We start from the raw sequence: 54,550 nt of genomic DNA, 5'->3' as shown, positions 1-54,550 counted from the left end.
TAGTAAATCGGAGTTTGGTGAGGGCCAAACTTGGTGGGTGTCAAATTAGCTAGCCGTGATGGCTGGGCTATCTACTCAGAATATTGCAAAATGTGCTTTTGCCGAAAAGCTATTTTAAAATCGGACATAGCGATTGCATAAAGGAGTTCTGTATCTATAATTCTTCAAATAATTGTTATGTTTTTTGTGAACGTTTATCGTGAGTAATTTAGTAAATTCACCGGAAGTTTGTGGTGGGTATGCTAGTTCTGAACGTCACATGCTAATGTAAAAAGCTGGTTTTTGATATAAATATGAACTTGATTGAACAAAACATGCATGTATTGTATAACATAATGTCCTAGGAGTGTCATCTGATGAAGATCATCAAAGGTTAGTGCTGCATTTAGCTGTGGTTTGGGTTTATGTGACATTATATGCTAGCTTGAAAAATGGGTGTGTGATTATTTCTGGCTGGGTACTCTGCTGACATAATCTAATGTTTTGCTTTCGTTGTAAAGCCTTTTTGAAATCGGACAGTGTGGTTAGATTAACGAGAGTCTTGTCTTTAAAATGGTGTAAAATAGTCATATGTTTGAGAAATTGAAGTAATAGCATTTCTAAGGTATTTGAATAACGCGCCACGGGATTCCACTGGCTGTTGAGTAGGTGGGACGATTTCGTCCCACATACCCTAGAGAGGTTAAAGGGTGTGGTCCTAACCGCAGCTTGTTACCTATATAAAAGACACCTGTCCACAGAGGCAATCAATCAATCAGATTCCAAACTCTCCACCATGGCCAAGACCAAAGAGCTCTCCAAGGATATCAGGGACAAGATTGTAGACCTACACAAGGCTGGAATGGGCTACAAGACCATCGCCAAGCAGCTTGGTGAGAAGGTGACAACATTTGGTGCGATTATTCGCAAATGGAAGAAACACAAAAGAACTGTCAATATCCCTCGGCCTGGGGCTCCATGCAAGATCTCACCTCGTGGAGTTGCAATGAGCATGAGAACGGTGAGGAATCAGCCCAGAACTACACGGGAGGATCTTGTCAATGATCTCAAGGCAGCTGGGACCATAGTCACCAAGAAAACAATTGGTAACACACTACGCCGTGAAGGACTGAAATCCTGCAGCGCCCGCAAGGTCCCCCTGCTCAAGAATACATATACATGCCCGTCTGAAGTTTGCCAATGAACATCTGAATGATTCAGAGGACAACTGGTGAAAGTGTTGTGGTCAGATGAGACCAACATGGAGCTCTTTGGCATCAACTCAACTCGCCGTGTTTGGAGGAGGAGGAATGCTGCCTATGACCCCAAGAACACCATCTCCACCGTCAAACATGGAGGTGGAAACATGCTTTGGGGGTGTTTTTCTGCTAAGGGGACAGGACAACTTCACTGCATCATTTGATGGGGCCATGTACTGTCAAATCTTGGGTGAGAACCTCCTTCCCTCAGCCAGGGCATTGAAAATGGGTCGTGGATGGGTATTCCAGCATGACAATGACCCAAAACACACGGCCAAGGCAACAAAGGAGTGACTCAAGAAGATGCACATTAAGGTCCTGGAGTGGCCTAGCCAGTCTCCAGACCTTAATCCCATAGAAAATCTGTGGAGGGAGCTGAAGGTTTGAGTTGCCAAACGTCAGCCTCGAAACCTTAATGACTTGGAGAAGATCTGCAAAGAGGAGTGGGACAAAATCCCTCCTGAGATGTGTGCAAACTTGTTGGCATACTACAAGAAACGTCTGACCTCTGTGATTGCCAACAACGGTTTTGCCACCAAGTACTAAGTTATGTTTTGCAGAGGGGTCAAATACTTATTTCCCTCATTAAAATGCAAATCAATTTATAACATTTTTTACATGCATTTTTCTGGATTTTTTTGTTCTTATTCTGTCTCTCACTGTTTTTATAAACCTACCATTGAAATGATTGACTGATCATTTCTTTGTAAGTGGGCAAACGTACAAAATCAGCAGGGGATCAAATACTTTTCCCCCTCACTGTATACCTGTGTTTTCTGTTTGTCTGTTGCCAGTTCGTCTTCTTTGTCAAGCTTACCAGCATTTGTCCTGTCAGCTCCTGTCTTTTCCCAGCCTCTCTTTTTCTCACCCTCCTGGTTTTTGACCCTTGCCTGTCCTGACCCTGAACCCGCCCGCCTGACCACTCTGCCTGACCCTGTGCCTGCCTGCCGTCCTATAAACTTGCCCCTATCTGGATTTCCGACCTCTGCCTGACCTGACCCTGAGCCTGCCTGCCGTCCTGTACCTTTGCCTCTGTTGCTGTAATAAACTTTGTTACTTCGACACGGTCTGCATCTGGGTTTTACCTTATCCTGCTACAATCTTTGCAAGAGAGAGGAATCTGATTTCACTGGTCCTTAACTCGTGCCTTAGTCATTTAATTCAGGGTAAGTGGAGTTAGCTGTGAGTTAGCCTGCCCCGGAGCAGGTTAGTTCTGAAGGACTCTTTGCCATAGAACCTGCTTCGTAGGATACCCCTCTGATGTCCTGGTCCCACCCTTTATGCTAATTATTTCACTGCTTTTCTTTCCAAATTATATTTATCTATTTTAAGACACATATTGATGGCCTAAGTCAATGTTGCCACCTGTCAATGATTTTAGAGGGTGGTATAATGATTTAAATAATTTCACTGTCCAGATCCTTCTACACTTGTAAGACATCCAGACACAATGCGTGCCTGACTGACTACCTCCGGAGGTGGTCAGGAAGATCTGATCACAATCAGATCACAAGGCTTCTTGTAAGCTGCAGGTATAAACAAGCCTATTGAGTAGGGCCTGAGTCAACATTTTCAGAAATGTCCATTTAAAAATGTGTGAGGTTGGATCACACTCAGGGATCTGTTCTCTTTCTTTTGTACAAAAGACCTGGATGAAAGTGTCCTCTTCAGATTCAGACTAGTCTAAGAACAGGGGTATTAGCTGGATGTTGCCTTCTAACCACATGAGCCCCCCCCCCCCCCCCCCCCCCCCCATCCAGCCAGCAATGCTTCCTAACATTAGCCAGCTAGCTAACGTTAGTCACCTATTCATAACATATCATACGTTTTACAAATTGGTAACATATAATATCAATTGTAATTCGTAACATATCATACGAAATGGGTGATGGACATCTACAAATTAATACATACCTTACGAAGCGTAACATACTGTATCATACTAAATGGAATGTGACGGATTTACGTACAGAATAATACGAAATGCTCTGAGAAAAAGTTGATACCACGTGTATTACACAAATTACTACCATTGCTAATGGCTGTATCCGCGTTACATCGTGCATAAGAACAGCCCTTAGCTGTGGTATATTGGCCATATACCACACATCCTTGGGCCTTATTGCTTAAATATAACCTATCTAGATGTGTACAATGTCATTGAGTCCTTGGCTATTTGGGTCCAGTAGTCTGGCAGAGCATAGAGGAACAGCTGTCCAAAACATGAACTTTTGGTGAAAAAGTTAATTTACAAGTGTCTGGTTACAGGCGTTGCCAGCATGGCATCTGGTTCAGCAGCAATGGGAAGGAAGAGTGGCTGGGCACTCCTGCTGTTTCTGAGCATGAAACAACCAAATTCAGTGGGGTTTCTACCTTGATCATCATATTTCTGCTACATATTATGCATATGTTGTGGTGGAATCCACCTGCCACATTTTTTGTATAAAAATGCCCACTGGTTAACTGTCTCTCACAACTGGCACTCTGAGGGTTATCATACGGAGGCCGAGAGTGATCAACTAGACACCACAACATGGTCCTATTTTCACATTATGTGACCTGTGTCATGTCTCCAGTGATATTTTAACATAGACCAAGGTGTTCTCGTTGCTGGTAGACTTCGCCTTGGCGTGAGAAAGCAGACACTGTTCCAGCAGTGAACAGCACGGGGCTTGCCTGAGCATAATCACCGGTGCAGGATTGACAATTACCTGCCCAACAGTGCTGTAAATCTCAGCCTACTGATTACTGGACAACTGTGGGACTGGAGAATGGAAACTTAACTCATGCTAACGGGGCGGAGAATGGAAACTTAACTCATGCTAACGGGGCAGAAGGCTGCAGAATAACCCTAAGGGGGGGGTAAGGTTCCACTGATTATCATTACATGCAGGCTGTGTGGCAGTGTGTTGAGGATGTAAGTATGCCTCTTATGCAATATTTTTGCCACACATTACATAAAGAATTGATGAAACAATGTTAATGCTGCTGGGTTTGTAGATTCCTGAAAGGTTTTGACAATCACTGGAAAAAATGACTAATTCTATCTTCTTTGTTCTGTTTCTTTCATATTGGTGTAATTGTTTTTCTACTTTTTCATATTTTTCGCTGAGAAGAAAACAGGAATTGCACACCTCTTTTGAGTGGTTATGTATGTTGAGTTAGATCTTTGTGTAAAACTCTCAGGTGCTTTGTTTATTTTTAAGAGGGCAGATAATTTATCCATCACTTGATTTATTTTTCTGAATTTTGTGAAAGCAAAGTCCTGGATGGGAAATTGATGAGCAACAACTTCTGGCCTGGCATGGTTACTATCTTTATCAAATGTCTGTGCTATTCTGCCAGACATGAACTACAATCAGACCCAAAACAGTAGCGGAGCATGGATTAAATGAAATAAAACTGGATAAATATGGTCTAATTCCTTGTGGTATTTTCACCTACTTCTACCATGTATGAACATTTTGGGGATTTGTAGTGAGCCTCTTTTTCCCCAAACTGCAGTCCCTGAGTATAATGTTAGCTAGGCTAGGGGTTAGGTTTAAGATTAGGGTTAAGTTTAGGAGTTAGGTTAAGTTTAGGGTTAAGGGAAATGTTAGCTAAAAGGATTAAGGTTAGGGTTAGCTAAAAGGGTTAAGGTTAGGGGAAGGGTTAGCTAACATGCTAAGTAATTGCAAAGTAGTTAAAAAGTAGTAAGTAGTTAAAATTTTGCTAATTAGCTAAAATTCGAAAGTTGTCCGTGATGAGATTCAAACTCGCAACCTTTGGGTTAGGGTTAGGGTTAGAGGTCTTGACCCTCACATTCATCATAGGGATAATGCAGTGGGTAGCCTGGTGACCTTGAATGACCTACTGCTCACTCCTGACAGCCTAACTGCACCATGTGTAGAGAGTCAACAACAGCAAGCAAGTGTTTTAACACCTACAACGTACACAATCTGTTTCGCTGCTGTTTCACACGTTTTAAATAAGGAAATGGACACTTGACCAGATTTCCCTCGATGCAGATCTCTAGCTTGATTTAAGTGGATACACACATGTAGCTAAAGTTTGTGAAAACCATCTTTGATCAATATCATCATTGAGATTGTAAAAATATAGTATATACTTATTATAGTGGTGTGGTCAGGCTCAATAAAATATACTTGGTCTCAAAATAGAAAGAGTTGGGTTTTATTGCTTAAGTATTGTTTCAATGTAGAATGGCACATAAAAAAGGAATCCAATAAATTGAAGTCTTTACCACAACTAAAAGTAGGCCAATGTCGTATATGTACCAACAACTTAGAGAAAAGTAAGAGCCAGCATAACACAGTAAAGGACTGCTTGTCTTGGCAGAGCAGTCATTCAGTAATAATTAGCAATCCTCTTATTTTCTCCCGTATTTGGCTCCATTTAAGAGATTTGAGACTTTAAGAGTGTCTAGGATGTATGGGATAAGAACTGAGCTTCTTGGAAATGAGAGTGCCGGTGGCTGGGCTCCAGAGGGGCACTAACTCCAGCAACATGACCCCAGGGAGAGGGCTGGTGGTGGGGGCCTGACAACCATCCATCACTGCCAGTGCCCTGGAACAGACTGAGGAGCAAGCCTGGGGTGTGCTCTCACTGGCATGGCCTGCCTGAAACCATTGACCCTTGCAGCCATGGACATTTACAGACTTCAAGGTTCATGCAGCTTGAAATGTAATGCACACTTATATTTACCGTAGCCGCTCCCGTTTTTACTTTTACAACACAAATTGGTCCTGCAAAAACCTCTCCTGACTGTTGCATGAAATACTGCTGTGGATGGTTGTAAAATGTAGCAAACAAACGCTCTGCAACGTCACTGTAGCCATTTTGGACTTACAGCATACTGTAGACAGGCTATAGTCTAACGACAATATGGAATGTATAATACGTTGTTATGACCTGTGGTGGAATACAGTGTTAAATAAAGGTGTTTAGAGAAATTTGATCATATTGCACTGGGATGTTTGCACTGTGCAGTAGTACTCTATCTTGCAGGGTGTGTGGAGCACAGGCATTTTAAGAAGACAGAGCCATAACCATGTATCTAAATATACCAAGGTCAGTCAGATACAGATTCACAAGAATAACTCTTGGGAATGAGAGAGAGGACTTGTGGTGTACATTCTCAATGGATCAAGCCTGATCCTTGAAACCATTCAAGGGATCATTGCAAGGTTGAGTCAAGAATAGACGGATCATTTCACAAACAGCCAGTTGAGCTCTTCAGGGTAAATGTCACTTTGTTGAAACCCTCAATAGTCGGTAATTAGAGCTCCCTCCCCCACAGCAGAGATCAGACAGGTGTTAATCACTTTAAAGGGTCTTGATCTTTTGCTCACTGAGTGGAATGGAATAATTGCAGTTTTGAAAGTCATTGGCTCATAAATCCACAGCAGTCTTGTAAATGAACAATAGATTAACTGTTCACCTGCAATGACTACATCTTGTTAGCATGAAAAGTGGTGTCCTGTCATTGCAGACACGTTCCAATAATATTTACACAAAAGTATTTTAGGACTTTATTCTAGGCAGGAGTTACAAGAACTGCTTGTCACATAAGATGCCAGTCCCAAGAATATTTATATTTCTAAATGTGTGTGGGAGAGTGAGAAGGGGACAAATCCAGTAAAGATAGAGTGAGTAACTTATTGGCTATAGGCAATGTGAAAACCTGTCATGTGTACGCTGGGAGTCGGGAAGCAAGTACAGGGTGTGCAAATGGAATAATAAATAGAACATAGTACAAAACAGGAAACATGAACCGCGTACAGACATGAAACAGATAGAGAGTCAATACTACCTGTGGAATGGAACTAAGGAGGTGACATAAATAGGGGAGGTAATGAGGAAGGTGATGGAGTCCAGGTGAGTGTCATGAGGCACAGGTGCGCGTAACGATGGTGGCAGGTGTGAGTAATGATGAGACAACTGGCGACGTCGAGCGCCGGAGAGGGGGAGCGGGAGTAAACGTGACAAAACCTTTCATTTACCTGACTGTTTCTTTCAAGGTCAGCCTCTACCTCGACAAAGGAAACCATAGTAATATGTTCAAAACTCCAAACAAACAGGTCAAATACTTTTCCCTGACTTTTAACACCACACACAGGAGCATTCCACTGTCATGACCTCATATGAGGCAACAGGACAAGAGGGTAGTAAACGCCACAGTGACTGCCTCCGTGGAGATGGCTTTTCCATCCGTGTTCTCGTCTCCACCCTCAAGGATTGTCTATGAGGGTGTGAGAGAGAGTCTGTGCGATGCAACCGCTGGCGCTTCACCGTCCTTTACTCTGCACTGCAGACTCTGGCTTAAGTGGTTCAAAGTTACAGTACATGTACTGTGAGGACCACTTCCCACTGGGTTCTCTTATAAAACAGTAGCAAAGCCCTGATTGAACATGAATGATTATGTAATAAGTGATTCATAACAGGCACACAAGCAGACATATAAATAAACGATTGATGCCACTGAATGAAAGTGAGAGTACATTCCCAGGGTGTTTCTGTCTGCAGAGTTCTTCCCCTTTGGAGAGAGGGGCTTTAAGGACACTGCCAAGCGAAAGCCAGTGGAAAGAGCTGACACATCCGTGGAAGCTAAACATTGGCTGCCACCGCATGGAAGGTATGAGTAACAAATATTAGGTAACTGTGCTTTTCCTTCTACTTTCAAGTGGTGAAGATAGTAATATGAGACATACAGTGCATTCGGAAAGTATTCAGACCCCTTGACTCTTTCCACATTTTGATTTACGTTACAGCCTTATTCTAAAATGTATTAAATGTTTTTTTTCTTCTTCTCATCAAACTACACACAATATCCCATAATGAAAAAGCAAAAACAGGTCTTTAGAAATTTTGGGAAATGTATTAACAATAAATAACTGATACCACATTTACATAAGTATTCAGACCCATTACTCAGTACTTTGTTGAAGCACCTTTGGCTGTGATTACAGCCTCGAATCTTCTTGGGTATGACGCTACAAGCTTGGAGCACCTGTATTTGGGAAGTGTCTCCCATTCCTCTCTGCAGATCCTCTCAAGCTCTGTCAGGTTGGATGGGGAGCGTTGCTGCACAGCTATTTTCAGGTCTCTCCAGAGATGTTCGATCGAGTTCAAGTCCGGGCTCTGGCTAGGCTACTCAAGGACATTCAGAGACTTGTCCCGAAGCCACTCCTGCGTTGTCTTGTCTGTGTGCTTAGGGTCGTTGTTTTGCTGGAAGGTGAACCTTTGCCCCAGTCTGAGGTCCTGAGCAATCTGGAGCAGGTTTTCATCAAGGATCTCTATGTACTTTGCTTTGTTCATCTTTGCCTTGATCCTGACTAGTCTCCCAGTCCCTGCCTCTGAAAAACATCCACACAGCATGATGCTGCCACCCCCATGCTTCATCGTAGGGATGGTGCCAGGTTTCCTCCAGACGTGACGCTTGGTATTCAGGCCAAAGAGTTCAATCTTATCATCAGACCAGAAAATGTTGTTTCTCATGGTCTGAGAGTGTTTAGGTGCCTTTTGGAAAACTCCAAGTGGGCTGTCATGCGCCTTTTAATGAAGAGTGGCTTCCATTTGGCCACTCTACCATAAAGGCCTGATTGGTGGAGTGCTGCAGAGATGGTTGTCCTTCTGGAAGGTTCTCCCATCTCCACAGAGGAACTCTAGAGCTCTGTCAGAGTGACCATCGGGTTCTTGATCACCTCCCTTACCAAGGCCCTTATCCCCCGATTTCTCAGTTTGGCTGGACGGCCAGCTCTAGGAAGAGTCTTGTTTCTAAACTTCTTCTATTTAAGTATTTTTATTTTATTTATTTATTTCACCTTTATTTAACCAGTATGACGGAGGCCACTGTGTTCTTGGGGACCTTCAATGCTCCAGAATTTTTTTGCTACCCTTCCCCAGCTCTGTACCTCGACACAATCCTGTTTCGGAGCTCTACGGACAATTCATTTGACCTCACGGCTTGGTTTTTGCTCTGACTTGCACTGTCGACTGTGGGACCTTATATAGACAGGTGTGTGCCTTTCCAAATCATTCCCAATCAATTGAATTTACCACAGGTGGACTCGAATCAAGTTGTAGAAACATCTCAAGGATGATCAATGGAGACAGGATGCACCTGAGCTCAATTTCGAGTCTCATAGGGTCTGAATACTTATGTAAATAAAGTATTTCTGTTTTTTATTTTTAATACATTCGCAAAAAAAAAATGTTTTTGCTTTGTCATTATGGGGAATTGTGTGTAGATTGTTGAGAAAATAAAATATATTTAAACCATTTTAGAATAAGGCTGTAACGTAACATAATGTGGAAAAGTCAAAGGGTCTGAATACTTTCCATAGGCACTGTAAGTACAGCACACACTATTCTCATGAAGGAAATATTTTGGGGATGACAAATTCTAGAACAATGATGAGCATGCATTGGCAATCATGAGTTAAGTTACTGTATGGGCACAGAATAATATTCACTAGGACACCAGGACATTAAATACATGTTTACATTCCTTAAGCGCTACTTAAAGTATGGTTGAATTAGAAGCCTACATGTAGCGATTAAATTACATCCCAGTGCTATGTTTTGATTAGGTGTGTGACTAGAGAAGCATTCTGCCCATGTGCAGAACAATAATGCTTTTCAGTAGGAGCTTTGGTAATTACAGCTTTAAACATCTCCAGGGGTTCAGTAACATCCTGCCTGGAAAAGCAGCCACTCTGTTGGTTGGCTTCAGAGTAGCAGCCTATATTATGAAGTCTACCTATTTGTGAATTAAATCAACAGGCCCCCTATTGTTCCAAACGGAATCAAGCTGCCAGGTTGGCTGAGTAAAACCAATGAAATGTTTCATTAGACATTGGTACTGGATGAATGCAACTTTTGAGCTCTCAGCTATATTTTTATGTCTTAATGTCAAGTCTACAGAAATGACATGTGATCTGTCAGAAGAAGTTAGAAAGGTAATAATCATTTCTCATTTTGCCACTAGGAAATTAAACACTTCACTATTAGCCTAGTTACATTTTGCAAATTTGTAACATATCATACGTTTAGCAAATTCGCAACATATAACACATTGTGAAAATTCGTAATGTATTGTACTTTTTACAAATTCATAACATATAATATGAATTATAATTCGTAACATATAATACGAAATGGGTGATGGTCATCCACAAATTAATACATACCGTACGAAACCTATCATATCACACTAAATAGAGTGTCTTGGATTTACGTACAGAATAATACGAAATGCTCTAAGACCAGGTTGCTCTTATTTGTTTTTTACTTTTATCTCCTTTTCTCCACAATTGGTATTTACAGTCTTGTCCCATCGCTGCAACTCCCATACGGACTCGGGGGAGGCGAAGGTCGAGAGACCGCTGCGCCACTCGGGAGGCCCCAGTTTGCTCTTAAAGGTGTACAGTACACATCAACTCCAGGGAGTCAGTTAGAGATTGACAGCATTTCCTGTTGAGCATCTCATTGGCAGTTTCACACAATGTTGTTGTGTTTGATAAGGGTTGAATGATTGGTGTGCTGTCGGTGATATACAGTGCCTTGCGAAAGTATTCGGCCCCCTTGAACTTTTCGACCTTTTGCCACATTTCAGGCTTCAAACATAAAGATATAAAACTGTAATTTTTTGTGAAGAATCAACAACAACTGGGACACAATTATGAAGTGGAACGAAATTTATTGGATATTTCAAACTTTTTTAACAAATAAAAAACTGAAAAATTGGCCGTGCAAAATTATTCAGCCCCTTTACTTTCAGTGCAGCAAACTCTCTCCAGAAGTTCAGTGAGGATCTCTGAATGATCCAATGTTGACCTAAATGACTAATGATGATAAATAGAATCCACCTGTGTGTAATCAAGTCTCCGTATAAATGCACCTGCTCTGTGATAGTCTCAGAGGTCCGTTTAAAGCGCAGAGAGCATCATGAAGAACAAGGAACACACCAGGCAGGTCCGAGATACTGTTGTGGAGAAGTTTAAAGCCGGATTTGGATACAAAAAGATTTACCAAGCTTTAAACATCCCAAGGAGCACTGTGCAAGCGATAATATTGAAATGGAAGGAGTATCAGACCACTGCAAATCTACGAAGACCGGGCCGTCCCTCTAAACTTTCAGCTCATACAAGGAGAAGACTGATCAGAGATGCAGCCGAGAGGCCCATGATCACTCTGGATGAACTGCAGAGATCTACAGCTGAGGTGGGAGACTCTGTCCATAGGACAACAATCAGTCGTATACTGCACAAATCTGGCCTTTATGGAAGAGTGGCAAGAAGAAAGCCATTTCTTAAAGATATCCATAAAAAGTGTCGTTTAAAGTTTGCCACTAGCCACCTGGGAGACACACCAAACATGTGGAAGAAGGTGCTCTGGTCAGATGAAACCAAAATTGAACTTTTTGGCAACAATACAAAACGTTATGTTTGGCGTAAAAGCAACACAGCTCATCACCCTGAACACAACATCCCCACTGTCAAACATTGTGGTGGCAGCATCATGGTTTGGGCCTGCTTTTCTTCAGCAGGGGCGGGGAAGATGGTTAAAATTAATGGGAAGATGGATGGAGCCAAATACAGGACCATTCTGGAAGAAAACCTGATGGAGTTTGCAAAAGACCTGAGACTGGGACGGAGATTTGTCTTCCAACAAGACAATGATCCAAAACATAAAGCAAAATCTACAATGGAATGGTTCACAAATAAACATATCCAGGTGTTAGAATGGCCAAGTCAAAGTCCAGACCTGAATCCAATCGAGAATCTGTGGAAAGAACTGAAAACTGCTGTTCACAACCGCTCTCCATCCAACCTCACTGAGCTCGAGCTGTTTTCCAAGGAGGAATGGGCAAAAATTTCAGTCTCTCGATGTGCAAAACTGATAGAGACATACCCCAAGCGACTTACAGCTGTAATCGCAGCAAAAGGTGGCGCTACAAAGTATTAACTTAAGGGGGCTGAATAATTTTGCACGCCCAATTCTTCCGTTTTTTATTTGTTAAAAAAGTTTGAAATATCCAATAAATTTCGTTCCACTTCATGATTGTGTCCCACTTGTTGTTGATTCTTCTGAAAAAATTACAGTTTTATATCTTTATGTTTGAAGCCTGAAATGTGGCAAAAGGTCGAAAAGTTCAAGGGGGCCGAATACTTTCGCAAGGCACTGTAATCAGTTCATATCCTCACCGGAAGATGACTTGAATCATCATTACCATTTAGTTGCATTTATAACTCTCAATGAAGAACTTTGAATGATTAAAAGAAAGTGCTTCACTTTTCAGTACTGCCAAGCTAAACACAGCAGTCTTTGATCTTAAGAGCAAGAGGAGCTGGAGGAGAAGGAGGAAGGGTGGGCCTGTGTCTTGTAGCTGTGGATGAGAATTAGGAATGGTGGGCCTGTGTCCTGTAGCTGTGGAGGAGAAGGAGGAATGGTGGGCCTGTGTCCTGTAGCTGTGGAGAAGAAGGAGGAATGGTGGGCCTGTGTCCTGTAGCTGTGGAGGAGAAGGAGGAATGGTGGGCCTGTGTCCTGTAGCTGTGGATGAGAATTAGGAATGGTGGGCCTGTGTCCTGTAGCTGTGGAGGAGAATGAGGAATGGTGGGCCTGTGTCCTGTAGCTGTGGAGGAGAAGGAGGAATGGTGGGCCTGTGTCTTGTAGCTGTGGATGAGAATTAGGAATGGTGGGCCTGTGTCCTGTAGCTGTGGAGGAGAAGGAGGAATGGTGGGCCTGTGTCTTGTAGCTGTGGATGAGAATTAGGAATGGTGGGCCTGTGTCCTGTAGCTGTGGAGGAGAATGAGGAATGGTGGGCCTGTGTCCTGTAGCTGTGGATAAGAAGGAGGAATGGTGGGCCTGTGTCCTGTAGCTGTGGAGAAGCTCCTCAATGAGCACAAAGAGCCTGCAGAGATGGGGCCAAACTATGAGCTCAAGCAGAGCCTGTTGGACCAAGGAGCCGAGGGGATAGGGGTGTGTGTGTGTTAGGGCTGTGGGGATATTTTCCATCCTATTCTGTCCCTCTGATGTGGTCCACTGAGCGCCTCTATGCAGTTGAGTGAGTGGTTGGTCAAGTCCAGAACCACAGCCATAACCATTCAGACTCACCGTACTCCTGCTCTTAGGTAACTGTCTCTTCTCTTTACTTGAATTCAAGCCAACTACAGTACTGTGGCCTGAGATAGACTTCTTAAATGGAGCTCTAAATGGTTTTGAATTCTTATTCAAGTATATGATATGGACGATGGATACAATTATTCCGCATTATTCAATGCCCTTTATCCAATACATTTTCCACAAGTATGCTATGATGATACAGTATGTGATATAATCTTAACAATATTTAAATCTAATTACCATCCCTTCAGATTACAGGAAATTCAGCCTGAAGTAGAAATGGCTTTTTCAAATTGCCTTGTGAAACGTGTATGGAAATAATGTTGTAGTCTGTGGTTGTTGAATCCAGGCACACCAATTGTACAGTAGTCCATCATCTCATATGCAGTGGAAAATAGCAAATTCCCACTTTGTGGTTCCTCTGGTTTCACCCTCCAAACTGAGTCTGGTCCCGGAGTCTTTTTCGGGGATAGAAGTCCATATTTTAATCTGGAAAGTATTGCAGGGGTTTGCAGAACATGGGAAACAATAACATCAGGAGAATTCCTCTTCTATCCAGAGTGCTCTGTGAGCAGGAATAGATATGCATTGACCCTTTTTTTCACTAACTCTCTTGCACTGACTCTATGCACATACACTGGACTATACCCACACACTCACACATATTTACACTGACACCCCAACACACACACACATGCATACTGACGCCAAACACCACATACACTGCTGCTACTGTCTATTATCTATCCTGCTGCCTACACACGCACACGCACGCACGCACACACACACACACACACACACACACACACACACACACACACACACACACACACACACACACACACACACACACACACACACACACACACAGGCTGCTACTTTCTATTGTCTACTCCTACCTATATGTACAGTACATAGCTACCTCAACTACCTCGTACCCCTGCACGTACCCCTCGTACCCCTTTCGAACCTCTCCAGGGGGCTACCATCTTTTCCAAGCTGGACCTTCAGAATGCCTACCACCTGGTTCGGATACATGAAAGAGAACAAGAACACATCCTCCATGTTCGACAAGTCCTTCAGCGCCTCCTGGAGAACCAGCTATTTGTGAAATCGGAGAAGTGCGAGTTCCACCATTCTACAATCTCCTTTCTGGGATATGTCATTGCTGAAGGAAATGTCCAGATTGACCTTGAAAAGGTGAAAGCAGTAGTGGATTGGCCCCAACCTACGTCCACGGTGCAGCTACATTGTTTCCTGGGGTTTGCCAATTTCTACCGCCGTTTTATTTATGGCTACAGCACTCTGACATCCCCCCTCTCTGCACTCACCTCTCCCAAGGTACTGTTCACATGGTCCCCAGCTGTTGACAGAGAATGTGTGGACCTGAAGCATTGGTTTACTACAGCCCCCATCCTCGTCCATCCGGACCCGTCCCGTCAGTTTGTGGTTGAGGTCGATACTTCTGACGTTGGAGTGGGGGCTATCCTGTCCCTGCAGTGGACCAAAAGCTCCATCCCTGTGCCTTCCTTTCCCATTGTCTCAATTCTGCAGAAAGAAACTACGACGCAGGTAACTGAGAACTCCTGGCAGTCAAGATAGCACTAGAGGAGTGGAGGCACTGGCTGGAAGGAACAGAACATCCATTTTTGGTTTGGACCGATCATAAGAATTTGGAATATCTCCACTCCGCGCCTTAACTCCAGGCTGGCCCGGTGTTCTCTGTTATTCACCATATTCAACTTCACCATTTCCTACTGCCCAGGATCCAAGAATGTGAAACCTGACACCCTCTCTTGCCTATACAGTTCCGCTGCCACACCCTCTGACCCCGAGACCATCCTCCCTACCTCATGCCTTGCTGGTTCAGTGGGCCGGGGTATTGAGACCCTGGACCGCAGGCATAACGTTCCCAGGCTGCCCCTGGAGGGGGCCCAGCTAACCGGTTGTTTGTCCCTAATTCAGTCCGGTCCCGGGTCCTGAAATGGGCTAATTCCTCCAGGCTTACCTGCCATCCGGGTTCCCGTCGAACACTGGCCTTCCTCCGACAACGTTTCTGGTGGCCCACAATGGTTCCTGATGCCTCTGCCTTCGTAACATCATGCACTGTTTGTGCTCAGAATAAGACTCCATGGCAAACTCCGTCTGGCCTCCTTCAGCCACTACCTGTCCCTCATCGTCCCTGGTCCCATATTTCCCTGGACTTGGACTGTCTCTGGGCTCCCTCCATCTGATGGCAACACCGTCATTCTGAAGGTAGTGGATTGGTTTTCCAAGGCTGCCCATTTCATTCCTCTCCCCAAACTACCTGCCAAAGAGACGGCCAAGCTCATGGTGCAGCACGTCATCCGGATCCATGGACTCCCGGTGGACATGGTCTCCGGGTCCTCAGTTCTCATCACGGTTCTGGAAGGCGTTCTGCACCCTTATAGGGTCGTCGGTTAGGCTGTCCTCCGGATTCCACCGCCAATCCAACGGCCAGTCGGAGCAAGCAAATCAAGACTTGGAAACAACCTTAAGATGCCTCGTCTCGACCAACCCCGCTACCTGGAGCCGACAACTGGTCTGGGTAGAGTATGCCCAGAACACTCTTCCCTGTTCGGCCACGGGACTCTCCCCTTTCGAGTGCTCCATGGGGTATCAGCAAACGCTCTTCCCAGAACGAGCAGGAAGTCAACATACCCTCGACCCAGATGTTCGTACACCCCTGTTGGTGTACCTGGAGAAGAGCTCGGGCAGCTCTTCTCAAGACCAACTCCAGGTATCGTCAACAAGCGGACCGCTGCCGGACTCTGGCTCCTCACTATCGCATTGGGCAGAGGGTATGGCTATCCACATGGGACCTGCCCCTTTGGGTGGAGTCCCGCAAACTTTCCCCCTGTTTCATTGGTCCTTTCACCACCTCTAGAGTCCTTAGTTCCCAAGCTGTCCGTCTTCTGTTACTCCGTGCCCTCCGTATTCATCCTACGTTCCATGTGTCTAGGATTAAGCCCGTGTCTCACAGCCCTTTGTCTTCTGTTTCCAGGCCCACCCCTCCCCCCTAGTCATCGATGGCCATCCAGCGTACACGGTGAGACGCCTCCTGGTTGTACCTGGTTGACTGGGGGGGTTATGGCCCGAAGGAGAGGTTCTGGGTCCCCGCTAGAGACATCCTGGACCCAGCCCTTATCGCCGACTTCCACCGCCGGGACCCTGGTCAACCAAGTATGCACCCAGGTAGGACACCAGGTGGCGTCCCTGGGGGGGGGGGGGGGGGGGGGTACTGTCACACCCTGATCTGTTTCACTTGTCCTTGTGTTTGTCTCCACCCCCCTCCAGGTGTCGCCCATCTTCCCCATTATCCCCTGTGTATTTATACCTGTGTTTTCTGTCTGTGCCAGTTCATCTTGTTTGCCAAGTCAACCAGCGTTTTCTCCTAGTTCCTGGTTTTTCCCAGTCTCTGTTTTTCTCATCCTGGTACTGACCCTTGCCTGTCCTGACTGAGCCCGCCTGCCTGACCATTCTGCCTGTCCCTGACCTCGGGTCTGCCTGGCGCCCTGTGCCGTTTTGGACTCTGACCTGGTTATGAACTCTTGCCTGTCCCCGACATGCCTTTGCCTACCCCTTGGACTATAATAAATATCAGAGCTCAAACCATCTGCCACCCATGTCTGCATTTAGGTCTTGCCTTGTGTCGTGATATCTATAAAATAAACCTACTTTAATTCTCAGCTCTTAACTAGCTCAACCATATGTTTTTTAAATGCAAAATATTTGTCAATCCAAAAGCCCAGTTATTTATAGGCGGTGAAGGGTTGCTGGACAGGTGTGAGTGGGAATCTCTCTGTGGATAACCCACAGACAGTCAGGGACTCCCTCATGTTTAATATGGCATTATAAACTGAGTGGTTCGAGCCCTGAATGCTGATTGGCTGACAGCCGGGGTATATCAGACCGTATACCACGGGTATGACAAAACATTTATTTTTACTGCTCTAATTACATTGGTAACCAGTTTATAATAGCAATAAGGTACATCAGGGTTTGTGGTGTTTGCCAATATACCACGGCTAAGGGCTGTATCCAGGCATTCCTCGTTAAGCCGTGTGTAAGTACAGCCCTTAGCTGTGGTATATAGGCCATATACTACACCCCCTCATGCCTTATTGCTTACATATAATGAGGAAGCTGAGGCTACAGGGTCAAGAATTACTTATTTTTCCAAAGTCTTTCTAAGCAGAGTGATTTCCTTCTGCTTTCCTCATGTAGGCAGCCAAGGCCTTCCAGAAAATGATTAACTATTGTTTTCAGAGAGGAAATCATCACGACTGATTTGTAAGCTCGTGTCAAACACAATCACAGTGGGGACACATAAAGAAAAAACCCCAGCCAACACAGCCTTCTCTTTCTGGTGAATGTCAAGTATGGAGAAATTTCCTATAAAAAGTAAGAATACAGAACAACCAAATGTCTGTCACAGTCAATCAATCCCATTGTACCAGTGCATCTTTACACATCCTACTACCACATGATCCTCTACCGCAGTTTTGTAGGTCTTGGTGATTAAATGCTCTCGACCATCAATATCTCATTAGAAGTTGTCCATGCTGTAACTCTCTCTGGTCTGGGGATGAACCCCATGGAGCAGCTGGGGAGCAAGTTGGCCTGAGTATTTTACCCAACTTCTGGTCTGCTTATTTGAGTTCTAATGATCCAAGACAAACTGGCTGAGCTTTCAAAGAGCTCAGTGTGGTCTACCTGTGTGTGACTGCAGTAGTAGTGCCCCTACTGTAACTCTGCCCACAATGGGCCAGAATGATGCCAGTGAACCACCAGGAGGGGAGGGCTACATAGATTCTACCTAAACATGGTTATATAGAGCAATATAACACTGTCCAGCTGAGAGGATTGGACCTGGTCAGGTCAAAGGTCACCAGTGTTTCCGGTTGTCAAGGTCTCTCAATGGGAGATGTTGAAATCAGTCATCAGCGTCTCTGCTCTTTGATGCATCTCTGCACAAGGCGACTGGGCTTCTGTGACCATAGAAAGGTGTGTGTTCCTTGGCAGGGACACACAAATACAAATGCTATTCTCAAACATTGGGGAGGAAAACACCACACTTTAGTGATTTTGGCCACATAAACTGGACAGAGTGTACTCCCAGGTGTTTAGGGTCACTGTCTGTGGCTTGGAAATATCCTCATTAAGCAGGAATTGATCTGAATAAAATGGTGGATGGCTAGCAGACTAATGTGGAATGGAGGACAGTGAGTGAAGACACATCAGACATACATCATTAAAGAAAGTCTCCTGGCTTCAAGTTCTGTCAGATATTTGCCGGCTAAGCATAACTACAGTCGTTTCAACTTCTTCCACTTTCATTCCAATCAAGAAGAAAAAAGAATCCCTTCACTAAGTGCTGTATGAGTACTGACTTTTAGATTACTGTACATGCATTAACCAATTTTGTATATCATTGATCGTGACAGAAGGTAGAATATAGCTTAAATAGGAGACATTGCTAACAGGACAGTGCATAAATAAAGTAATAGCCCAGCTAGCACAGTGGATCTGGGCTGATTCCCGCTGAGAGTCAGACTTGGTCTACGTCATGTGGCCCGAGTCTGGGCCGCCTTCGGCACTATTACTTATGGCTAGGATGCGGGGATTGAGCTCGGGCCGATTCCGGTGTGAGTTATCTGGCCCAAATATATTACTTGTGGCTCGGGCCGATTTGGGCTACTCTCTGGCAGACGATTGCACAGGCTTTTTTATATAATTAACATTTCATTATTTATTTATCCATATTTTCTCATTGTTTCTGTGATAAAAAAAATACAATTAACATTTAAATTCAATTATTTAAGAGTCCTGTTTAAGTAGTATTTTAGTATTTTGATACTTTGTGCAAGGCAATTGATAAGCATTAAAAACCTTCTGGATAGAGCCTCCCGAGTGGCGCAGCGGTCTAAGACATTGAATCGCAGTGCAAACTGCTTTGTTACAGATGCTGGTTCGAGACCCATGCCGGTTGCGACCGGGAAACCTATGAGGTGACGCACAATTGGCCCAGCGTCATCTGTGTTTGGCCGTCCGGAATGTCCTTGTCCCATCGTGCTGTAGTGACTCCTGTGGCGGGCCAGGCGTGTGCACGCTGACACGGTCACCAGGTGTATGGTGTTTCCTTCAACACAAAATGTTGTTGTTTTGTGGATGGGTATAATTTCTATGTATAAAATGTATAATAGTAATATTTAAAATGACTAAATCGGGTAATTTTGTATTCATTAATTTAAATTTGCATTGGGCTGACTCCTCATTGCTAGCTGGGAGAGCTGCTTAGGTATGTGGTCTCAGTCCTTAGAGTATGGTAGATCCACCAGAATCTCCTAATAATCACCCAGCTTAGTTTGCTCCAGAATCTCTGGGCTCTATCAGGTAACAGAAAATTACCTCAGATTGCTTTCAGATTTAGCGTTGCTGCTGGGGTTTATTAGAACTACATCAACCTTTTTGACCGCAACATGCAAAATAAAACACTTCGGCGACATTGATATTACTGATATTCTGCCTAACACTGCTTCCTGTAACTAACTCTTCAGCTGGATCTCTTTCTCTATTATTAAGCTGTGAAGCCTACTGGAGATTTAAAGTTTTGGCTCAGAATGGTAGCAAACTTCAGTAGGGATTGGAGCTCTGCTCACCAAGGTACATAAACACAGTGGAAATTGGGTATGGATGGGTCAGGACAGGAGTCCCCCCCACATACCGCTGTTCCCACTGTTCACTAGGCTGTCCCCAGGACATCAGTCATTAAAGGCAGCAGACTTGAACCTAAATACACACCAGCAGAGGACATCTTGTTCTCCACAGTCAAGCAGCACGGAAATGGGATTCATGTTAACACCACTACAAGCAACACCTGGCATGAAGACCAGCTTGTTCAAAACTGTTTTCAAAATGATGTTGTTCTCCTCATAAAGGTTGCATAACATTACCGACTACGGGAATTTGAGTTGTAAAACATAATTATTCAAGAGGCTGTAAAACGGAGCTGTCACATAGGCGTGTTGTATTAAGATTTTAGGGATAACTGAGAAGCAGGGTCCTGTTTTGGCTTACTAAGTGTAACTAATAAACTGGAGGTAGTATTATTCTTCACTCCTCTACAAACTAAGACAGAACAGTTCACTGGAATGATCTAAGTAAAGGCATTTACCATTTATCGTGTTTATTAACTGTATATACATGTAATTTTATCATTACAGAAAAGTTAAAATATTCTACATCCACTTAAATCAAGCTGGTATTTCAACAACTAAAGAGAAGTTGTTGTTTTTTTTGTTGGGGGGGGGTCAAATATTGTCAAATATTCTGATACTATTCTATGAAGTAATTGACAGCATCATTTTGTGGTGTGAGATGAAGACCTGACAGCTAAGCTGGAAGCTGTAGTGTTTATCATGACCACTCCTGTTGAAAGAAACTCTCCAGCATTACCAGGCCTTCCTCATGAGGTCACATGCCATCAGGTATGCGATAGGGAAATCCCTTCACTATAATATTTATTTGGTCCAGCTGCCATTGCCTTTTCATCTCCTCGTTTAGTTTATCCATCATTATCGGTTTAGGTGAGGCAGTCAAGAGATATGGCACGTCCTTCTATTTGTTGTTATTATGTTCTGAAACATGGAGCACCTGCTAACATCTTTACCTAACTCTGTTTTCTTGGATTCCTTCCCAGTAATGTACAGAAGTCAGTCATAAAATACATGTCTCGAAACCATAAGGTATGGCTTTAGAAGCCTTTGAGGCCTACAGATGTAGGATCTTAATTTGAGACAGTTTGCTACAGCAGGCAAATAATCCTGCAGCAACATGAAATGTTATTCCTGTAGGGGTTGATACGTTTTTCATAAGGGAAAATCAAATCTGAAAGTGGACATTACAAACTTCAGAAACCTTTTTTGCTCCTGCAACAGGGTGATCAAATTAAGATCCTACATCTGTACCAATGTAACCTTGAACTTTAAGTGGCATGGCTTTTAGATTTGGAACACATAGTATGTTGTCAAATGTAATAAATGTAGAGGACAGATGTACTGAGTTAGATGAGCTTGCTCCTCTGTAATCCTGGAGGATTGCAGAAGGGTGACTATTCTCCCCATCTCTAGTCAAGATTTCTGTCAAACTGAATGGCTGTTCAAATCTGCTGTAATTGAATAACAACACAGGGTTAGGATATAGTTCAGGGACACCAGGTTGCTAGATCCCTGAAATGTGACATTTGCAGCATCAATACTTGTGGTGATGAATCAATAAATCATACAAACTGGGATTTATGGGCAGGTAATGTGAAGACTAGGCCACACAAGCCTACATTCCTATAGCCACTCACACTTTCAACTTCAGACTCATAAAGTTTAAATGAAATCCCATTCCTCTGAATTCTCACACGTTCCACATTTAGTGGTTTCATTCTGAGGCTTTTAACAGTCAGTGTGATTCTGACAGAATCCTGAGCCAGACACATTTTTTCCACTCTGATCATAAAACAAAATTTCTACCCCATAGGATCAGACCAGGTTCCAGCTTAACAATCACATCCGGCACAGCATTTAGTCCTTCCCTACTGACATGCAATGGCTGGAACCATACTATGGAAAGATAGGCAGGCCAGTTTTCCCCTGCATCACTGAGAAAGTCCAAAGTGGGATTACTCATATGATTAATGTGAAATTACCTGATAACAAAAAACACACAAAACAACAACAGCATGTGTACATCTAAATGTATCATGAAAGAATAGCCTTATGCCGTGTGATGGTGTACAAACAGTGAGATCATTGACCTCCCCGCCCCCTTCTTCAAAAAGCAAATCCTGTGACTCACTTAGAGATGTGACCTGCGTCCGAGTCAGTCTTAACCAAGAACACTCCATCTTCCCAGCAACTCCAGCTGTCTTTACAGCTCCACAACAGCAGACTTCCTCAGGCACATCGCCAGATGCACAGCCAATAGAACCATCCATTTCATTTTTAAAAAAACATCACAAAGTTGAAAAGTACATGAGATTATGGAAAATGATTCAAGTGTTACACAGAAAAGGCCCAGTCTTGGTGAGCAACTAGGGGGAGGATACAAGAGACTGTAGTTACAGAGTGCCTGTTCTGCATCTCAGAACAGGTGAAACAGAGATCAATAATTCTACCAGACTCTGTAATTCTCTTCATGATGCATGATAGTTGAAACTGAGTGATGATGAGTTGTTCATCTGACTGTTTACTTTAGCTCTGGGGCTTGTGCGTGAGGAGTGGAACAGTCTGTACAGTAAGTGTACTGTACTGTAAATTGTAAGTAAACAAGTCATCCAGAAATAAATATAATTTCCAGACAGAAATTCACCCACCCAATACTTCATCCAGAGGGAATAAGCATGCTCTGATGCTAAGATTCCACACAAAAAGAAACCTATATTTCTCTCCTGGTCTGAGAGCTGTCAGTCAACGTGGGCTACCATACAGTGAATAACAGTTGAGAGCAGCCCAGGGGTGACTAGGTCGCTAGGGGTTACCATGGAACCATCCATCATGGCCAGGGAGACAGGGGCACACTCTGGCCTTGTGGTGCAGCAGAACCATGTTTATCCTGCAGGGGCTGAGCAGTATGCATACTACACTATGTGGTGATCTGACACAGTAGGGCACACATCAGGCACACACTGTTCAGCTAAATCACAGAGACGTCTGCCTCATCTCTATTCCATCTCTTTAATTTGTGTAAGATTATGTTTTCTCTCTTTCCTAAATATATCGTACCTATTGCTCTATGAATACACTAGGTGACACTGACTGTATATCTATGCTACAGTACTGCATTTCATGACTCTGCAGTTGGAATAAGGTCACTGCTGCTTTCAGCCTTTGTTTCATTGACAGTACATACAGCCACATCGACAGTAACTGGGAGCTTATACTCATGAACACTGGAAAGCCAGTTAATCCATCTGTATTAGCCACGATGAACTGATCACAGTGATACGAATAAAAACAATGTTGTGTGTCACAGTGTCTCTTTAAATGGAAGCCTGGATTTCTGCTGTTTTCTTATTTTTGTTCACTCTTGTTTATCTTCCCATGGCCTATTGCTTACTGCTTGATGCTACAGTACATCCCTCAACGAAGAGAGGGATAAAGACAGATAGGAACTTCATGTTGTTGGACTTCAGCCCTGGGCATCAGACGGAATTCAGAACTTCATGTCACAGTTACCAGGATGCAGTGCTGATTAAAACAACATACAGTACATTTTCTCAAATTCACTCTCTGTATTGATCAAAGAAAAGGCTGCAACTTGATTCTTGCCATAGTAAAAATCCATACCAAAATCCTAAGGGGTTGTTTTGGGCAGTTCTGTTACTTATACAGACATGATTTAGGATGAAGCCTTACTTATGATAAAGGGCCTGAGTCATTTAGAGTAACAGCAAGACAACACAAAGTTGATATAGGCATAGTCTATGTCGCCTAAAACCAAGAGGCAACACATCAAATCATCTGCTTATCCATTACCATTGCATGTATTTAGACTTAGATTCCTTCACTTTCCACCACAAACTCTCTTAAGTTTAATGTGGACCATAATAACTTTGCACAGTGTGTTCTGTATGAGATGCTCTTCCATCCCTAAATAGATACTGCTACATTTTAGCAAGGGAGTCTTTGATAGGTCTTTGATAGGTCTGATAATGTAAGCTTTATGTGAATGATCTGCAGTGCAGACCTCTTTTCTTTGTATAGGCATCTCATTACCATGATTTTCTGTGGATAGGGAAGACGGCTCATTGCATTGTCCCCTCTTAACGACCATCCTTTCACCGTTTAGCCTAAACCCCCTTTAACCTATTTCATAATATGTGCATTTGCTTTCATGCTATATGTGACAAAACACATTTGAGAACAAAAAAGAACCATGCATGCTTAGCACATAATTAGACGACTTGGAGAAAAAAGGTTTAGTGTATACCTAGTTTACATCATCACAGCATGCATAACAACCATTATGGCATTCAATCAATCAGTCAAATGTTGTCACAAAGTGCTTATTAAAAAAAGTGCTGATACAGAAACCCAGTCTAAAACCCCAACGAGCAAGCAAGATGTAGAAGCACAGTGGCTAGGAAAAACTCCATAGAAAGCCAGAAACCTAGGCAGAAGCCTAGAGAGGAACCAGGCTCTGAGGGGTGACCAGTCCTCTTCTGGCTGTGCCGGGTGGAGATTATACGACTACATGGCCATTAAGACCAGACCGTTCTTAAAGATGAGAGGGAAAGAGAGGGTTGAAACAGCAGGTCCGGGACAAGGTAGCACATCCGGTGAACAGGTCAGGGTTCCATTGCCGCAGGCAGAACAGCAGAAACTGGATCAGCAGCACAACAAGGTGGACTGAGGACGAGGACAGCCAGAAGTCATCAGGCCAGGTAGTCCTGACGCCTGGTCCTAGGGCTCAGGTCCTCTGGGAGAGGAGAGATAGAGATTGGAGAATTAGAGGGAGCATAACTAAGATCACACAGAACCCTAAATACGACTGGAGAATCATACCAGACTGACCCTAACACCCCAGCACATAGACAATTGCAGCATACAGTGCATTCAGAAAGTATTCAGAACCCTTGACTTTTTCCTCACTTTGTTATGTTACAGCCTTATTCTAAAATTGATTAAATTGTTTTTCCCCTCATCAATCTACACAAAATAGCCCATGACAGAGCAAAAACAGGTCTTCAGAATTTTTTACATTTACATTTACATTACATTTAAGTCATTTAGCAGACGCTCTTATCCAGAGCGACTTACAAATTGGTGCATTCACCTTATGATATCCAGTGGAACAACCACTTTACAATAGTGCATCTAAATCTTTTAAGGGGGGGGGTTAGAAGGATTACTTTATCCTATCCCAGGTATTCCTTAAAGAGGTGGGGTTTCAGGTGTCTCCGGAAGGTGGTGATTGACTCCGCTGTCCTGGCGTCGTGAGGGAGCTTGTTCCACCATTGGGGTGCCAGAGCAGCGAACAGTTTGGACTGGGCTGAGCGGGAACCATGCGGGAACCAGGCCAGAGGTGGATGAACGCAGTGCCCTTGTTTGGGTGTAGGGCCTGATCAGAGCCTGAAGGTATGGAGGTGCCGTTCCCCTCACAGCTCCGTAGGCAAGCACCATGGTCTTGTAGCGGATGCGAGCTTCAACTGGAAGCCAGTGGAGAGAGCGGAGGAGCGGGGTGACGTGAGAGAACTTGGGAAGGTTGAACACCAGACGGGCTGCGGCGTTCTGGATGAGTTGTAGGGGTTTAATGGCACAGGCAGGGAGCCCAGCCAACAGCGAGTTGCAGTAATCCAGACGGGAGATGACAAGTGCCTGGATTAGGACCTGCGTCGCTTCCTGTGTGAGGCAGGGTCATACTCTGCGAATGTTGTAGAGCATGAACCTACAGGATCGGGTCACCGCCTTGATGTTAGTGGAGAACGACAGGGTGTTGTCCAGGATCACGCCAAGGTTCTTAGCACTCTGGGAGGAGGACACAAGGGAGTTGTCAACCATGATGGCGAGATCATGGAACGGGCAGTCCTTCCCCGGGAGGAAGAGCAGCTCCGTCTTGCCAAGGTTCAGCTTGAGGTGGTGATCCGTCATCCACACTGATATGTCTGCCAGACATGCAGAGATGCGATTCACCGCCTGGTTATCAGAAGGGGGAAAGGAGAAGATTAATTGTGTGTCGTCTGCATAGCAATGATAGGAGAGACCATGTGAGGATATGACAGAGCCAAGTGACTTGGTGTATAGCGAGAATAGGAGAGGGCCTAGAACAGAGCCCTGGGGGACACCAGTGGTGAGAGCGTGTGGTGCGGAGACAGATTCTCGCCACGCCACCTGGTAGGATCGACCTGTCAGGTAGGATGCAATCCAAGCGTGGGCCGCGCCGGAGATGCCCAACTCGGAGAGGGTGGAGAGGAGGATCTGATGGTTCACAGTATCAAAGGCAGCAGATAGGTCTAGAAGGATGAGAGCAGAGGAGAGAGAGTTAGCTTTAGCAGTGCGGAGAGCCTCCGTGACACAGAGAAGAGCAGTCTCAGTTGAATGCCCAGTCTTGAAACCTGACTGATTAGGATCAAGAAGGTCATTCTGAGAGAGATAGCAGGAGAACTGGCCAAGGACGGCACGTTCAAGAGTTTTGGAGAGAAAAGAAAGAAGGGATATTGGTCTGTAGTTGTTGACATGGGAGGGATCGAGTGTAGGTTTTTTCAGAAGGGGTGCAACTCTCGCTCTCTTGAAGACGGAAGGGACGTAGCCAGCGGTCAAGGATGAGTTGATGAGCGAGGTGAGGTAGGGGAGAAGGTCTCCGGAAATGGTCTGGAGAAGAGAGGAGGGGATAGGGTCAAGTGGGCAGGTTGTTGGGCGGCCGGCCGTCACGAGACGCGAGATTTCATCTGGAGAGAGAGGGGAGAAAGAGGTCAAAGCACAGGGTAGGGCAGTGTGAGCAGGACCAGCGGTGTCGTTTGACTTAGCAAACGAGGATATCATCAACCTTCTTTTCAAAATGGTTGACGAAGTCATCCGCAGAGAGGGAGGAGGGGGGGGGAGGGGAGGAGGATTCAGGAGAGAGGAGAAGGTAGCAAAGAGCTTCCTAGGGTTAGAGGCAGATGCTTGGAATTTAGAGTGGTAGAAAGTGGCTTTAGCAGCAGAGACAGAAGAGGAGAATGTAGAGAGGAGGGAGTGAACGGATGCCAGGTCCGCAGGGAGGCGAGTTTTCCTCCATTTCCGCTCGGCTGCCCGGAGCCCTGTTCTGTGAGCTCGCAGTGAGTCGTCGAGCCACGGAGCAGGAGGGGAGGACCGAGCCGGCCTGGAGGATAGGGGACAGAGAAAATCAAAGGATGCAGAAAGGGAGGAAAGGAGGGTTGAGGAGGCAGAATCAGGAGATAGGTTGGAGAAGGTTTGAGCAGAGGGAAGAGATGATAGGATGGAAGAGGAGAGAGTAGCGGGAGAGAGAGAGCGAAGGTTGGGACGGCGCAATACCATCCGAGTAGGGGCAGAGTGAGAAGTGTTGGATGAGAGCGAGAGGGAAAAGGATACAAGGTAGTGGTCGGAGATTTGGAGGGGAGTTGCAATGAGATTAGTGGAAGAACAGCATCTAGTAAAGATGAGGTCAAGCGTATTGCCTGCCTTGTGAGTAGGGGGGGAAGGTGAGAGGGTGAGGTCAAAAGAGGAGAGGAGTGGAAAGAAGGAGGCAGAGAGGAATGAGTCAAAGGTAGACGTGGGGAGGTTAAAGTCACCCAGAACTGTGAGAGGTGAGCCATCCTCAGGAAAGGAACTTATCAAGGCGTCAAGCTCATTGATGAACTCTCCGAGGGAACCTGGAGGGCGATAAATGATAAGGATGTTAAGCTTGAAAGGGCTGGTAACTGTGACAGCATGGAATTCAAATGAGGAGATAGACAGATGGGTCAGGGGAGAAAGAGAGAATGCCCACTTGGGAGAGATGAGGATTCCAGTGCCACCACCCCGCTGGCTCGATGCTCTAGGGGTATGCGAGAATACGTGGGCAGACGAGGAGAGAGCAGTAGGAGTAGCAGTGTTATCTGTGGTAATTCATGTTTCCGTCAGCGCCAGGAAGTCTAGGGACTGGAGGGTAGCATAGGCTGAGATGAACTCAGCCTTGTTGGCCGCAGACCGGCAGTTCCAGAGGCTGCCGGAGACCTGGAACTCCACGTGGGTCGTGCGCGCTGGGACCACCAGGTTAGAGTGGCAGCGGCCACGCGGTGTGAAGCGTTTGTATGGCCTGTGCAGAGGGGAGAGAACAGGGATAGACAGACACATAGTTGACAAGCTACAGAAGTGTTGTTTCTTGTATTATTGTCTCTTGTGTCTTTAGAGAACTGTTTCACTTTGATATCCTTTTTCTTCTGTCCTGATTTTCTCTTTCTTTTCTTCTGTTAACTAGATATTCTTTGTTATTCTTCGTTAGCTAGCTAGCTTCTTTTTTTTGTGCAAATGTATTAAAAAAACAAAAAACTTAAATATTACATTTACATAGGTATTCAGACCCTTTATTCAGTACTTTGTTGAAGCACCTTTGGCAGTGATTACAGCCTTGAGTCTTCTTGGGTATGATGCTACAAGCTTTGCACACCTGTATTTGGTGAGTTTCTCCCATTCTTTTCTGCAGATCCTCTCAAGCTCTGTCAGGTTGGATGGGGATTGTCAATGCACAGCTATTTTCAGGTCTTCAATCGGGTTCATATCTGGGTTCTGGCTGGGCCACTCAAGGACATTCAGAGACTTGTCCCGAAGCCACTCTTGTGTTGTCTTGGCTGTGCTTAGGGTCGTTGTCCTGTTGGAAGGTGAACCTTCGCCCCAGTCTGAGGTCCTGAGTGCTCATCAAGGATGTCTCTGTACTTTTCTCCGTTCATATTTTCCTCGATCCTGACTCGTGTCCCAGTCCCTGCATCTGAAAATCATCCCCACAGCATGATGCTGCCACCCCCATGCTTCACCGTAGGGATGGTACCAGGTTTCCTCCAAACGTGGCTCTTTGCATTCAGGCCAAAGAGTTCAGCCTTGGTTTCATCAGACCAGAGAATCTTGTTTCTCATGGTCTGAGAGTCCTTTAGGTGTCTTTTAGGGGTGGGACGACGACACTGTAGCCCCATCCAAAATGACCACCGGATAGGACCAACCAGGCAGGATATAAACCCACCCACTTTTACCAAAGCCTAGCCCCCACTCCACCAAAGGGATATCAATGTAGTACCCTGAGAAAAGCTAGAGTATAGCCCATTCACATTTGGCGGACAGAGAAGGGTCATTCATGGAAGTGACATTCATGGAAGTGATCAATAACGATGAACACACAGTCAGTGCAGTAAAAACACCTGCTCTGGCTCAGTGAAGGATTGCTCTTGGAGCTATAAAGACAATTCATTGGGTAGATGGATCTCATGCAGTCTTCAAGTGAGTGAGTAGAACCCTCTCAAAGTAGTCGCTAGTTGCAAGCTCCACCCAATACCTAACTGCTACTTTTTTTTAATGGCTTCAAGAAACGACTGTATTTTTTTTCTTCATATTTAACCTTTATTTAACTAGGCAAGTCAGTTAAGAACAAATTCTTATTTAAAAAGATGGCCTACTCCGGCCAAACCCAGACGACACTGGGCCAATTGACCTATGGGACTCCCAATCACAACCGGTTGTGATACAGCCCGGATTCGAACCAGGGTGTCTGTAGTGACGCCTCTAGCACTGAGATGCAGTGCCTTAGACTGCTGCACCACTCAAGAGCCCATTTCTGTATAGAAATGAGAACTCAAGGTTTCATTTGCAAATGATACAAACGTGTTTCTGATTCGAAATGCATAAATGCAAACTGTCTTTCATTCATAAATGCTCATTGATAAAGGCCTACTGCATTTTAACAGTTAAGTAGCAAATCAGTAGAATCTCAATAAAGGCAGGCTGCTAAATTAATAACTTCAGTGTTATAAGAGTTGGTGTCATGATGTGAAAGCAAAATGCCTACTCTAAATAGAAAAATGTGGTCAGCTATGGCAATAAACATTATGTTTTAGCTATTTTAATCTATATTTCAGGTTGCAGTTAAGTTAAAGCCTGGCATTTCAGTGTTGTAAGTATCACATTCCCTCTGACTCATAACAATGTTTTATGTGTTTAAAGAATGGAGGGTTATAAACGTAAATCTTATATTTGACTATTTGGTCGACAAGAGGTTAGGGCTGGCCTGATGGACGGGAGGCTAAATAGCCTATACTAGGTCTCATGTGTATACCTATAGCAGTGAGAGGCAACATCTGAATCACATTAGAATGGATGTAGCTCAAGGGAAAAGCCAGACATCCTGTACATTGTAAAAACCCACAGTTTCACTTAATGATTTTATTTTACACCAAGCTACAATAAAAGCAAAGAAATAACATGCTTACATTACAGTGCAGCATTTATAATGTGGTAACATGTTGTAGCCTGCTGTTTCAGCCTACCAATATTTCTCTTCAGTCAGCTTTGATCAAGTATCACAAACCAACAGTCTGAGCAAGAATGATGGGAACTGCTAATATTTTGTTATTATTACATACTCACTATTGGAAAAAAAGTAACTATATTTATATTTAACCGTCTAGTACCCTTACAAAATGTAATTTGTTGCTGCAAATTTCCTGTACTTTTGTGGCAAATTTGCTGCAAACTAAATAGTGTGCCACAAAATGTTGCCAGAAATATGCAAATGTTTGCCACTGGTGATTAATTTATTGCCGCTAATGGAGGCATAATCACTCATCAAGGCAAACAATTATCTCTAAATTCTATTTGAATCTGTGGCAAAACCTTTAGCAATGTATTGCCAGTGGCTATCAGTTTACTAGAAGTTGTTTCTGGTGAACACATGTTCATAACCAAGTGGGAAGGTGGTATTTACCAAATAAAACTGGGAAAAATCCACTTGAATGCTGCAACTGGTAATTAGTAGTGGGAAGCTCGTTTATCATCCCTGTGTTCTGACTTCTCCCACATGCTGACTTCAATAACAGCATTTCCGGCAATTAAATACGAAGACAAAACATTATTTATAAAAAGCAATCTATAAATATGGTTTTTGAACACCATAATTTGTTTGCGAGCATTATAGTTGTACGTTTAGTTTATTATTTGTCATCAGACAATCAGTGTTTCTCAACGAGTTCTAAGCACATTAATGCATCCAACTGTCTTTACTACTTCACAAGTGGAAATTATCACCTTCCCACTTGGTCATAAACACAGCCTGTGTCCCAGCTTATGCTAGCTACATCATTTGTTAATATAGCATTTATACAAGGCAGATTGTTTCCTTGCTGAAAAAATATATAGAATGGCAGTATCAGTGAGAAGCATAGCAACATCAAGGCAACTTTGTAACAGATAACCCCGCTTTTATAATGCCAAACCTGCCCATTAGCTGCTGAGTCACATTTTTAAGGTGCCAAAATATAAAATGTTTTCAGTAATTGTTAATGTAATTCAGTAATTGTCTGTCTTAATATTGTTTTTGATTGTTTTAGTGCATGTATTCAACAAGCTTTGGCCGAAGGACTTCTAGAGGGCTGCCATCTCCAAAGTTCACTCAAAAAGTAAATAGTTCTGAACTGGGTATGATTCTGTGTTTCTTGTGGATTTAATTATTTCATTTTGTTCATACTCTTTTAAAATTCCATTGGTTGAAAGCTCATTGCTCAGTTATCACTTGGCTAATGTACATTCTGACGATGTCTCTTTAAACATCCTAAGGTTAACATCCCCATAGCGTTCACATTTTCTCATGTAAATGTTGTGGCTACATAAAAATATTAAATAAAAAAAAATATGAAATAAACAGTTTAAAGAGGAAATATTCAGTCTGCTTCTTTCTTTATTCACATGCTGATGATTTCAAGGTTAATATTGTAGCACTCTACATAATGTTGTTTTCATTGTGAGATAGATAAGAAAGTTATATTGGATACATTTTTTAAGACACTTAATATATGTTGTTTAGTATTTTTAGTACATTTAGTATGTTTAGTTTCCTCTGTGAGTAGCAAATTCATTTAAAGTGATATGTGATTTGTTTTTTTTAAATAAGACATTTCAACACTGTTTGCTAGGTCAGCTTATTAGCTAGCTCTCAGTCTAATTGACCAACAAACATTGCTAATGCTAGCTAGCTAGCTACTTAATATAACTTGTTTTCTCAAAATGTATGCTAGCTAGATAAGTTAGCAATGTAATGAATACAACTCCCATCTGCTGTTGACATCAGAATAGATTTTGAGAGCACTAATTTGCTTCAAATGTTGTTATAGGTTTGACTGTATGCTGACAGTGAATTCAGAGCCATTCAGAGCCATTCAGAGCCATTCAGCTACACTTACAAATATAACTTGACAAGGTTGCCGTGAAGCAATTGTAATGACAGTCCACCACAACAAACCCAAGAGTTTCCTTTGTTTAATTTTATTGTGTATTCAAATTTGAGATCATTGTGATGGGATTTCGCAAGTAGTTGAAAGGGGAATTGGGCTTCCCGGGAAAATGTTGCAACAGTAACCAAGTGGGGCGGGGTTTAGTGAAGGGTGAATTGTTTGCCACAAAACTAATTTGCATGTGAAAACATGAGCAGGCCGCAAATTTGCAGCAAATTTGCCAAAAGTTTGCCACAACTGTTTGCCAGAAGCCTGTTTTTTTCGGTACGGGTAAGGTTAATTTAAATGCCTACATATAATTATCATCTTAAATTGCTAATCACCCTGGTTCGGACAGTATTCTAAATAAACACGTCATGTAAATAAACAATTAAAGTGGAATCCGGAAACCTAGTAACAAGACTATTACCTTGAGAAATAAACAATTCAGTCCTTATGCAAAATGAGAGAACAACAAAACCTATACAGCCAGTTGAAGACTGTCACAGCCAATTCTCTGCATGACTGCTTTTCTCAGCTTTGGCAAGCTTGTCTACACACTGACACATCATGAACACGCCTTGGCTCTGTCCATATTGAGCAACATGTTCCCAATCACTCTAACAAATTCCAGGCATCTTCTTCAAACAACAAGAACAAAACAAACACACAAACTCAATAATGCAAAGAACCCCAACAATAACAAAAACAACACTGGGTAGAGAAGGATGAGGAGATAAATTAAATAAATAAATAAACAGTTTAAATCATCCTCATCACCCCCTCCAGCCCAATCTGGTGCCCTCTGTAGAGCAGCCTGTTTCACAACCGAGAGAGCCTGCCCATTAGCTCTGGTCTAGGGACAACTTCCTCTCATCCAATCCACAGCTTAATTACTATTAGCTCAAATCAAAACTGCCATTGGACTAATGCTTGGCTATATTTTCTCCATATCTCTATAAGCTGCTTCCTTCCTCCTACAGCGGCTCACATACATGCCCAATTAGGCTCTGATTACTGTGACATCACCACTCCTTGCTGTTACAACCAACAGACAATGCCAGAAATAGTGGTGGTGGACCAAGAGGGGGATGGGAAACTGGAGGGAAGTGTGTATGTGTGTGGGAATGAGAGAGGGGAGGTGTGTGTAGCCAGAGCTTGTATGTCATGCTTGTGGGTGTCTTTGTGCCAAGGGGAGGAGAAAGGAGAAAAGGAGAAAAGGGGAGGGCCTGTGCTAAATTTGTCAGCTTACTGAAACGTTGTGTCAGAGCATTTTTCATCATGTAAATGCACTGAGAGAGAGAGAGCGCAAAAGAGAGAGAAGGAGAGTGAGAGACAGTGGAGGGAGAGCGAAAGGAGAGAAAGAAAAGGGGAATTAAGGGAGGCAGCAGAAAAAGATTGTCTCAGAGTTGTCAGCAGAAGTGATGGACTCAGCACAGAGAAAGTGATAGTCTTCTCCTACCGGGCTACAGAGAGCACACTGACCAGACGATGCTGCTCTCTCACTGCCTCTGAGGAAACTACTCATTACATCTAACACATTTGGATGTATTCTCTTTTAATTGGTAAGTGTCTAAAATCTTATGAGGTTCATTTTTTATCCTTGCTCAGTGCCTACAGTACAAAGGACTTATTCCCAGCAAGTGCAGCTCCTGGTTGTAATAACATGATTCAAACCACAGTCAACTATTGAGTGACAGGGTTTACTCAGGTGCCAAAGAGCAAGTGATCCAGAGAGAGAGGGACAGCCCCAAGCAGCTTTTACACAGACTGGTGATGACTTTCTTCAAGGGGACACGTCAATCAGTGTTGCCGGGAGGGCAAGGGAACTGAAGGGATAACAAGCTACAGTCTACAATTATCTGGTAAGTATTCAGTGGCCTTTGACTTTCCTTGTATCTTTCACTGTCTTTATTGAATGTGTACATGCAAACATCCAGCATGGCTTGCTCATAGTTCTTTAAGTGTTGCTAGTCTTATCTGTTGATAATCTAGTACATTTGTAGAAATTGATCGCTAAGCTGCACAGTGACAGAAAGGCTTTGGCCACTTTGTGTTGAGTTAGCCAGAGAATCATGCTGATCAGTTTGAAGCTTAGCCCTTCAGTGGTATCTCTATGGAGATACAAGGAGAAGTTTGTTGCCCGGGGCAATTCCCCTGTCTGATTCCTTTAAGTTGTTTAAAAAGGCAGCTGGCTCTGATATAGACACAGCAGAGAGGGATTGACACAACGCAGAGATAATGAAGTAGTGGGCTTTCCAGAGCAAGGGCTTGTTAACCACTGGTAAACAATCAGCTTGTCATCATTCCAAAGACATACTCGAACAACAAAGATAGGCTGCCAGTGAAAAGTGTCAATAGTAGGAGCCTGGTCTTTTTTACCAGGAGCATCTCTGGGGCATTCATGATTGTAAGCAGTGCCATAAAAAGCCATGCCCTCATTTTGTGATGTGGTTCACACCAGTAGAAGTTGCTTATTTGAGGTTGTCTGATTATTCAGAAAAATAACAGAAATTCACATCACAAAATGCCAAATTACAGATACATTTTTGTCTAAATGAGTTTGCTGTCATTTGTACATGAATGGATAAAGCTTATGAATATATACAGTGTTTTTTTATAAAATGCTGCACAAAGTACTGGGTACAACTTTCTGCTGCCTCATGATGTTCCTCCATGCTGAAGTGGACTTGGACGAAAAGGGCTGTTCTGTGTTCTCTGCTGCCAGGGCTGTGGATAAGAGTTGCCAGGGCTGTGGATAAAAGTTGCCAGGGCTGTGGATAAGAGTTGCCAGGGCTGTGGATAAGAGTTGCCAGGGCTGTGGATAAGAGTTGCCAGGGCTGTGGATAAGAGTTACCAGGGCTGTGGATAAGAGTTACCAGGGCTGTGGATAAGAGTTGCCAGGGCTGTGGATAAGAGTTGCCAGGGCTGTGGATAAGAGTTGCCAGGGCTGTGGATAAGAGTTGCCAGGGCTGTGGATAAGAGTTGCCAGGGCTGTGGATAAGAGTTACCAGGGCTGTGGATAAGAGTTGCCAGGGCTGTGGATAAGAGTTACCAGGGCTGTGGATAAGAGTTGCCAGGGCTGTGGATAAGAGTTGCCAGGGCTGTGGATAAGAGTTACCAGGGCTGTGGATAAGAGTTACCAGGGCTGTGGATAAGAGTTGCCAGGGCTGTGGATAAGAGTTACCAGGGCTGTGGATAAGAGTTACCAGGGCTGTGGATAAGAGTTACCAGGGCTGTGGATAAGAGTTACCAGGGCTGTGGATAAGAGTTGCCAGGGCTGTGGATAAGAGTTACCAGGGCTGTGGATAAGAGTTACCAGGGCTGTGGATAAGAGTTACCAGGGCTGTGGATAAGAGTTGCCAGGGCTGTGGATAAAAGTTACCAGGGCTGTGGATAAGAGTGCTTTGACGGTGCAATTAGGAACGTATCGAAACAATTCCTGAAACCCCCTGCCTGACAGCATGTCTAAAACACACCACAACACACAATCCTGAAAGAGTCAAAGAAAGAAACCTTATTAAATATGGTCAATTATCATCAGAACTATTCTCTGCCGTGGAAAGCCATAACAATGGCTGCTTTCCATCAGCGTCAGACAGAGCAGACTGAGCAGGTAGTGGAGGTTGGGGCTGAGGCTGGGCTGAGGTTAATTATGTCTGCAGTGTCATATTATGGGCTAACCAGCATTACATGCTTATGGAAAAAATGGTGTCACCTTAGATAATGAATTACTCAGATTACCATTTCAAAGTTAACTTAATTCTGATCCAAGACATACTGAATGTCTACAACCAGCACTGTCAATTGGTCTTAATTTGAGCATATGCTTCATTTTGCACAGTGCTCCAGTGCTGTAGATTGGGAGGTGTTGAATTGATATGTTATGACTAGTAATAAACTGTGAATAATTATGTGCACTTGTATTAGTTTGTGGTAGTTGAGATAACAGAGCTGCTGGTGTATGTATGACTAGCTGTGGTGTGGTAGAGCAGAAGGCAGAACTGGCTTGTAGGTACAGCAGAGCTGGAGCAGAGAGGAGGGGTCTCTCTCTGTCGTTCTCTCTCTTCACAACTACCAGTGTGTCTGTCTGTCTGTCTGTGGCAGCTCACTCTAAAGAGTGGCTAAGACTGTGAGGAATGCCACACTCACTCTGAAGTGAGAGGGGCTGGGGCGAGAGACATCAGCCAGGCCCACCGGGCCGCTCTGCTCACCTACTAATTAATTATGGGCTGCGCATGAACAAAAACACTGGAGCACGCTGCTGCTCACAGCCACACTGACCCACACAAAGCACTGCCTGTCACACACTATTAGATATGGAAAAAAACAGAGAAATTATTTGATAAAGTCATTACCAAGCTGTGAATTTGACAGACATTCTAAAGAGCAAAACAGCCGTAATTAGACAGTCCTAATAAGGACATTGTTTACCTCAAGTGCACTGTCATCCATAAAGCTACTGTCTATAGTAACACCGTCCTGTTTTTATGTCACGACAATAACAAGGCCAGTTAGTCAGCTGTCTGTGTATAACTACGGAGGAGAAGAGGGCATGGGGCTTGCTGTTGTTACCTCAGGTGCTAGGTAACGGAGGGGTTAATAATAGATTGACTGTCTTGGGGCAAATGGGACTAACTCTGGTCCCTGGGAGCCCTGGGAGCCCTGAGAGCCTGAGTCTGGCATGTTGTGTTATCTGAACACACACACTCCCCCACTGCCAGCTCAGGCATTTTCCTCCAGCTTTGAGGTGGTGGGAGGCCTGGCTGGGAGACTAATTGGAGACTCCTGGCTGACCACGTAGTACTATGGGTCTTTTCTGTGGCATGGAGTGACATGGAGTGGCCGGTGCATAGCTTCTCCCAGACACAGAGCTAATGTTCCAGAGAGGGAAACCACATCAATCCCAGGCTATTAACATAAGGGAGACAGTGACTGTTCCATTAGACCAGATCATTATCATGTGTTGTTGTCCTCTGTGTCCCACTGAGGAATTCATTTTTTCCCCTGTTGTACATCCCACAACGTGGTCTTATATTAGTGAAGGCCATCACTGTCTCTTTCATTCAGAACCTTAATAAGGACTTCTGTGTATGTTTAGATAATGTAGCTAGATGCAACCTTTACTATTGTCTCTGAGTCAATCAGCATGTACTTTGATGACGTCACACCACATCATACAACAGGGCTTTGTGGGAATGGATTAATTCCATGAAAGGGACCCATATACTGCATCCAGAGGAGAGTTTCACACTAAAAGCCTAAGACTGAAACCAAAACTTAACCACGGCTTCTTCTGAACTTTTACTCGTGGGCAGACGCTTTGTGAGAATAACATATGGGCATTCAGTAACAATATATATAGCTTAAAGACATGTTTTCACAATTAATAGGAGACAGAAATGTAGGCTAGGCTTATACTAATATATAATACACTTTTGACTTGTACTGTATATATATATAAGTTTCAAAAATATATTTTGATTTGTTTAACACTTTTTTGGTTACTACATGATTCCATATGTGTTATTTCATAGTTTTGATGTCTTTACTATATTATTCTACAATGTAGAAACTAGTAAAAAAAGTAAGAAAAACCCTGGAATGTGTAGGTGTGTCCAAACCTCTGACTGGTATTGTATATATTTTGTTGACCTTTATTTAACTAGGCAAGTCAGTTAAGAACACATTTTTATTTACAATGACGGCCTACCAAAAGGCAAAAGGTCTCCTGCGGGGACGGGTTCTGGGATAAAAAATAAACATATAGGACAAAACACACATCAGAACAAGAGAGACACCACAACACAACATAAAGAGAGACCTAAGACAACAGCATAGCATGGCAGCAACACATGACAACACAGCATGGTAGCAACACCACATGACAACAACATGGTAGCAACAAAACATGGCAGCAGCACTAAAGGTTAAGTGAGTTAGTATCTGGCTGTCTCTCCCATTCCATGCCTTTATCTCTTTCATATCTTCAACTATAATTTTCCTCATACCAGCCAGAGATCTCCAAAGGCCTTGTTCTTGGACAGTTTTGCTCTCCATCTCTTGAACCTAATGTGCTGGCCCCATGCCCAGAATAGCAAGGCAAAAACAAGTGTTCTCCCCTCTCATTCTGAAGGCAGTCTGAACATCATGCACGTGGTTCTCCTTTGGGTCAGACCTCTAGCAGTAACTACTGAACAGTTAATATAGTTACCCTCATACTGAACAGACTCAACAGAACTGGGCAGCCATGAGCCTGCCCTGCACCAAGCCTCCCACTTTGAGATTAGAAAGGCTTGTCCTGGCTCTGGGGAGGTGTTGCACAGGCTCCTCTGTAATCCAATATGCAGCAGCTTTCAATTAAGGAGCCCCAGGGGTACAGGCCCTTGTTAACACATTCTCCTCTGCACTCTGGGGCATCCCCTCCGCTTCCAATAACACCACAGCCCCTTCAACTGCTGCCCGGCTATTTGTCTAATACAAATGCCTTCATTTTGAAATATGGAACAAACAGTCAAAGCGCCTCTTTTTCATGCACTCCTGCGAAAAGCTAAGGGTTATATCTTAAAATGTAGTCGTTGTGCATTAATCACACTAATTAAATGTAGCCTCTCTGCAGAGACACACTGTGTCAGGGAAGATTGATATTACACAACATTCTCTCAACACTGATAAACAGAGCAATGTAATGATCCAGAGCACATTGAGAAGGTTCAAGAGTTCTACATTCTTTTCAGGTTAAATTTAGATTGAAATTCCAAAATTCCAAATACATATAGGAAATGATATATACACAATGATGTGTACTTTAACTTGTGAATGCACCCCAGTATCTTTCTCTTGGTAAACAGTTCAGGTCTGATACAATCTGATCAATATATTAAAACAGGTGCAAGAACAGCATCAGCTGCTATGCGTGTCAAACTTTCCATAAGAAATGATGCCCAGGCCTGCGCAGCACTGAGGAGCAGATAGGGGATAGACATGTGAAAACACTCCTCCTAACAGTGGCAGTCACCCAAGAGAGCCAGAGTCAGGACAGCTAGCTAAACACAACACCCTGACATCATTCAAAAGAACTTAGCAACTAGAGAGATCAGTACCTTATTAGCTAAAAAAAACAACACTTGCCTTAGCAGAGGTGGAAAGGGTTAGACTATTGACACTCCAACAGCTTCCAGTTAACACATCTAATTCTGGTCCACTGAATAACAGTTCACAAACCCAAGCTACTGTATGGCAGATGACTTTACTGTTAAGTAGAGGTGCCTAAAATCTGTTCAATTCACACTAAACAAAACCACAATCCAGATCGAATTGTATGTGTCTGGCTATGTGTCTGGCTATGTTTTTCATACTCAAACATACATTTTAAGGTTATTCCTCTACTTTTATTATGCAACACAGTTACAGTTGATGTTATATAATACAAAGTCACAGCATCCTAAGCAGGAAATGCTTCCTTTTATGGTGGCCAATATTTATTTAGCCCTAAGGACCCCCAGAGTTGCCCTAGATGATGGGCTGGGCTCTGGAATGAATAGGGGCTCCCAGGGCAGGATAGGACTGCTCCCTGAGGTGTGTGCCTGCCTGGCCCTCACAGGTAATAGAGACTGGGAGAAGGCCATTCTAAGGGACAGGTGGCCTCTGGTCTCAATCAGTGGAGCTGTGAAGGCTCCCATTAATGTCCTGTCAGTGTAAGAGTAGATCCCAGCCCTGTGGGTCTCCAGCAGGGGCCTTAATGGACTAAACAGGCAGGCCACGAAAAAGGTTTCTTAATGCCCAGAGCCAGCCATGCTCTCACAACCATAGCCAACACTACAAGCCTGGTGCCTGTTTAGAAACATGATGGCACGCCAGCTTGGCACCTTGGTGAAATCAAATCTGCCTCGGAGTTGAGATTTCCACTGTTTGATAACATTCAATGATATCACAAGCATAGAATATGTGGTGCCAGATCTTGTGTTGGAATCAGTGTCTTGTTTCTTTCAGCCTGTACAGACAGGACTCATGGAAAACACACCATTACCAAAGTGACAATACCTGACAAAATAATACCCTTTCACTCGAGACATGCTAACCCCAAGAAGTGAATATGAGTATGAGTTTAAAGGAAAAACCACGCATTCCTTTAATTTACAGTGTTAAATAACAGTAATATGTAAGAACAATATTTTTTGTGAACAAATGTTTAATTTTGGCATTATAATAAGGTTGGTAGCAACATGGAAAATCATTGTGGAAATCTGTTGCAGCTCAAGTCGACTACAAAATTCAAAATGCAATGCTTTGTCTATAGGCTGACTGGCTAGCTAGCAAACGTAGCTAAACACACAATAATACCAAAGACAATATCAGCATGTAACTTAGCTAGTTAGCTGCAAAATTGCTTAAACAAACTGCACAATTCATTTAGGAGTCTACAACGGCAGATACTATACTTTTGAGGAGATGGGAAACGTTGCCCATGCTACGTCAATGGGCTGCGAGGTGTATTCTGGGAAAAAGAGTGCTCTCCTTCAAGGAGTGAATGGGAGTCTATTGGACGCTAGCTCAAAAACATGAAAACATGACATGATCCAAGGAATCAATAGATCACTCAGAGATGCACAAAAACAATATAACATAAAAAATGGGTGAACCTTTCCTTTGAATTATACAAATGAGTTTGTTTAGGTTTTATAACACATTCATCCATTTATCAAAACAGTAGGCCTATACTGTGCGATTAGAGATCATTTGAATGAGATAGCTGACCACAGGGTGGAATGTCACAGTATTTTTAAAACAATTCATTATTTTTGCCAAACCAATGACCTCCCTTTCTCTTTCCCCATCCATTCCTGTTGTTCTAAATCCCTATGCCTCCTAAGGTGTGTGTGAGTGAGAGCCCTTCCCAGACTGATGGAGCTCCCCGTGGTGCTGCTGTTCGTAGTGTATGGTCTTGTCTCTGGAGCCCAGCAGCCCCAGGGTCAGGGGAACCCTCAGGAGAGCAACCCCCAGGCCAGGAGCAAGGAAAGGGAGAGCAGTGAGGATGGCCTGGAGAGAGAGTTCCTGTATGCTGGGCAGAGGAGCAGGCGAGCCCCCGCCGAACCCCAGCAGCCTGACAAGTGTTCCTACACCTTCATCGTTCCCCAGCAGAAGGTGACAGGGGCCATCTGTGTGAACCGCAAGGAGCCGGATGCAGCGTTGGAGAACCGCGTCAACAGGCAGGAGCTGGAGCTGCTGAACGTGGAGCTGCAGAAGCAGAAGATGCAGATCGAGACGCTGCAGCAGCTGGTTGAGGTGGACGGAGGCATCGTCAACGAGGTCAAGCTGCTGAGGAAGGAGAGCAGGAACATGAACTCTAGGGTGACCCAGCTCTACATGCAGCTGCTACACGAGATCATCAGGAAGAGGGACAACGCACTGGAGCTGTCCCAGATGGAGAACCGCATCCTCAACCAGACCTCGGAGATGCAGCAGCTCACTAACCGCTACAAGGACCTGGAGCACAAGTACCAGCACCTGGCCTCTCTGGCCAACAACCAGTCGGTCCTCATTACCCTGCTGGAGGAGCAGTGCCAGGGTCGGTCTGTCAGCCCCCCTCGCCCTGTTCCCGTCCCCCAGCCAAGGCCACAGCCCCCACCTGCACCATCACCACCCATCAACAAGCCCTACCAACCTCCCACCTACCCACGCCTCACCAACCAGATCACCAACGAGATTCAGAGTGACCAGAAGTCTGTACTGCCTGTCATTCCTACCATGCCCAGCGGCACAGGCAGCCCCTCTATCACTACCAAACCCTCTGGTGAGTCTCTCTGTTTCATTGAGCAGCCTGACTGTTTTATGTTACCTATTGAAATTGATATTCCTTGAAACAGATCTGGTCTGAAGTTACATTTATATGAGGGGTCAAGCGGAAAAAGAGAAGCTGGCATGTTCTATGAACACTCATCAGACTAATGTCTACGCCAGTCTGAAACAGAGGGTTGTGTGTGAGAGCAGTTTGGTATTTCTTATTAATCATCAGCCAACAGCAGCTCTCCATTCTTTATCCATTCTTCTCACTATTGTCTATGGGAATAATAAGTTCCACACATTCCCTGAGAAAAGGCCTCTAAGGGAGAACAGAGCTGTTGTTGTCTAAAACCTTTTGAGATGCATATCATCTAATGGGCTTGATACTACAGTCAGCTGATTACAATCCACACAAGAATCTTAAAACACATATTTGTGTGTGCTCATGGATGGTTGGACTAGAGCCCACTGGTTTTGAGGCCAGTGAAAGTGGAGCTGTCTGAACCTATCCTCCTTGATTTGGTACAGTTAATGAAGCTTAAGTAAGTGGATGGTTAATTGATAGATTTAGTTAACTGTATAGTTGACTAAATACAACAGGGATCACAACTGGATAAGGCTGTCTGTCATGTACTCTAGCTGTGTGTGTGTGTGTCTGGCGAGTTAACTTGGTCTTTATCTGATAAGAGAAGTAAAACAATCTGACTGGTCTTCAACAAAACATGACTAATACCTACAGTATATCATTGTCTTTAAAGTTTTATTATTTGATTCCTCATATTTAACTGTTAACAGTGAAATGTTAGCTCGTATGTCTGTGTGAGTGACTATTGCTGTTGGATATGAATATTCTGACATGAAAAAAATACTACAGTTAACTGTAGCATACTACAGTACTTACTATAGAATTCTGTAGTAGACTGTAGTATACTATAGAACAGTGGTTCCCAAACGATAGGTGAGGTCGGCAAGGGGGGCGTGGAGTTCCTCCTCTCTCCCAATTGTCTTTTTTTTTAAGGAAGTCAGTCAGGCTTTCAACTTATTGATGTTCACCAGTGGTGGAAGGGGGGCCCGAGTGAAAAAGTCTGGGAACCACTGCTGTAGAATACACACTGTAGTATCCCTCGATCATCTGTAGTACTTTCTATAGATTATTGTAGTATACTGTAGAATACTATAGTAAATACTATAGTATTATCCCCAAAAAAACACTGTAGTAAATACAACAGTAATGTCCGCAAAAACACTACAGTTCGCAAAAACACAACTGTTTTTTAAACTATAGTAATGCTATATCAGTTAATTTGCATATACCCTGCCTATTCCCCTCCTCCATATCCCAATTTGTGCCACCAATAAGGGATAAACCTGCATGCCAAGTATAGACCATATATTGTGTTCCCTATAGGTTACAGAAAAGAGCAGACGCTCTGAACTATCTGTTCAGACCCCAGTCCCCGCGCTACCTATCTAACTACCTACCTACCTACCTACTGTACATGTTATGGAAAATGTGCTCTTTTAGTATTTGTCCAGTAGGTTTGCTCAAGGAGAAAGACCCCACTTCTATGTCAAAGATAATTAAACAAAAACACTATAGTAAACACTACAGTAATGTCCGCTATAAAACACTACAGTAAATACTAAAGTATACTACAGTACGCAAAAACACTACAGTAAATAAGACAGTCCGCAAAAACACTACAGTAAATACTACAGTATACTACAGTCAGCAAAAACACTACAGTAATTACTATAGTATATACTACAGTTCTCAAAAACAGTATAGTAATTACTAGTTTATACTACAGTTTTTTTACAACAGTGTTAGTAAATTCTAAATACTACAGTATACTACAGTAAAGTCCGCAAAAACCCTACAGTGAATACTATAGTATTTATACCATAGTATACTATAGTATTTTTTCAAATGGGCTGAGCGAAAAGCAGATGTGTCTCAGCAGACAGACACCAGATGAAGGGGAGTTTAGAGACAGGGTTTGTGTGGTCTCAACTCACCATAGGCTACAAGCCGACTGCTGAGGGGGCAAAGCCAGCTTACACTGCATTTCATGGTAAATCTATCCCTGACAATGGTAGCATGGTAAATATAGTGTTTCAGTTATGAGGGAAACCCCGCCACAGACTAGCAGCACTCTGCCACAGATTGTCCAGAGGATGTATGGGACTCGGTGAGGCTTCCATAAGGAATTCTCCAAATCAACTGAAAATTATTTGATAAGTATTTTCTTGTTAACAGACACATTAACTAGATACCATGTCATTTGAATGTAGTAGGAAACACTGGCTTATGCTGAACAGCTCTTTCCATAGAAATGTTTGTGTTCCACAGTGTGCTTTCCTGACTGAGGTGTAGACACTGTGCTCTGTACTCTGTGTTTGAAGGGAGGCAAGCAATTTCCTGTCAGGGCCGACTGCAACTCACCACCCAAAGGTTATACAAACTCCTCACACAAAAATGGAGTCCTATACAATGCAGAAAGGAAGGGAGAGAGAAAGAAAGAAAGAAAGAAAGAAAGAGCAAGACAGAGGAAAGATAATGAATACGTATTTGTGTGATGTCATTTATTCCATCCCCACCAGGCTTATATCAGTCAAATGTTATGCCACAGTGGCAGACTCAGCCCTCTGGTTTATGTCTAAACAACACAGCTCTTCCATAAAGCCCACTGGAGAGGAGGAGGCTGGCTGATGGATTACTTCCCACATGCAATCCAAGCACAACCTAACCTGTTTTAGCCTGGTAATTTACAATGTGAACCTTTGTTCCTCTGTCTCTGTCTGTGACAGTCCTGCTTGCCGTTTACAGTCCTATTTGGAATTAGCTCCTTGATTTCCGTCCTTTTTATTCTTATACAGCCAGGCTGTCAGTGTGAACTCTTTATGAAAGCCTGACATCCCCCTGTCTGGTCTTCCTCTCTCTCTATCACCCCTCTCTCACACTCACACTCACACTCGCACACACACACACACACACACACACACACACACACACACACACACACACACACACACACACACACACACACACACACACACACACACACACACAGCCTTTTCCTAGTTATTTAAACCAGGGCTCGCTTCCATTCCCTGGTTGGACACAGACTAGCTGCTTCAGTCTCTGTGTATATACCTCTCTTCCTCCTGTCTCTGTACAAATGTCCATCGTGTTCTGAACAGGGTCAGTTGGCTAATCACATCAGTGTAAACCAGTGGTCCCCAACTGGTCCAGTTCATGTTTTTATTCAGCATTGTCAACACTGTTTTTTTTTAATTCAACACTATTACAAAACATCAAGCGCGCTTCTCCCTACTTCCACTCGCGCTGCAGCTGCAATGAATGAGTAGCCAAGTGTATCGATATCACAGGAGGTTGGTGACACCTTCATTGGGGAGGACGGGCTTGTAGTAATGGCCGGCGCGAGCGGTATCATCTGAATTGTATCATATATATAAAACACATGGGTATCTTTCTAGAGCTCCAACTTTCTGACCTGAAGATCACTGACATCATGATTTGACCTCGTTTTTTCCCGAGTTCCCAGTTGTTTTGAAAGCACCATGACCATCAGATGCAGGTAACATCAGTCCATTAAAATAAAACAGCTAATTATTTAAATTTATGCTCAGCTGTGCCTCGCACATCAACTTATCTATTATGTCATGAAAGCTTGAGTTTTCAAATATAATTTGGTCTGAGAAGAACAATATTGGCAGGCCAGGCACATAGCCAATATGCTGTGAAAATATATTAGGCCTACTGCAAAAACCTCATTCCTACAGAACAGTTTTTATTAGGTTAATGTAAATAAAAAATAAATGTAAAAAAAAAATCTGAGTGGTAGATCTCGGCTTGCTTTTTGACTGCGATAGTGATTTTGACTCAGAAAAGGTTGGTGACCACTAGTGTGGTCACATCCAATTAGAGAAGTAGAGCCAGCAGCCCAATAGAAGCCTGTTTCCAAGTATGATGACTAGAGCTCTTCTGAGTGGAGAGTAATGGCTAACAGGCAATAAGCCAATTCATGTTATTACAGATATTAACCTGTTTTTACAGATATTAACCAGTTTCAAAGAGAACACCAAGAGAAACGAATATACCAAACACGTGCAGCATTTAACATAAACTTCATTCCTCATTAAATGATACACTGCAGAACAATAGAAAACACATCCTGTTCAGACTTTGGTATCTGTCAGAGCATCCATTTTAGCATACAGTTCTGTTACTTCTATGCAGTGAATCATATTACATATGCTGCTAAATGCATTAGAACATCAATGGTGGTGGAGGATGTTTCAGAGATAAGGAAACATACTTTAACTCACAGAAAGACAACAACGATGCTTTAATGGTTAGTTTTCAAATTTCTCTTCAAAACATAGCCATATTAAATACCTCATCACAGTACTTCTGTAAAACGACCAACTGCCAAGTTGGGAATTATGTCAGATAAATGAAACGTGAAGTGAAAGGTTGAACATTTTGGAATTTGGGATAAGTTCCAGCGGTCTCCCTGGCAGAGTTACTGAGGTAAAATAAGGATTTGAATGTAGTAGGATTATCTTAAATTAGTCCAATTCAGTATAATGAACTTGAATAAACAACCAGATTTATAGTGTACACTTGAAGAGGTTCAGGAAAATCTGAGTTGAGGTAATGTTTTGCAGAAAGTGTCATTGTAGTGCTGCAAAACCCACGCAGTCTGATGCTGGAACACCCCAACACATTCCCCCCCTCCCACTTACTTACACTAGCAACGCACATGCCCCACCCACCTGAGGATCTGTCATTTTCAGCCATATATTTGTGATTTTTTTTAAATCCGAGGGTATCCTGCTATTGACACTTTTATGCAACAGAACGTGACAACAACAGTAATTAATGAGACTGTCTAGACAGCGCAGGTAAGTGTAGGTAGGGTAGACCAAAGTGTTTGGTGGTTGCAGCCATTTTCAGCTCTGTTCCATCCCTTTGTGTAAATTTATTAATGCAAATATGCCCAATAGTTATCTATTTTAACACGAAATATCTGATACAAAAAGAAAATGTATATATGATTGCATTCTAAGAAAAAGTGAAATTCAACAATAAATTCAATGCCAGAATTCCCGCCAAAATCACTGAACTCCATACATTATTTGTCCATGTCAGTAAAATGTTTTATGTGCTATAAATCAGTCAAAATCTGATGGATTATAAAAAAAAGAAAACGTTTGCCGTATCTTCATCTATTGTCCAACTCTTGCATTTATTAGAATTGTTTTGATGATTTCTACTCGACGGAGGTGCAACCATAAGATAGAGCTGAAGTAGACAAATAAATTGTAGAAAACAACTTTGTCATCATTATGATGTGGTCAAGTTTACAGTTGAAGTTGAAATTTACATACACTTAGGTTGGAGTCATTAAAACTCGTTTTTTAACCACTCCACAAATTTCTTGTTAACAAACTATAGTTTTGGCAAGTCGGTTAGGACATCTACTTTGTACATGACACAAGTCATTTTTCCAACAATCGTTTACAGACAGATTATTTCATTTATAATTCATTGTGTCACAATTTCAGTGGGTCAGAAGTTTACATACACTAATTTGACTGTGCCTTTAAACAGCTTGGAAAATTCCAGAAAATTATGTCACGGCTTTAGAAGCTTCTGATAGGCTAATTGACATCCTTTGAGTCAATTGGAGGTGTACCTGTGGATGTATTTCAAGGCCTACCTTCAAACTCAGTGCTTATTTGCTTGACATCATGGGAAAATCAAAAGAAATCAGCCAAGACCTCAGAAAAAAAATTGTAGACCTCCACAAGTCTGGTTCATCCTTGGGAGCAATTTCCAAACGCCTGAAGGTACCACGTTCATCTGTACAAACAATAGTACGCAAGTATAAACACCATGGGACCACGCAGCCGTCATACCGCTCAGGAAAGAGACGCGTTCTGTCTCCTAGAGATGAACGTACTTTGGTGAGAAAAGTACAAATCAATCCCAGAACAACAGCAAAGGACATTGTGAAGATGCTGGAGGAAACAGGTACAAAAGTATCTATATCCACAGTAAAACGAGTCCTATATCGACATAACTGGAAAGTCCCCTTAGCAAGGAAGAAGCCACTGCTCCAAAACCGCCATAAAAAAGCCAGACTATGGTTTGCAACTGCACATGGGGACAAAGATCGTACTTTTTGGAGAAATGCCCTCTGGTCTGATGAAACAAAAATAGAACTGTTTGACCATAATGAACATTGTTATGTTCAGAGGAAAAAGGGGGAGGCTTGCAAGCCGAAGAACACCACCCCAACCGTGAAGCATGGGGGTGGCAGCATCATGTTGTAGGGGTGCTTTGCTGCAGGAGGGACTGGTGCACTTCACAAAATAGATGGCATCATGAGGCAGGAAAATGATGTGGATATATTGAAGCAACGTCTCAAGACATCAGTCAGGAAGTTAAAGCTTGGTCGCAAATGGGTCTTCCAAATGGACAATGACCACAAGCATGCTTCCAAAGTTGTGGCAAAATGGCTTACGGACAACAAAGTCAAGGTATTGGAGTGGCCATCACAAAGCCCTGACCTCAATCCAGTAGAAAATGTGTGGGCAGAACTGAAAAAGCGTGTGCGAGCAAGGAGGCCTACAACCTGACTCAGTTACACCAGCTCTGTCAGGAGGAATGGGCCACAATTCACACAACTTATTGTGGAAAGCTTGTGGAAGGCTACCCGAAACGTTTGACCCAATTTAAACAATTTAAAGGCAATGCTACAAAATACTAATTGTGTGTATGTAAACTTCTGACCCACTGGGAATGTGATGAAATAAATAAAAGCTGAAATAAATCATTCTCTCTATTATTCTGACATTTCACATTCTTAAAATAAAGTGGTGATCCTAACTGACCTAAGACAGGACATTTTTACTAGGATTAAATGTCAGGAATTGTGAAAAACGGAGTTTAAATGTATTTGGCTAAGGTGTATGTAAACTTCCGACTTCAACTATAGATAACAATGCTAACGTTAGCTAGCTAAAATGTCAGTGCTCTCCCCTCAATCTTAGCTAGCTAGTCAATTTGGAGACATCACAATGATAACAAAAGCTTGTCATACTAGTTATTTCCCTCCTTTTGAAATGTCATCGTGTTTCCAAGCCACAGTAATGCACTTTAGACAATATCTTCATCAGCACCCATTAAGACACCCATTAAGACTCACTAGAGCTCCCGAGTGGTGCAGCGGTCTAAGGCACTGCATCTCAGTGCAAGAGGCGTCATTACAGTCCCTGGTTCGAATCCAGGCTGTATCACATCCAGCCGTGATTGGGAGTCCCATAGGGCAGTGCACAATTTGCCCAGCGTCGTCTGGGTTTGGCCGGGGTAGGCCGTCATTGTAAATAAGAATTTGTTCTTAACTGGCTTGCCTAGTTAAATAAAGGTTAAAAAAATAAAAAAGACTGCATTGAGTAGAACGCTCAGTTGGGTATCAGTCCTAAAACAAATGTTCAAAACAATATGTTGATGAAATGTGGACAGACAGCAGTATGGCACATTGTGTGTCCACAAATACACAGGCCTTTCCAGATGAAGGAGGCCATTGTCTCAGTAGAGCTTTAATGGCTGATATCTGACATTAGATTACCAGAGAATGGCCAAGCTAAAGCCCAGTGCTGAGTTAACACGCTATATGAAAACACTATCAATCACATGGAATGTCTCCGATCTGCATGACAGCACAACTGCTCTCTGGGTCAGTATGGTAGAGGATGTGGTTTCACCTCCACTGGGGTAGGTCAAAAACACCCATTGACAATAACAACATAAGAAACATGCAAGGGTTTAATAGGGGTTTAGGAAGACAGTGATTAAATATTAAGAGACTTTCCAACTCTACTTCAACAAAAGAGTGTTTTCTATAGCCCAATGCCCATGATATCATTCATCAACAAGGGACCTTTAGAGTACCTGCTGATCTACAGTATCTGCTACTGTTGCATCATTCAGCAATCAGGTCTCCCTATAGCCAATGTTGCTCTTGGCTGCACAGCCTGCAGTCGTTTCACTTGTGAGAGCAGCAACCAAAGTCAATCCTGGCCTTAAACTGAAAGCGTTTCCTACTGAAAGATGGGAGTAGCAGCAGTAACATGATGCTGTGGTCTTTTCAATTAGACTGCATAGCATCTATCTCCAGTACTGTGATGGTCACACAATAAGAACGTTGTATTAACCCTTGTGTGGTATTCAGGTCTGTGGGACCCATTTTCAAAGTTTACTAAAGAAAAATGATCAAATTAATTATTTTTTCAACCTGAGACTCATTGGCCTTGGCTCATTTTCTGTGAAGAACATGTAAAATAACACATGTTCATTGAGTGCACACTGTGCACCCCCCTACACATGTATATTACATACAGTATGTGGTGTTCGGGTCCACTGGACTGCCTTCCCCTGTTTCACAACCCTGGGCCCAACGTTACTGTTGATGAGCAGCTTATACCATTTAGGGGACACTGCCCCTTCAGGCAGTACATACCATCTAAACATACAAAATATGGAATCAAGATCTGGGCTGCCTGTGATGCTGCTTCATCATATGCGTGGAACTTGCAAATGTATATGGGAAAGCCAGATGGAGGGGCCCCTGAGAATAACCAAGGGATGTAGGTTGTCCTGGATGTGACACAGGGACTCCGTGGCCACAACATCATATGAAATAACTTTTTTACTTCACACAAGCTGGGACAGGAGCTCCTCAAGATGAAGCTGACGATGGTAGGAACAGTACGAAAAAACAAGCCAGAGCTCCCACCTCAGCTGTTGAATACACAGAACAGGCCTATCAATTCCTCTACATTTGTGTTCACGGCCTACACGTCCCTAGTGTCCTACGTGCCAAAGAAAGGCAAACATGTGGTACTCATGAGTACGCTGCATAGGGATGGGAGAATCTGTGGCCAGGAACATAAAAAAACAGAAATCATAATGCATTACAGTGCCACAAAATGAGGGGTGGACAATTTAGACAAGCTGGTGACTGGCTACAGCTGAAAAGAAGAATCCTACGATATTCTTCAACATCTTGGACATCTCGGTGTATAACCCGGTGTCATCTGGATGGCCTTGAACCCAGATTGGAACAGAGGGAAGCTCCAGAGGAGATGGCACTTTCTCGAGGAGCTGGGCAAGGCATTGGTAAGACCTCAAATCCAGAAGAGGCAACATATCCCAAGGACCCCAGCTTCTGCAGCCATCGTGAGGAGGATTCAGGAGGAGGATGCTGGTGCCCCATCCGTCCGACCCACAGAACCAACAACTCCAATACCGGAAGTAAGTGAGTGATGTTGTATGTGTGTGTGTGTGTGACTCTCCTACCTTGGTCTGCTGTAACTATATATGTGAGTGATGTTGTATGTGTGTGTGTCTGACTCTCCTGCCTTGGCCTGCTGTAACTATATATGTGAGTGAGTGAGATGTTAGTAAAGTTCCTGAACTAAGTGTTTTCATCATTCTAGATTGCAGCCGGTAGCAACAAGAAGAAGCCCTGCGATGTGTGTGGACCCAAGAAGGACAGGAAGACACAGTACACATGCATCAAATGCAATAAATACATTAGCAACACACACACAGTAAAACTCTGTCCCTCATGTGGTGTGTTGACCAGCCTTAATTTGTGTTCAATGGGGCTCATTTATCATTTCCATAAAATACTGTATGTAAAATTTGTCCTTCCAATTTGTTCAGTTCAAAGCAATAAACATCAATAGTGATGAAAACCTTGTTTCATTTACATTTGTGCAAGATAAACATGATTGTTTTTACACCCATGTATTGATTATAATTGATTTTTGTTTACATAAATCACATTTTATAAAAAAAAAACAAATAGCCCTTTTATTGATCAATGTGATCTAGCAGAGGTAAATGGCAAATATGAATCGTGTATGCTGTCTATATTCCTTATAATTGATATCAGTCAACATATAAATATTAAGTGTAAAGTATTTTTACTAAAAGTGTTATGGCTGTATTGTTTTAAAAACCCAATAATGTTGTGGGTCCAGACCCGAAAACATTGGGTGAATAACAAAAACATGAACACCACACAAGGGTTAATTATGAACATGAAAATGACTCATATTATAGAAAGAATATCCTTTGACAACCTCCACTGACTCCACCAGGGTTTCTGTCTAACCACTGTGTCTGTCTCATTTCCTGTCCCATGCAGGGCCATGGAAGGACTGCCTACAGGCCCTTGAGGATGGCCACACGGCCAGTGGCATGTACCTGGTGAAGCCAGAGAATGCCAACAAACTAATGCAGGTGTGGTGTGACCAGAGACACGACCCTGGTGGCTGGACCGTCATCCAGAGGAGACTGGACGGCTCAGTGAACTTCTTCAGGAACTGGGAGACTTACAAGGTATGTAAACAGCCCCACACTAAGGCAAACTCATTTCGTAAAAGGTGAAGGCAGGTAGAACTGTGTCTGTATGCTGAACATTGGCTGTAGTTCAAAGTGAAACAGGTGACTTATGTCTGGTGTGTCTGACGTTAAAAAGATCTGAACTAATAAATAAACTAAGTAATTGTTGAGGTTTGAGGAGAATGGTCCCTTGCACTGCCTGCTCTGACGAGGTACCTACAGGGTTCCGCACCTGTCAGTCACACCACTGGCCGAATGACTCATACCATCAGTCAACATGAGTTGGGTCTTTGTGAAATTAGTCCACACAGGACGCATACAGGCTTAATGAGAAACGTGTGGATGAAAAGCTGCCCTACTGGAAATAAATGCCACAATAAAAAATAAAATAAAATAAAAAATGGACAATAAACAACACTCTAAGACAGATTCATATTGACCTTTACTGTCAGAGCAACTAGAGGGACTGTTTATCTCAGTACTTCCCGGGCACCGACTAGAGAAGAGGCTCTGAATTATCCCCCAGACCTCAAGACCAACTGCTTTCTGCTGAAGGGACTTGTGTAAAGCCCATCATGTTGACTGTGTTGTATGTATTCTCCCTTTGCCCCTCATAGCAAGGCTTTGGGAACATCGATGGAGAGTATTGGCTGGGCCTGGAGAACATCTACTGGCTGACCAACCAGAGGAACTACAAGCTGCTGGTGACTCTGGAAGACTGGTCTGGCAGGAAGGTGTTTGCAGAGTACGCCAGCTTCAGGCTGGAGCCTGAGGCAGACTTCTACAAGCTCAGGGTGGGCCGCTACCATGGCAACGCCGGAGACTCCCTCACCTGGCACAATGGCAAACAGTTCACTACGCTGGACAGAGACCATGATGCGTATACAGGTAGCACACACTCACTCAGTTACGTTGAAACAGAAACACGAGATAACATTTCTAGTGTTTTGAGTACTGACTCAGTTAACTAACAATTAGCCTAGTCCAACTGTAAGCCCACAATACATTTTTGTTGAGATTCTACAATGTTGTCTAACTAATACTTGCTTCAACCCAGGTAACTGTGCCCACTACCAGAAGGGAGGCTGGTGGTACAACGCATGTGCCCATTCTAACCTCAACGGAGTATGGTACAGAGGTGGACACTACCGCAGTCGCTACCAAGATGGAGTCTACTGGGCTGAATTCAGAGGAGGTGCCTACTCCCTGAAGAAAGTATCTATGATGATACGACCGAACCCAAACACCTTTCATTAAATATCCATAAACAAGACAAAGTAGCCCCTTTTCAAAACAAATTCCTCTCCACAAAAACTTCAATTCAAACAACAACTCTTGAACTCTGAAATAAAGGCATCTCACACAGCCAGATCAAGAAGATGATGACATAGAAAGTGCAATATCTAAGCCTCAGGCAGGACTCTTGGAGGAGCAATAAAGGAGAAGCAGGGTGCATCCTATTGCTCCACAAACACATGTAACGGTGTGGCTGTATGCTTGCTTCTCTCCCTTTAAATTTAGTTCAAATGTGTCTGTTTACTTAACTTTGGGCAAAGTGTACTACTGCCTTAGAACTGATGGTACGGTGTGATTCATATGGGAGAAAACAGGATGAAAAGAAAAAGAGGAGAGCGCATGTCAGTTCACAGTGCTCACACTAAGTAGCTCGGGATAGCATTCCTGTAGTCGGTATGTGTTATAGTGCAGAACATCATTTTATGAGAATGAAGATGACACAGGACATTATATCCAGTGACTAGCCTTATTGTGTTTAAATCAAGCTCTTCAGGTGAGTCATTTATAGGAAACAATAATCACATTTCTTAAACCAGGTACTCTTAATATGTTAGCCATAATCTTTCTCTACATACACAATCTAATGTCTACCACTTATGTAAAAGGGGGAATAGATTCAACAGTCTGCTCTACAGCACTGGTACTGTCAACAGTTATGACCTGATATCTGGCTTACAAACTCAAAGTAAACAATGA

General features: G+C 43.3%; 1 protein-coding gene and 1 non-coding gene across 5 annotated transcripts; both read left to right on the top strand.

Annotated features, from left to right (window-relative positions):
* Positions 1 to 33,495: 33,495 nt before the first annotated feature.
* On the top strand, positions 33,496 to 54,168 carry LOC115164590 (angiopoietin-related protein 2). 4 transcript variants are annotated; one of them, XM_029717243.1, is made up of 6 exons: positions 33,496 to 33,893; positions 34,120 to 34,193; positions 41,202 to 42,121; positions 52,362 to 52,555; positions 53,176 to 53,446; positions 53,616 to 54,168. In XM_029717243.1, the coding sequence occupies exons 3-6, from the start codon at positions 41,233 to 41,235 to the stop codon at positions 53,813 to 53,815; spliced, it is 1,554 nt and encodes a 517-aa protein (XP_029573103.1). In that variant the 5' UTR covers positions 33,496 to 33,893; positions 34,120 to 34,193; positions 41,202 to 41,232; the 3' UTR covers positions 53,816 to 54,168. The 4 variants fall into 4 exon arrangements, with proteins under 4 accessions (XP_029573103.1, XP_029573102.1, XP_029573100.1 ...); XM_029717242.1 differs by having other exon boundaries at positions 34,040 to 34,193; XM_029717240.1 differs by having other exon boundaries at positions 34,029 to 34,193.
* LOC115165201 (U7 small nuclear RNA) lies at positions 43,621 to 43,674 on the top strand. Its single transcript, XR_003870100.1, has one exon. It is a non-coding gene; the product is annotated as a U7 small nuclear RNA (small nuclear RNA).
* Positions 54,169 to 54,550: the final 382 nt, after the last annotated feature.

This window comes from Salmo trutta, chromosome 27 (genome assembly GCF_901001165.1).
Source record: "Salmo trutta chromosome 27, fSalTru1.1, whole genome shotgun sequence".
Classification (NCBI taxonomy): domain Eukaryota; kingdom Metazoa; phylum Chordata; class Actinopteri; order Salmoniformes; family Salmonidae; genus Salmo; species Salmo trutta.
The sequence above is the reverse complement of the archived record's forward strand: the minus strand, read 5'-3'. Positions and strand labels throughout refer to the sequence as shown.

Bases quoted from the DNA above. Each gene is read 5' to 3' on its own strand.
- LOC115164590 (XM_029717243.1), top strand. From the start codon at position 41,233: ATGGAGCTCCCCGTGGTGCTGCTGTTCGTAGTGTATGGTCTTGTCTCT. The intron at 42,122-52,361 runs GTGAGTCTCTCT...TGTCCCATGCAG, and splicing joins TATCACTACCAAACCCTCTG to GGCCATGGAAGGACTGCCTA. The intron at 52,556-53,175 runs GTATGTAAACAG...TGCCCCTCATAG, and splicing joins GGAACTGGGAGACTTACAAG to CAAGGCTTTGGGAACATCGA.